Source organism: Ochotona curzoniae, unplaced genomic scaffold (genome assembly GCF_017591425.1).
Source record: "Ochotona curzoniae isolate NIBS_2020 unplaced genomic scaffold, NIBS_Ocur_1.0 contig_3622, whole genome shotgun sequence".
Taxonomy (NCBI): domain Eukaryota; kingdom Metazoa; phylum Chordata; class Mammalia; order Lagomorpha; family Ochotonidae; genus Ochotona; species Ochotona curzoniae.
In genome coordinates this window covers 365,151-427,031 of record NW_024465926.1, presented here as the reverse complement: position 1 = coordinate 427,031, position 61,881 = coordinate 365,151, and the positions used below count along the sequence as shown (strand labels likewise).

At 56.9% G+C, this 61,881-nt stretch overlaps 1 protein-coding gene across 1 annotated transcript; it reads right to left on the bottom strand.

Moving 5' to 3' along the window:
- Positions 1–1,620: 1,620 nt before the first annotated feature.
- ANKRD11 (ankyrin repeat domain 11) lies at positions 1,621–54,634 on the bottom strand. Its single transcript, XM_040982219.1, has 12 exons — positions 54,153–54,634; positions 19,667–19,814; positions 16,631–16,769; positions 13,165–13,335; positions 12,815–13,018; positions 12,151–12,293; positions 11,160–11,307; positions 4,823–11,052; positions 3,974–4,072; positions 3,731–3,874; positions 2,544–2,636; positions 1,621–2,312 (listed from the first exon to the last, which is right to left on the bottom strand). Exons 2-12 carry the CDS (start codon positions 19,751–19,753, stop codon positions 2,127–2,129), a joined length of 7,644 nt encoding a protein of 2,547 aa, XP_040838153.1. The 5' UTR covers positions 19,754–19,814; positions 54,153–54,634; the 3' UTR covers positions 1,621–2,126.
- Between the last annotated feature and the right edge of the window lie 7,247 nt (positions 54,635–61,881).

Sequence of the window (61,881 nt, the reverse complement as noted above, 5' to 3'; positions counted from 1 at the left end):
GGACAGGAACGGGCGCCCGTGTGGGATCCTGCACATGGAAGCCAAAGCTTTAGCCGAGGAGCCATCGTGTGGTTCCAGGACTCGTCACAGCAAGTACAGCAAGTTGAGACCTGCTCTAGCCTAGTGTGACGGGCTCAGCTCTGGCCACACTGCAACCGTTTGCAGAGTGAACCAGGGGGCTGACGATCTGTAGAAATCTGATCTGCCTTCCCAATGAAAATGTTTTAAAAAGAAGCGTTTGCTGTGGGGCCCACTGGTGGGGTCACTCACAGCATTTTGGAATCTGTAAGCTGAGCTCTCTCAGTTCCTGGAATTTTGCACAGCTGGGCTGTGCAGCAGCCACAGGCCCCTCCTGTCCACACCCCGCTTCTGTAGGGGCCAGTGGCATGGGGTGCTGGGAGTCGCTCAGCCACCCCAAGACCGTGGCCGAGGTGCTGGTGTCTGGAGGTGCCACCTGCATCTTCAGAAGACAAATGTGACACGAGAATCTAGGATCCGGGGGCAGCTGTGAGCGGGGGGAGTCGCCGACGTGGCCTGGCCGTTCCGCAGCGCACAGCCCTCCTCGGTGGCATCGATCCCCCAGAGAATACCAGCTTTGGCTGGGTTATAGGAGAGGGAGGGGGTGAAGGCTGTGATGTCACTGGGGGGTCGCTGCTGCCTGCATGGGGCCAGGGACGAGTGTGCTCCTGGGCAGGTGGACAGCTGGGTGGCAGAGGACCGCACGCTGCACTGGGGCAGGTGGTTGACGGGGCTGGTTGTGTTGGCATGCTTGTAGCGTACAACAGCAGGTCGGTCTGTTCCCCCATGGTATCCACAGACACAGGATTTCTTCAAGATTTACTTCTGTTTGAAAGGTTGAGTTGGAACATGTGCCTAGCTCCCTCCCCAGGTGGCCGCAATGACTAGGGTCGCCAGCCCCTGCCGTTTGCCACTGGAGGGAGCAGGCCTTTGAACCAGCACCCACGTGGGTTGCTGCACCTAGTGCCACTAAGCTGGCCCCTAAGAGCACTATTTAAAAAATCAGTGTATTTAGAAGGTAGAGGGTGAGGTCTACCAACCTCCACCCTGGGGTCCCCTCACCCCAGTGCCTCCCCACATGGGGGCCGGGGCAGGGATTTGAGCCACGCCTCGTTGTCCCCCGGGGTGGCCTGGTTGTGGCTGACCTGGGGTCCTTTCTCGGGGTCACTTGGGGAGTGGGCGTGACACTGGTGCCACACCCACACCAAGCCTGGGTTTGTCCCGTCCCAGCTCCCCGCCGTGTGCACCCAGGAGGTCGCTCAGGTGCCAGGGCCCCTGACACACGCGGGAGACCCGCTGGGAGCCAGGCCTGGTGCGAGGGAACCGGCGGGGAGAGCTGCTGTCCCTGCCTTTCAGTACAAGCAGCAAAAGCCCGTTTGGGATGGCGGAGGCCCTCCCTTGCCACCGGGGTGCTGGGCGGGTCGAAGCCAGGAGACGGGGTAGCTTCACCCGCTCTACGAACCTCCCCCCTCAGGAGGCAGAGGGAGGCGCGACGGGGGCAGCTGCAGCGCTCACACCCCGGGCACCCCGGGACGTGAGAGGTAGAGGGGCCGAGCGCAGTGGGTCCCTGGCCGCTGCGAGAGACCTGAGGCACACAGAGCATTTTAATTAATTTATTTATTTCTTTACACGTAACTGAGTGATGTTACAGTACATAAGTTATTTACAACTGTGCAGTAATGTGTTGCAAAATAAATTATCTAGAAGGCAGCAAAAGTACATTGTGAATGTATATAAAACTGTACAGCATTACGGATACACTTTTTATATGATTATTGGCTCTGTAGTGTTTCAAGTTATGTTCTCAGAAAGAGAAACAAAATGCCCAAGATTAAAGGAAAAAAAATATACAAACCACGTGGATTTGACTCCATTAAAAACACTAGGGGAGCGGCCCCGGCCTGCTGAGGTGGGGCGCCCTCGGCCTGGAGGTCGCCGGGGTGGACGGGGGGCTCCTGGCTTCCACGGGGCCGATGAGAACGGAACGCGAGTCCAGGGGCGCCCGGCCGCCCGTGCCGGGCTCCGGGGTGCCACCCCCGGCCGGCTGAGGTGCCCCCGCTCCCACGCGGGCCGTGGCCTCGGTGGCGTCTCCTTCCCACGCCGGGCAGTCAGGCCGGCAGCAGCACGAAGTCGTCGTTCACGTCCACCATGGGCACGTAGAAGGAGGGCACCTCGTTCACGCACAGGGACTTGTGCCCGGCGGGGTCCAGCTCCTGCACCTTGAGCTGCCACTCCATCCTCTGCACGGCGTTGAGCGCGGCGGCCTCGTGCTGCTGGCGCATCAGTAGGCACGTCTGTGGGCAGAGGGCCAGGGGCTGGGCACAGGCAGGACCCGCGGGCGCCCCCAGCCCCCCAGGCTGCAGGGTGGGGGCCCTCCAGCGCCCTCAGGGACCCGCCTTGGGTGGGGAGATGTGCGGTACCCCTTTCCTGGGTTGGCGTGTCAGTCGAGGGGTGTGGGGGCCCCTCAAGGAGGGGCAGGGCGGGCGAGGCTCTCTGCCGCCCCCTGCCGGCCGGCTGCCGCTCACCTTCATGCGGTCGTACTTGTCGTCCACGTCCTGCAGCCAGGAGATGAACTGCCGGGCGTTGAAGCGGTCCCGCACCGACTTGTTCTCGTCCCCCTGTGGTGACAGATGCGGGTCTCGTGGGGACAGGGGAAGAGGGTGCAGGGACCCCGGAGGACATGGCATCAGCCACCTCCAAAGGCTGCCAGGCACGGCCCTCGCCCCCTACGCCAGGACTGGCACAGAACGGCTGTGGGCAGGCGTGGCGAGGAGTGCCGGTCCACTCCCCACGGGTCACCCGGGTCTGCCACGCGGGCTCAGGGCCTCGCGCCATCGCCAGCTGCCCCGCAGGCACGCTGAGGGCGAGGGGAGCAGCTGGGTGGCCATGGGGTGTCGCAAGCAGCAGCTTCACCTGCTGTGTTTAACTTGGGACTCTTGGGCGTGTGACCCCCGTGCCCTGACCTGGCCTCACCCCACACCCCTTATCTGAAAGGTAGAGTTAAGGGGACGGGGGGACGGAGGGGAATGGGGGGTCTCACTAGGACACTCCCCAGATGGCTGCGACGGCAATCACTGGGCCAGGCTGAAGCCAGGTCTCCCACGTGGGTGGGAGGGTCCCCAGGCTTGGGCCATTCTCCACTGCTTTTCCAACCTAACAGGAGCTGGATCAGCAGTGGAGCAGCCAGGACTTGAACCGGCACCCACAGGATGCTGGCACTGTAAGCGGAGGTTTATCCTGTTAAGCCACAAGGCCTGCCCCAGCTTTCCTGCTTTCTTCCCCTTTTCACAAAGGGAGTGGATTCTGTCAGCAGATGTCTGAGCCGGAGCTGGTGACTGAGGGTCCTGAGTGGGTCTGGCCACCTCTCGGCTGCCCCCCTGCAGCAGAGGTCTCTCGTGGGAACTCGTCCCTCTGGGCCCTCGGGGTCGCCCACAGCAAGCCCTGGTGGCACTCAGGACCCCCGGGGCACGTGCCATGGGAGCCGGCCCCAAGGGGAGGTGTGTTCCAGGCGAGGGCAGCGTGGGAGCATCGTGTCGGAAGTCCCGCGAGATCCCTGAGCACGCAGGTCGGCTCCTCGGGCAGGTGCTGCGGGACTCGGCGCGTGCCCGTCTCTAGGGAGCTGCTCCAGCCCGGCCGCACGGCCTGGGGTCCCGCCGGTGCATCCACCTCCCGCCCGCTGTGCTGTCTGCCCAGGGGCGGGTGGGGCGCGGACCTGGCTCTCGAGGGGCATGTTGTAAACCTCGGAGTCCAGCAGCATGGTGCAGGCGCTGAACGGCACCGCCTGGTTGGCGATGGTCCTGGCGGCCCGGCAGTGAACCCGCAGGATCTCCTGCTCACAGGACACGATCAGCTTCTCCTGGAGGCAGCAGAGGCGAGAGGGGAGCGGGCAGTGGGGACGCAGGCCCGACACAGGCCCCCCACACCCTCCCCCGGCCCCCCGGTCCCCGGCCCCTACCCGTTCGATGCTGTGCTGGAGCCGCAGCTTCCCTCGCACTGCCTCCTGCTGCTTGAACAGCTCCTTCAGGGGCTCCGCCAGAGAGGGAGGGGGCGCAATCTGCAGGGGCAGGGGCGGTCAGTGCAGCAGGACCAGCCCCCCTCCCCACTCGAGTGAGACTGTGAGGGGTGCAGACCCTGGCTGGCGGGCTGAGCCCCCTTACCCACGGTGGGGTCTCAAGCCCCTTTCAGGCACTTTACAGCTCCAGGCCCAAGGCAGACAGCCTGGGTCTCGTGGTGCTGGGTGGAGAGCAGTGCCCACCCTTCCTAGCCCACAGACCGACGGGGGCATGGGAGGCAGGCAAACTCCCACCCTGAGGCGGGCAAAGAGAACGTGTGGCTATGCGGTATCCATGCTCCCCGTCCCCTACCTGTGGAGTGCCAAGGGAAAGCCACCCCGAGCCAGGGGGCACTCCTGACCCCAGGATGGGGCAGGGCAGGGCAGGGCAGGAGATGCCAAAGCCTAGCTTGCATGCTTGCTCTCGGTCCTGGCTGGGGCCTGCGGCTCAGGTCTCCGCGGGGCCACGACCGAGGCCATTGGGCAGCACCTCAGCCGAGTACCCAGTGGGTCGGGTCCCGGGGAGGGGGTTCCTGGGGGTTCTGCTTCAGGCTGGCCGTACCCCTTGGGGTGTCCTAGAGGGCCACGTGTGGCCCTAGTGTTCCCGCAGGGACTTGTTCTCCCGGAGAGGCGTGGTGTCTGACACGCGGCCCCGCCAGCACACAGCGCCACACCCGGGACAGTGGGGGACAGAGCAGCAGCCTGCCCGGTGGAGGCGGCAGTGCGGCCCCCCGGGAGGCCCCGGCCACTCACCACGGGGATGTGCAGCTTGCTGAGCGGCTTGCCGTCCAGGAGGTAGGAGCCGGTGTAGGTGACGTACTCGGCGTAGCACTGGGGCGCCTGGGGCGGGATGTAGCACAGGATCTTGCGCTTCTCCTCGATCTTCTTGCGGATCTGAAGGTACTCGAAGTAGGGGTTGGACCTGTCGCTGTGATAGGGCTCGATGGCGTCCAGCTTGATGGCGTCCACGATGGCGGCCAGCGTCTGCTGGATGACCTCGCGCGTCTGCTGCGTGGACGTGTGCAGCTGCTGCAGCTGCTGGCTGGAGCGCTGGAAGCGCCGCTTGCGCGGGTGCTGGGCCTGCGCGTCGTCCTCCTCGGAGCCCCGGCCCTTGGCCCTGGCGGCCGGGGCCTCCCGCTCGGCCACAGGTGCGCTCTGCTTGCCCTGACTGGCCAGCATCTGGGCCCGAGTCCTGGTCATGCGCTGGGGGATCTCCTCCACTTTGGGGGCCCGGGGGGTTTCGGCGCAAGGCTTGGGCTCCTGCTCCGTGGCTTCGGATGCCGGGCCACCCAGCGGGCTCCCTGCCGGGGCAGGCGCGTGGGTGGGTGCCAGCTCTGCCTCGGCCTGCCCGCTGCCGTCCACAGCTTGGGCCGGCGTGGAGCTGTCCGTGGGGGGGCCGTCGGGGGCACAGTGGGAGGCGGCCGGAGGGTCAGCGGCCTCGGTCTCCTCGTCCTCGTCCCGCGGGGGTTGCTGTCCAGGCGTCCCGGACCCCGGGACGGAGTCCGAGGCCTCGGGAAGCCTGTCGGCGGCCACAGCAGGCCCTGCGTCCACTGCGCCTGCCGAAGCCGGCTCCAGCCTGGGCCCTTCCCGCCCGGGCTCGGGCTCGGGCTCGGTGGGGAGCCGGCTGGATGTCTGGTCTGGGGTCGGGGCCTGCTGCTGCTCCTCCGTGCTCAGCGCAGGGCCACTGCCGCCCTCGACAGCCACAGGGGCCCCCGGAGGAGCCTTCTCGGGAGGAGCCAGCCCCTCGTCGGTGGGCTCGCTCTCGACTTCCGGGACGTCTTTAGCCTGCAGGGGCAGCTCGGGCAGCGAGAAGGGCCCCAGGTCCAGGTCGTCCTCGGAGGTGGGGAAGGCGTCCGACCAGGCCACCGGCCCCACCTGGCCGAGGGCGGGCAGGCTCTGGCTGCTGTCCAGGAAGGTGTTTTCCAAGGACCCCAGGGGCTCCGCGGGGGCCACGGCCGTCCGACCTGCGGGCTCGGGGTCTACGGGCAGTGCGGGGTCGGGGAGGGTGGTACAGCTGCTGAAGAAGGGCCCCAGCCGCGGAGGAGGTGCACAGGGGGCGGCCTCCTCGGCCGTGGTGACCGCGACCGCGACCGGCAGCTCCTCCACCCCGTGGTCTTTGGCTTCCTCCAGCCCCGGCTCGGGGACCGGCAAAGGGTAGGACACGGGAGAGACGGGGTATGAGGTCTCGGAGGCACCCAAGGGTCCGGGGGCGCCCGGGGGGAGGGGCTCGGCGGGGCAGAAGTGCCGCGGGGACTCGGGGAACCGCTGGGGAGACTTGAGCAGGAGGTCTGAGCCCACAGGCCAGCCCACGGGGTGCTCGGAGGGCAGGGCCTGCTCGGCCGCGGGGTGAGTCCACTCGACGGGCTCCTCGGTGATGACGGCGCTGAACGGGCCCTCGTCCAGGGGCTCCAGATAGTTGGGCTCTGGGGGGATGATGGCGGCGGTGGCTTGCTGGTCCTCGGTGGCATCCAGGGGGAGGCCCAGGTCGGGGGCCAGCAGTTCGCCTCTGGAAGAGGGGGAGGACTTGGTCTGTAAACTGGAGAAGACGCCGTCCGGGGCGGGGGCGACGCCGACCACGGCCGCAGGCGGGCAGTGCAGGGCCTCGGCCTTGGGCGAGGGGAGGCCGTAGTCCGAGGGGTAGTAGTCCGGGGACAGGCAGGCGCACTTGTCCGAGGGCACGGCCTGCAGGGCTCCCTTGTCCTCCAGCAGCTGCCGCACCGGGGAGCCGTAGCTCGGGGCAGTGGGGACGCTCTGCTGCCGGAACAGCTTGTCCCCGACGCTGAACTCCTCCTCGGGGGTCCTCCGGACGTCCACGGACACGGAGCGGTACAGGTTCGTGGACAGAGGCCGTGTGGACGTCTGGTTTGGGTTCTCCGGAAGCCCACTCGGGGCCACGGAGAATCTGTCGAAGAAGGAGGGGGAGCAGGCGTTGGTGGAGGCGGCGGAGACGGCGATCGGGTGCTGGGAGTCGGCGCAGTCGAACACGAGGTCCGTGTAGTCCTCAGCCGAGCACGACGGGGTCCGGGGCGTGTGCATCACCTCGTCGTAGCTGGGGCAGGACGCCACCGAGGTGGGCGTGGGCACCCCCGTGGGCCGGCCCTGGTCGGGCCTGGGGGAGGCGGGCAGCCCCTCCTTCAGGGGAGGCCCCGCCAGCCAGTCTTTGGGTTCGGGGCCCGGGCCCGCGTGCGGCTTGCTCTCGGGGCCCGTCGGCGGGGTGGGTGCCGACTCCTTGAGCTTCCGGTCTTTGCCCGGCGGCTCGGGCCCCGGCGGCTTCTTGGAGGGCAGGTCGAGGCTCTTCTTGCGGCCCTCGTCGGCCGCCTTGGCCTTGTCCTTGAGCTTGGGGTCCCCCGAGCGGTGCCGCATCTTCTCCATCTGCTTCATGCGCTCCTTGTGCCGCTTGTGCCGCTCCTCCACCTCCAGGTCCTTCTGGGACAGCATCCTCTCGAAGCTGGTCATCATGAGGTCGCCGTCGCCCAGCAGCTTCTCGCGTGGCCGGGCGTCCTTCCTGCCCGCGTCCCGGGGCGGCGGCGGCGCCGGAGGCTTGTCGCTGCTGCTGCTGCTGCCCGGCTTGGCCGCGTCGCCCTTCTCCTTCCCTCGCGCGTCCCCGAGCCGCAGGCTCTCGTCCCGGGCCTTGTCCTTGTCCCTGGCGTGCCTGTCGCGGTGCTTGTCCCGCTCCTCGCGCCACTTGTCGCGGTGCCTCTCCCTCCTCTTCTTGTCCTTCAAGAGGCTCGCGGCGCCCGACCCGTACGGCTTGAGCTCCTTCTCCGCCTTCTTGGGGGGCTCTCGCTCGGGCTCGTTCCTCTCCTTCTTCTCGGCGGAGAGCAGGTCGGCGGTGCGCTCCGGCACGCCGTCCGGGTCGGCGCCCACGGCGCAGGGCTCGGCGCCCGCGGCCTCCTTCTCGGCCAGGCCGCCCTGCCGCTCCTCGGCCCGCTCCTTCTTGTCGGCCTTCTCCTTCCGGGCCCGCTCGCGCTCGTGGCTCTTCTTGGACGAGGACGAGGAGTGCCTGTGCCGCTCCTTGTCCCGCAGCTTCTCGGGCAGGCCGCAGGCCTCCTTGGCTTTGTCGTCCGGGCCCGGCTCGGCGAAGGTCACCTCGAGGAGGGCGCTCAGGCCGGGGTCCTGCGCGCGCTCCGTGAAGCTGTCGGACGAGACCTCGCTCATGCGGTCGTGCGCGTCGTCCCCGCACTCGTGCAGCGCCTCCTCCTGCAGCTTCTCCAGCAGGCTGCGCTCCCCGTCCGAGCCGCGGGCCTTCCGCTCCCGGCCGTGCTCTCGCTCGGCCTTCTCCCGGTGCCTGCTCTTGCCCTTGTCCTCGGAGCAGTGCCGCCGGTCCGCCTTGTCGGGGAGCTTCTGCCTGGCCCTCCTGTCCAGGGCGCCGTCCCCCGAGGCCCGCTCGCGCCTGTCCTTGGCCCTGTCGGCGGACTCCTTGTCCCTCTTCTCCTTGGCCTTCTCGGCCATCTTGTCCTTGCGGTCCTTGCCCCCGTCCTTCCTCTTGTCCCGCGAGTCCTTGTCTTTGGGCTTGTCGGCGTGCGGCCTGTCGGCGGCCGGCTTCCTGTGCCTGTCGCCGGGGTGCGGCTCCCTGCCGTCCTCCCGGTCCTGCGGCGCGCCGCCGGCCGAGCGCGCCTCCTTGTCGTCCTCGCTCTCGTCTGTGAAGATGTCGGCCATGTACCAGCTCTTCTCCTTGCCCTTCTTCTCGGGGAAGTCGTCGGAGGCGGGCCCCGGGAAGAGCCGCTCCTTGCGCTCCCGGGCCGGCTCCAGCGACGCCTTCCTCTCCTTGTCTCTGTGCTTCTCCTTGGCGTCCTTCTTGTCCCGGAAGCACTTGTCCAGCTCCTTGTCCTTGGGGCACTTGTCCAGGACAGGCTTGTCGCCCGACTTGTACTTCTCGCCTTTCGCCTTGTCCCTCCTCTCCTTGTCGGGGCCGTCCCTCTTGTCCTTGTCGCGGGCGGCGTGGTGCCTGTCCCAGGGCTCCAGGCCCCGGAAGTCGGCCTCGCAGCCGTGCTCCTTGGCGTCGTCCCGGTGGGCCTCCTTCCGCTCCTTGGCGCCGTCCGGGGCCTCCTTGCGCTCGCCGTCCCTCCTCCTCTTGTCCTTGTCGGGCAGGTAGCCGGGGAGGGCCCTGTGCTTCTCGGCCTGCTCCTTGCGCTTCTCGGCGCCTCTGTCCGCGTAGTCCCGGTCCCGCTTCCGGAAGAAGGCGTCCCGCAGGTCGCGCGGCTTCTCCCGGGCCTTGGCCTCGCGCTTCCGTTCCTTGCTGTCCTCCTTCACCGTCTCCAGGATGAGCTTGGCCACGGAGTCGCCCTTCACGTCCCTGTACTCGGTCACCGGCGAGTCCCAGCTGTCTTCCCCTTTGAAGTCGAAGGTGGAGTCGGAGAGGTCGGAGAACCAGCGCTCGGGCTGCTCGTCCGAGAGGCTCAGCTTGCTGTCCTCCGTGTCCAGGAACTGGCTCTTGCCGCAGTAGTCGTCCAGGCCGGGCTCTTCCCGGTGCGCCTTGTCCTTCTTGGGCTTCTCCTTCTCGTCTCGGAAGGCCTTGTCCTTGTCCTTGGGAGCCCTGTCCTCCTTCCCGTCGCTCTTCTTCTCCAGCCGGGAGGGCCGGTCTCTGCACTTCTTCTTGCGCTCCTCCTTGTAGAGCCGGACCTTGTCCTCCCTGGCCGCCTTCTCCTTCTCGCCCTTGCCCGCGCGCTCTCGCTCCTCCCGGAAGGCCCTGCCCGCGTCCTTGGCTCTCTTGAGCGCCTTCTCGTCCTTGAAGAGCCAGTCCTTGTCTTCGGCCTTGAGCTTCCCCAGCTTCTCGTCTTTCTTGAAGTGGTCCCGCTCGTGCCGCAGCGCCCTGGCCTTGCCGCTGTCGCCGGGGCCGTCGTCCAGGAGCACGGCCTTGTCCGCCTTGGGCCTCGCGTCCTCGTACTCGTAGGCAAAGCCCCTCAGCTTGAGCTCCTGGCCGCCCGCGCAGGCCCCCTTGCCCCGCTCCCGGTGTCTGTGCCTGGCCTTGTGCTTTTTCACGACCTTGCCCTCCTTGTCCAGCCGGGCGATGGCGCCGTCGGCGCTGCCGTGGAAGACGCCCTTGCGCTCGGGCGCGCTCGGCAGCCCTGCCCGCTTGCGGGGCTCCTGCTTCTTGCGGGCCGGCTTGAGCGACTCCACGCTGGAGCTCTCCGAGGAGTAGTCAGACTCGCTGGTCAGTCTCGTCCTTGTGGAGTCTGACAGGGAGCTCACCTCGGACCAGGCCGGGGAGGAGATGGTTTTCCAATTGTCCGTGTGCCAGGGCTTGGCGTGGGGGTCCGCGTGGTTGGGGTTATGCTTCTGGACTGCGGCGCTGCCGTGCGAGGAGGCAGAGGAAGCGGAGAGCGAGCCGAGCAGCGAGGGGTCTTTGAGCACCAGGGGGGAGCCCTTGAGGCAGCCCGAGCTCCCCGCCGAGTCCCCGTCGTCCTCGTCACTGTCCGAGCACTCGCTCTCCGACTCGGAGGAGCAGAACTTGTCACTCCTTTTGCCAAACCGCACCTCCTTGCCTTTGGGCTCTTTCTTCCGCTTCTTTTTCACCTTGTTTTTCTCTTTCTGCTGCTTGGCATTAGAAGACTCGCGCGTCTTACCGGTGGGCACCACGGTGTGTGCCGCGAGCCTCAGCTTCTCTGCGGGCCCCACGGCGAGGCCGCCATCCTCCTCGTCCGACGTGTCCGACAGGATACGGTGGACTGCTTTCTTGGGTGCGACCGTGTGGTTTTTCGGGAAACTCCTGACCTCCATCTTAGGTATGGAGATACAGCCACTGGACCTGGCTTCTCTCCTGTAGTCCTTTTTCAGCAAATGCTTGTCGTCCACGGGGGGCACCCTGTCCTGCTCATCGTCCTCGTCAAACTCGTACTCGTCCTTGACGGGCGTTGTGGTTTTCTGGGGCTCGGGGTTCTTGGCCTTGTGCTTGAGGCCCTTCTCAAACTCGGAGTCCGTGTTGTTGCCGTCCACTGAGCTGGATGGGGCGAAGGACGGGGCGTCCTCCTCTTCGGAGCTGTCTGTGGAGAGAGGGAGGGAGGCGTCATGGCGGGGAGCCAGGCTGCAGGCGACACAAGCTGGAGGCTGCGGGCGGGGGCTCCCCCTCTAGTGGCCCCCGGCAGCTTACCGGTGGGACTCTCCTCGCTGGAGGTGTAGGTGCCCCTGCCCAGCAGCAGGTTCACCATGGTGGGGGAGCTGGCCACCTTGAGTGGGGTCTCGCCTTTTCTGTTGCTTTGCTGGGGATTTCCTCCATACCGCAGCAACAGCTTCACCACCTGCAAGAGAAGGGCCGTGGTGAGGCCCACCAGGGAACGGCAGTGCAGGTCCTGAGTCCTCCACGGCCACTCGGCCCGGTCCTTGCTCCACCATCCCTCCTCAGTCCTCTCTCCAGGGTGCCCCCTTCCAGGCAGAAAGCTTATCGGCCTGTTGGGGGGCAGTTCTCAGGTGCAAAGGGAGCGGGTTTGGATCTGCTGGTTCAGTCTCCTTGTCTGATTCCACGCAGGGAAGCTGCAGGTGCACGGCGCTGCTCCTACTCCCAGGGCAGCGACACGCGGAACCCGAGTAGGAACTCGACTCGACTCAGCTACAGCCCAGTGTGAGCCCACAGCATCCGTGTCCACCACGGCCCCTGAGCTGCCAGGAGCCCTGCACCCTGAGGTGGAGCACACCACCGAAGGAAGGGGGAGACTTGGGGTCCAGGTGACTGGGTCCTCAGAGGTCATGCCATGGATTTCGGGTCACAACTGCCCTGCCTGCCCCACCATGTCTCCATGGCGTCCAGCCCTGGGCATCTTTCAAGCCCGGATGCAGCTGTTCAAGGAGGACCTCAATGGCCATTCCCCCCCGGACTGCTGCCTCCCACTCGGGCTCCAGCACTTGTCCGACTCTCAAGCCCTTTGCTGCAGCAGCCATGTGGTGAGGCCAGAGGGAGCTGAGAGCGGCACACCCCACAGCTTCTGTTCTACTGGGCAGTCCTCTGTCCCTCGGATTTTGGCTTGTCACGCAAGCCCGGGTTTCATCATGGAGACTGAGGGCTCGGGCCAACCCAGCCAGGCTCTTGGGTGGCAGCGTGCCCAGGGGCTGGGGTGACGGCAGCCACAGGGGGCAGGAGTACCCACCTTGTAGTGGCCATTGTTGGCGGCGTCATGCAGGGGTGTGTCGTCATCCAGGCCCTTGGTGTTGACCTCTGCACCTGCGGCCAGCAGCTGCTTGGCAACGTCGTAGTAGCCCCGGTTACATGCCTCATGCAGCGCCGTCCAGCCTGCAAACAGAGGCTTGGATGCAGTCAGGAGTCCTCCAGACGTGCCCTCCCGTGTCAAGGCAGGGCACGGCTGTGCGTGGGGGGCCAGGCAGCCACACACACAGGGCACCCCCGGCAGGCAGCTTCGGCATTGTCAAGACAGGGCTCCCCTCCCTGTGCCCCATGTAGGAGAGCTGCTGTAGTCGGCAGTGGTGACCTGGTGCCCCTGGGCTCTCACTAGAGGGTCCCAGGCCACTTGAGGCGACTGGGGCCTGTGTCAGCCTGGAGTGTGACGCTCACTCCACCTGAACGAAAACGGGGAGACTGGGTGCATGGCACGGGGCGCCCTCTGCTGGGGCGACAGGGAACTGCCCGAGTCGCGGAACTGGGGATTTTGGAACACAGCAAAGCTAATCATTGTCAGTCAAATGACCTGGGGGGTTCAGGCTCCCGAGAAGACATGCTGTGGGCAGTGGTGGCACAAGCTGGAAGAACACCCCTCTCCCATCCTCCTCTGCCCAGGCCACGCTGGCCTCGCTCACCTGCAAAGTCCTTGACGTTGACGTCGGCCCCCTCCCCGATGAGCTCCTTGATGCGGCGGGCGTCACCCCGGATGGCAGCCCGGTGCAGGCGCGTCTCCCCACGCTCGTTCCTCTTGTTCACTTTGTCTTTGGTCTTGGAGGCAGAGGTGGGTGTGCCCTTCTGACACACTGTGGACTGGGAGGGGTGCTTTGGCGTCGTGTCAACTGTGAGCCAAGGGCGGGGCAGGGGGACAGGGCATTACCGGCTGTGGTCCCATCAGGGCAAAGGGGACATCTGTGCTGGAACCAGTAGCCCCAGCAAGCCCGGAGGGGCACGCGCTGTGAGGTCCCTCCCCAGGCCTGGGGCTTACCTGGGCTGTTTGCAGACTCCTCTGCGGTCATCTGCATGAGGAGCGCCACCTGCTGGCGCTCGGAGAGGGGGTAGCCGGCTCGGATTCCAGACAGCCCCATGCCGAACAGCAGGCCCGCCTTGCGGGTGGCGGGTTCCTTCTTGATCCGCTTCCGCTCGGGACCCTGCTTCTCTGTGAGGCAGAAGGGGAGAGGGAGTTCATGTCACAGGCCCTGCACTCCCCCAGCAGCTTCCAGAGTGAAAGGTGAGGTGTGGGAGGCACTCGGCCCCGGACAGGCTGTGGTGGAAGCACACGAGTGGCTGGGACAGACTGTCCTTCCCCACTCTCCTCGAGCAGAGACTGGAGGCACAGAGGACACCCCGCTGGCCACCTTCCCCGCATGCCACGGGGCTCTTGGGGGCATGCCAGCCTCGCAGCCCCCAACACGGACGGCGCCAAGGAGGCTGCCCTTCCTGGCGCTTCTGCCAGGCTGTGAAGTGAGGCTGGAGTCAGTCTGGTCGGTCAGAAGCTGGGCTTGGTGGACTCCGCTGAACGTGTGCCTGGCCCTGGCTGCCCACACCCCAACTCGGCACACATGGCTCCTGGTTTGCACCTTTCACAGGCCTCCTGTTGGTGTCATGCACGTGGTAACAGCGGCCATGCAGCTCCCTCCAGGATCCCTAGGCTGAGGCATGTCCCACAGAACCCTCTAGAAGCACACACCCACAGGGGATGCACGATGGGTTCCTTCTGAGCACTGCAGCTGAGGACCAGTGGGCCAGTCTTGCCTCTGGGCTGTGCGGGGAGGTGCGGGTCCCAGAGCTGGATCCAGCTCTCATTTGAGGTGCCATCCCCCCCAAGCACAACTCCCTGCAGGTCACAGCAACCTGGCAAGATGGCCAGGAGCCCGCCTGTGTACCTCTGGGGTCCAGACAGCTCTGGGCAAGGACACAGAGCTGGCCTGCGCCTGTGGGGTGCCTGCTGTGTCCAGGGACTCCCTTGTCCCCCGGCAATGCTCAAGGAAGCAGGGGATGCCCCCTTCTCTGCTCTCCCACAGCTCTCATCCCCTGGGGGTGTCTGCCCAGAGAGGACCCAGGCCACTCACCTACCCCCACCAGATGCCCGCAGCCAGGACAGCTGCAGAGCCCACTCAGAGCTGCAGCCACAGGGCAGCAAACCCCGCCCAGGCCATGCTGTGCGTCTCATCTGGAGATGGGAGGAGCTGCCCAAAGCTGCTTCCCAGGGAGAGATGGATGGTCACGTGCATCCCAAGTGCAGCCCGGCCAAAGTGGAACACAGGCAGGTCCAGGAGGGAGCGTCGGCCGAGGATGGCTTGGGATGTGGGAGGCCGAGCCTGCGGGCATCGCTGAGGCAGCTCCTTGGAGGCCTGGCACAGGAAGACGCCTTGAACTCCACACCTCCGTGGAACCACTGGCTGGCAGGCACGCCCGTGGCAGGGACCAGCCATGACTGCTGCCTCCCAGGGTCTGCGCTGGCAGGGCCAGGACTTCAGTCCAGCGTCCTGACAGCGTCAGTACTGCTATAGCGCAACAACGTGGCCTTTGAGAGCCAAGACTTTAAACAGGAGGAGCTCACGGACAACACTCCAGTCCCCCCAGCTCTCAATGGAAACGGCGCCTGTCCCACCTGGCCTCCCAAACACAGCAGCCTGAGATGCTGAGCGCCACAGATGGCCTGCATGCTGCCTGGGCACCCAGACTGGACACCCAAAGGTTGGGAAACAGGGAATCCACACACACCTGCCGGCCACCTGATGGTCCCAGGCCTGTCCAGCACGACCAGCCCTGGGAATGCTTGGAACCCCGTGCACTACTTGCCCTGGTACTGTCCCCAGCAGCTTGTGGTCACAGTGACATGCTGTTGGTATGAAGGGTGCAGACACCCCTGGGACAGAACAGGCCCACCATCACGGTGCAGAAGCACAGTGAAAAAACGGCGACACACACTGTCGCCCTGCCCAGCTAGACCACATGCTAGAGCAGACCCTCCCCCAGAGGTCAGATTTCAACAATGACCCCATCTCTGTAGCCACAGGTTACCGCACACCCACCCTCCCAAGGTTCTGCTGGGTGAGGCCCCCTGTATTCCAAGGTCACACCCCAGAGCCGGCAAACATACCGTGGAACCACCCTCAGCTATTCAATGGAGCAGACCTGCTCCCGGGGGAGACGGGCCCAGCCACCCAACCTGGAGCAGAATGCCCTACTACCCGACAGTGAGCCCTGAGTGTCAGAGCTGCAGGGCTGTGGATTCAGCCCCGCTTACAAGGCCAGCATGCCCAACCAGGGAGCTGGCTTGAGCCCTACCTCAATCCAGCTAGGGCACCTGGGAGGAGGCAGTGATGGTCCTGCACCCCCAGGGCACGCTGGACTGGGCTCCGGACCTGCCTTTCTGAGCCACCAGGGGCAGATGTGTTCCCAGCTTGCCCCAGACAACATCCTCTTGTGGTGGCGGGTCAGCAAGACCTGTGACAAGGTGTGAAGAAGGGGGAGGACTGTGTGTCCCTGTCACAGCTGGAAAAGCTGTGAGAGCCACGGGTGGCCAGGGGAGGAGGGACCCAGACCCAGGAGACCAGTCTCTGCCAGTCACACCCAGCATCTTCCCGTATGCAGCCAACAGTCTGTCTGTCCCCTTGGTGCCCTGGGCCCCGGACCAGGAGACAGTACAGTAGCCCTGTCCTGTCTGTGTGACAGCCCTGAGAGCTGGGCTGGCTCGCTCACACGAGCAGCAGGTGGCACCAAGTGACTGCCCAGGAGCAGTGAATGAGCTGTGGCCCGGCAGTGAGAGGAGCGGCTTCTGCTCAGCTGAGTGTCGTAAAGGTGGCTGGTAAAGGCGGCACCCCGTGGCCCTGCAGGGCACCAGCACAGTTGGACTCTCCCCTCTGCAGAGGTCACACTCCTGGGACCAGAGGGTTCTTGGCCTCACCAGGCATGGCTTGCCCTGCGGGAGGGAAGGTTGTGTGGCTCCGAGCAGGACGCATGACTCCCTGGGCAGTGGTGCCCACCTTTGGCGCTCCTGCTACTGATCCTCGGAGCCCACGGGCACCTTGGAGCCCTCAGCTACCACCAAAGACGGCCCCAAAAGGAGTGTAGACAGCTGCCCTCCGTCCTGCACCCCTCCCATGGCTACGTCTCCCCACAGCCCGCCCACAGCCCTCCCACAGCCTCTACAACCTTCCTGTGCCCCAACATATCCAACAGTAAGGTCCATGGGGCTGGCCCTGTACCCCTCGAGTAGCCGAATGTCCTGCAGCCCACCCAGGAGTCGCACAGAGCCCACAGAGTGAAGCCTGCTGAGATGAGGGGACAGTGCTGGAACTGCCCTGACCACGTCCAGGAAGGCTGGCCACTCCGGGCACTGCCTTTGCTATTGACTGCGGACTCAGGCTCAGGTGTCTGTGGGCTCACAGGGACAGTGCAGCCTGTCCCCTGCCCTGTGGTCCCTCTGCCAGGGCTGGGGGGGTTACCTGTGTCAGAGTCCTTCTGCTCTCCATTGGCCCCCACGGTGAACGGGAGCTTCCGTTTGGTCGCACGCTCTCTCACCTCCTTGCCTCCATCACTGCGGTCCAGCTTTGGCGTCTTGTTGAGGGAAACTTTATCTTTATCCTAGGAGAGAAATGATGCATTCAGCCACCACCAAACCCTCACCTGCCACAAGCTCACTTGGGGCTGCGGCTCTAAGGCAATTCCCAGCTCCTGTCTGCTCGCTCACAGGGCAGCCTGGCCCGTCCGGTACCCTCAAGGGGTGGCTGCACGAGGCACCCCACGCGTCCTACACTTGTCCCTACTCTTGGGGGGGGGGTACATCATGAGCAGAAACCTAGGGTGCTGCTGTGCACAGCCACACAGCCATGTGTCCACCTCCATGCAGCAGCTCCGACCCCCGACCCAAGACGTGAGGGGTGGGGTGAAAGGTGCAAACAGAAGGCCCTCGCTGAGAGCCCCTCACTGTACCCTGCAGGGAGCCCTGTCAGGAGCCACCCTCGGCACCCTGGGGGGCACTCCTGGAAGCTGGAACCCAAAGGGCACACGGACAGGGAGACCAGGACAGAGGTCAGTAGAGGATCCTGTGATGGCCACAGCTGCACTGAGAGCCAGGGGACACACATGTTTTGAAGGTCAAGGTTTGGGGTTTCCATGAGGTGGGGACATTCAGAGTGTGAGCCAGAGAATGGAGGATCTCTGACTTTTAAATAACTGAAAGTAACTTGTAAACAAGGAGCCAGCATTGTGGCACAGTGAGCTAGGCTTCTGCCTGCAGTGCTGGCATTACACTATGGGCGGCAGTTTGTGTCCTGGCTGCTCCCTGCTTACAGCCTGGGAAAAGAATGGAGGACGGCCCAAGTCCTTGGGTTCTTGCAACCACGTGGGAGACCCAGAAGAAGCTCCGGCTTCAGGTGCCACATTTCCTCTTGAACCTCATCGGGTCCCTCGGCACCGTCAGTCTGCCTGGAGACAGCTGGCGGACTCTCCACATCAGCACCCGCTGACACACTGGGTCTGGGCGTGGGTACAGGCCTGGCTGGGGTTACTGAGTCGCCCAGCCAGGCTGCAGCACCCGCCAGAACACACAGGCTGGGCGTGGGAGCAGCGGAGACTGTAGCGGGGCTCTCAGCAGTTGATCCCCAACAGGGACTGAGCTGCTCCTGTTCCGACAACACCAGGCTGCACACCTCTCAGCCAACAGAGAACCTGGACTGTCTCACCAAAAAGTGAAGAGCAGGTACAACGTTACAGGCCAAACTCAATGAACAGACAATGGAAGTTTATTTTCAAAGATTTATTGATTTGAAAGGCAGAGTGAGATCTTCATCGGAGGGTTCACTTCTCAAATGTGCACAAGTGCTGAGCCAGGCTGGAGCCTGGTCCCCAGCGTGCCACCTCCCAGGGTGACCGCACCGACAGGAGGCCGGATCTGCAGAGCGCTGCTGTAGGACCGGGGCACCCAGACAGTGCCCTGCGGCCCACACTCCTCAGGGCTCAGCCCCACGCTCAGCTGCCCTCGCTGGCCCCGAAGGACACGAGTGCCACCTCACAGGTGCTTCCATCAGGCACCCGTGGCCTGTGCACAGCAAGGCTGTGTGTGAGCCCCAGGCGGGGAGCAGGCGGCCCGGTGCACCACAGCACACTGCCCACGATCCTGTCTGTCAGATGAAGACTTCCCTCGGCTCTGGTCTTCGAGTGGTCCTGGTCACGGCAGGGCAGAGTCCTCACTTGCGTGCTGCCACGCTGACTCAGGGGTGGTGACCATGCTGACCCACACGTCAGCTGTCAGCATTCTGACTCTATACTCATTCCCCTCTGTCACATTTATCCCCCCAAAATCTGTACTCGCACAGCCACGCCCAGTGGACGAGAGCGACACCAGGTCACAAGGGCAGCTTGGCCTCCACGGGAGGCGTGCAGGTGGTGCTCCCCGTCGCATGGGTGAGGCAGCAGGCCGCCATTCTGGGCAGTGCCACCCTGTTCTCCTGGCCTTTGGCAACTAGGGGTGCTTGCTTCTCAAGGACCAGGGACCCCACAGCAGCCTCTCAGGCCAAGAGCTCAGGGGAAACTGTCATCAAACTTTCTTGAGTAGCTTATAAGGACATGGAGGGGTTGGGGTGGGATTGTGGTGCACTTATTTAAACCCACCATCCCATGACATGGAGTGAGGCCGCTGGCTGTGGCAGCCATGTGGGCAGTGACCCTGCAGGTGGAAAACCGCTGTCTGTGTTTGAACCAATCAGTAAGTCCTGGACCTGGACATTCCCTTACTACCGTGACGGTCTCCAGGGCAGTGTGGTCAGGAAGAGAGAACGCACTCGTGCTGAGCAAGCCTCGGCCCGGCTCCTGGGAACCCTGCCTGGACTCTCTAATGGCTGTGTTGCAAGGTGGCGACCGAGGCACCTCACATCCCCTGGCTCCAGGTGACACTCCAGGTCCTGGGCTGTGGGCAGGCCACCACTCTCATCCCAACCCTGCCAGCACTGACTCAAGGCAGAGCCGAGCCTTGCAGCTCGCCGAGGGCAGGATCTAGCACTCTTCTTGCTCTCAGACCACAAGCTGGGCACATTCATGGTTCCATCTGGACCCCGAGATCCCTGTCTTATGAACTGCGGGTAAGGGGGCAAAATCAGGCCCCAGGTCTTAGGACAGCAGCTGAGCTATCCCCAGGGAAGGTGGCCCAGCTCGCAGTTTGCAGAAAACCACAACTCAGAGATGAGAGCTGTAGGGAACAGGGAGGAAAGCTGGGCTGGCCACAGCATTGTGCAGCCACGACACCAGACACCCATCTCACAGAACACACGGGGTCCATGACCCCCACCGCACGACAGCACAGCAGGTGTGCACCCCAAGGCCACGTCCTCCCCACCTCCACTCTGCAGTAGAGTCATCTCACACCCGAATCCACAGCTAATGGCACCAAACCGCGAGAGCAGGCAGGAGAACCCAGCGTCACAGCCCTGGCCTGGGGCTTCACGCGGCATGGCGCAGGCGGCGGAGCACGGCGGGAGCAGTACCTTTTTCCCAGTTTGTTTCTCCACCATGTCGTTGCTGAGAGGAAAGTCGTCTTGCTGTGGTGTTCTAGAACACCCACTCTTGGGCATCGTTCTACTTCCCTCACGTGGTCTTCATTTATGCTGCCGTCGCTTCGTCCTCAACTGTCTGCTGCAAGAGAAGACCCAGAGGCTATCAGAGCCAGCACATTCAGAACACGCCCAGGGCTCACAGCAGAAAAGGCCCTAACCCTAACCCTCAGGCCACTGCCTCCCTGCTCCTTTGAGCTCCATGGAACAGGGAGGAACATTATAGAAATGAAACCAGTTGATGGCTTCCTTTCAGCCACACGCCACACCATCCTGCAGGAACTCCTGAATCCGACGGCCACTCACACACAGCAGCGGTCCACCAAGTCCCGCACTCTGTGTTCCTGGCCAAAGGAGAAGGGTAGGGCTGCCGGGTCTCTAACCGAGCACTCTGATCCACACAGGACAACCTCTGCCTACTGCAATTTCCCACCACCCAGTTGGGAAGCCTGCATCTCAAGACTCCCAACGAAGCTGACCAGGCAACTCACAGCATCTTGCTCAGGATGGCCACCTGGGACCCAGGAGGCCATGTTTCAGAAACTTGAGAAGGCCCTGCCTGCAGTCAGGATGGACAACTGGACACAAGTGTCCCCCTGGAAGAATCGGGTCTGGTCAGTGTGCAGACTGCGACCCATTCAGCATCCAGGCCTGTCACTCTCCACCTGAGGACAGTCCCACGCTCCCGTGTCTTTGCCCAGCACAGCAATGGCCAGCCACACTCCAACTCACACCCACCCAGGCCGGCCCAGTGGGGATCTCAGGGTCCCTTCTTGCTCAGGAGGCTGGCAAATGCCCTGTCCAACAGAAGTGCTCACTGCCATTTCCCTCTGTGCACACTTCACTCCACAGCTGGCCAGGGGCACTGCTGCCAGGTGTCTGCTGGACCTCCCGCCCCAACCTGGGGACCAGCCACGAGAGAACTCTCCCAGGAGGTGAAATGAGGTGTCAGGGCCACAGGCACAAAGTTTTGGACAGCTTTCTGTTTCACAGTGACAGCTGAGGCCATACAGGCTTCAGAATCACTCTGGCTCTTTGTACCCAGATATGAGCTGCGCTCACTGGTGCATACGTTGGGGTTTCTGGACAGCACGTTGGACATGTTGCCCTCGCCTGCCCCAACCTGTCAGGCAGAATGGCCCGGCTGGCTCCAGTCCTCCAAGAAACAGCCACGGTGCTACCCCACGCGTCCGTACTGCACCGGGGATGGGCTAGCTAGGAGCAGGCAGTGCTAAGCTCCGGAGTCTGCTCAGAGGGTGAGTGGGGGCTGCCGTGAGACCCCAAGCCTCCCGAAGGGTGCCGATTCAGTGGTGAGCACAAAGGAGGGAGTTAGGAAGCTGGCCGGGCGTGGTTTCTGATCACCATGGTGACCACTGGAGCTGCAAGGACAGTCTTCCTGGTCAGGTGACATGACTATTCCTGTTTTGGTTCAGTCAGCAAGGGGATCCACAGTCACCTGGTGCCCAGGGAGGGCTGGGCCCTCCCCACATGGCAGATGCTCTGTGGCTGCTGGAGGCTCCAGGTCACGCTACCTGATGGTACGTATTTCCAGCAAACATACCTGTGACCACTTGCAGAACGGTGATGTCAATCCCTAAGGGTCCAGGGCAGCCTAGGACAAGGGCCAGCCCCTGTGCCCGGTCCTCCCGGCATGATGGTACCCACCCGAGGACACACCCATGCCGTACGGCCTCCTGCAGCACAGGGGAGGGAGGCCTGCTGGGGTCTGTGCACTCAGGGCAGGAGCAGCAGCCCTGGAGATGGGCACAGAGCATGGGCAGGCCCTCACCAGACGCACAGCTACCCTTGGCCGCAGGCTCAGACACGGCTGCAAAGCGAGACACCAATGACCCGAGCCCTCAGACAGGACACTTTCTAACAGCAGAGGAGAGGGATTGAACGCGGTCTTCCCAGGCAGAAAGGTAGATGGGGCTCAGGGCAGTGTGTCCCAGCCCTGGGATCCTCACCCAGCTGAGGAAAAGCCCTCAGACAGCCCAGCCACAGGCTGTGGCATTCAGGTCTTCAGAAAGCCAGTTCACTCAGTGGGGCTCAGAGAGCCGGGGGACCAGAACACACTGGCTGCTGAGAAAGAACCCAAGATCTGACACAGCAGATGACGGCAGGCTGCCTCCAGCAGGATGTCCAGCCACATGGGTAGGACCTACCTCAGGTACAGGCTGGTGGGTAAGGGGTGTGTGAGCTCACCACTCCTTTCATGACAACCTAACATGCCACCTACCTTCCCAGTGTTGCCTGGGCACCAGCAGGAGGCAAGGATGGCACACCAACTGCAGGGCCACCTACAGGTGCACTCCTGTCCTGTCAGCTCTGCAAGGCCTGCCCAGCTGCTTCTTCAGCTGGGATGCCACCATGGATGGGGACTGAGGAACATTCAGAGGGCCTTTAGGGAGCTGTGCGCGCGCGCGCACACACACACACACACGCGTTCTCTCTGCAGGTTACCCCTGCACACTAACCATCCACGACACAGCACTGCTGCTCTGTAAACACCTGTACTGTAAACGAGGAAAATGCCAGCAAACAGCCCACGCATGACTCAGTTTTTCACCTGCAAGTCCTCCAGGGGACACAGCGAGGCAGGCAGGTGGTGCAGTGCAGAAGGCCCCACTTCCCATCCAGCTCCCTGCCTGGGGACCCTGTACCCACATGAGAGACCTGGAAGAGGCTCCTGGCTTCGGACTGGTGCAGCTCTGGCTGCTGCGGCCTCTTGGGGAGTGAGCAAGCTTCCTCTCTATCTCCCCTCTCTGTATATCTGACTTTCCAATAAAAATAAAAGTAAATCTTTCAAAAAATGTTTTGCACCAAATTAAAAAAAGGACTAAAACTACATAAAGAAGTCTTAGTTCAAAAAATTAAACATGTTTGAGGTTAAAAGTGACTTTTAAGACATCACAGAGGGTCCGGCGCTGTGACCTAGCAGTTAAAGTCCTTGCTTTGAACGCCCCGGGATCCCATATGGGCACCGGTTCTAATCCCAGCAGCTCCACTTCCCATCCAGCTCCCTGCTTGTGGCCTGGGAGAGCAATAGAGGACGACCCAAAGCCTTGGGACCCTGCACCCACATAGGAGACCCGAAGGACGCTCCTGGCTCCTGGCTTTGGACTGGCTCAGCTCCAGCCATTGTGGCTGCTTGGGGAGTGAACCATTGGACAGAAGGTCTTCCTCTCTGTCTCTCCTCCTCTCTGTAATTCTGACTTTGCAATAAAAATAAATAAATCTTAAAAAAAAAAAAAAAACCCACAGAACTTTCTAAGCGACGCACTGGCCCCGACTCCGTGGGGAACTCCCATCAGGAGACAGTAAATGTGGACCACAGGCCTCACCGAGGCTCTCGGCACACCAGGGAGTGGGTCCTCTGCTGGGCTGGGAGCCGCCACCTGCAGGCCGCATCCCGGCTCTCTGCTAATGTGCCTGGCCCTGCACCCATGTGGGAGAGCCCAAGGAAGCTTCATACTCTGGGCTGTACGTTTCAGACTGCCCCACCACGGGGGCCGTCCAGGGAGTGACCCTCCCACCGCCACCTCTCCTTCTCCCTCTAGCTCTTTCAAATAAACAAAAAATCAGATATGCAGAGAGGAGTAGACAGAGAGGAAGATAGTCCATTTGCTGATTCACTCCCCAAGCGGCCACAATGGCAGGAACTGAGCCTATCCGAAGCCTGGAGCTTCTTTTGGGTTTCCTATGTGGGTGCAGGGTCCCGGGTCCTTGGGCCGTCCTCTATTGCTCTCCCAGGCCACAAGCAGGGAGCTGGAAGAAGTGGAGCAGCCAGAGCACGAATAAACAGCCACATGGGATCCCAGAGCTTGAAGAGAGGATTAGCCAATCGAACCACTGTCTTGGGTGGGGAACCCCTAGAACAAGCACGCAGGAGCATCTGCCGGCACCAGCAGCCTGGGGGTCAGGAAGCAGGGGCTATCTCTAGGGAAACCAAGCCAGAGTCCTCCACCTCAGTGCAACATCAGACCTCAAGGAGCCAAGAAAGCCAAGACGGAACTCTGACCATTTTCCCAAAGAACAGACAGCACAGGAAGTGAGTCTGACCCACCACTGCCCTTTCGTGGGGAATTCTGCAAAGGGGCATCTCAAGCCGCAGGGGACCTGGCTGGAGCCTGGTACATACCCGGGGCCACCTGCAGCCTGGACATCCAGAGGCTCTGCCACCAGGCGCAGTACACACACCCCTTCCAAGGCTCGGATCCAGCTGGACTGCACGGACCGAGTCCCTGGAGGTGCTCCTAGGTTCCCACGCTGCTGGACCCGCCTCACCTCACGGCCACCAGCAGCACAATGTGACATGTGGAAGGTCGGGACACTGGACTCGGGCACTATTGCTTCCATTCTGCCAGCCTGCTCACCAGCGTCGGCTTACTAGAGCGCACATACCTGATCCAGCCCGCCAGCCTGCTCACCAGCGTCAGCTTACCAGAGCGCACACATACCTGATCCAGCCCGGGCTTCCAAAGGCTCTAGGGACAAAGGCAGGAGTCACCCCACAGGGGCCTGCACAAGGCTTGAGACAGGTCCAGGAACCAGTGGCTACTGACGCCCACCCCTTGGGTAGGCACTACCAGTGCCTTAATCAGCATGGGCAGACAGACACCTCACAGAATGCAAGAAGTACACTGGGCAACCTGCCAGTACTGGGCACATAGCTGCATTTCTCAGGGATGTTCAACACCCTAAACACAAGTGCCAATCCGACAGACGCACAAAGCACCCCTCTGCAAGGTGGTGCCCAGGCTCCTCACCCCACAGAGTAAGGAGACACAGGGCTGACCCCACACTCAACCACAGCCAGAACACACCCTGTTTACTCTTCCTCCTGTGTCCCCTGACAACACCCAGGCCACGCTGCATGTGCCTGATGAGCCAGGAGCTCTATCTTTCCCAAGCTCGCCCTTGCATATGGAACACACCTTGCTTCATCCCAAATGCTGTCATGGAAGTCCCCCTCCCACCACACCCAGTCCTTAGGGGATACCAGATGACACCAGGGTGCAGGTTTGTCAGCAGCCCAGCTGTGGCATCCTCGGACAGGGTGCTTGGCCATTCCCCCGCAAGCCAGGACTGCCCATTGACAGTGTGTTGACAAATGCCAGCTCCCCGCAAATCTGAAACATCTGCTGGGAAAGGCCTGTCTGAAGTCGAAACCCTGCACTCCAATGCATCCTCTGGCTCTGCTCACACGGAGACTCGGCTGGCTCACACAGCAATTTCCCTCCTCCTTTAACTGCAACATGCACAAGCCAGATGCTAAATAAGCCAAATTAGCAGCAATGGGCGCCCCCTTTCCCTGAGTGCCCACCCAGAGGCTCTAAGCCCAGCTGGCCCTATGCCATGTGTCTGAGGCCTGAGCAGGAACACCAGGCAAGGTCACACCCTACGGGCAAGTCAGAGCCCTGCACAGAGAGCAGCAAACCTGAGCTCCCCGGGATTCCTGTCACGAAAATATGCAAGTCCAGGCTGAGGGGGCATGCTTGCCACACCAGCAGCCCCGGGGGATGTGCCCAGCCCAGGTTTGCCGCAAACCCAAGCTGAACCACCAGAATACACCAAAGCCAACAGGCAGGATGACAGAGGAGGTGGCCAAGGGCCTGCCTGCCTGCCTGGGTGTGCAGAGTCCTGCCCAGGTGCTGGTCACTGGCCCGCCCCAGCAGCCAGCACACCCCCTGCCTGTCTTCAGAAGCCGAGCATGGTGGGCTGGCCGTGGTGCTGGGTGAGCCGGCTGGGGCTCAGCTGTCAGCAGCTGCAGTTCCCATGCTGCTGTAGTCAGGATCAGCTCTAGAGCCAACCAGGCATGCACTCAGCCACGTGAGGGAGTGTCTCAAGTTACAATGGATAATGTTTCCCAGGCACTCCTGGTCCTACAATGGCCAGCACGACAGAAGACAGAATGGCGCAGCAGCACCCTAACATGCGCTGCTCAGATCAGTCTGAGACTGTCTAATTTCCCAAACAGCTCAGGAGACAAAGGAACCGTACTCACAAGAGGCACCAAGGGCAATCAAGCACCCACAGCTCGACAGAGGAAGGAGTGTGGCTAGCACAGAATGAGCTACTGCCCTGGGCATGCCACATGGACTCACCCTGGCACCATGCCAGTGTAAGGCCCAAGGGACTCACTGGGCTGGCTAACTGCCATATCAGACCTGAGAGCTGTAGTGGTCACATTCACACTGGGCACTTTCAAAATAGTTTCAGGAACTCAGAAAATTTCAGTATTCATTTATAATGATGGAGTAAGACATCAGTGTATTTAATGTTTCCTATCTTCCTTGTTTTGTAACAAAACAAAAATACTCAAAGAATACGACTGGCTTATTTGAAAGTAAGAAAGCATAGAGATGGGAGCCGGAGCTCTTGCACAGGGTGCCTCACCAAGAGGTTGCTCAGCAGCACCCACACATCAGGACCGTGAGGGCCAGCCTTCTGGGAACACCAGCAGGAAGCAAGAATTGCATTATGTCCCCAGGAACTGCTGAACCACTGCTCCAAGGAGTGGCCGCTTAAACCGACTGATGTGAATCGAAAACAGCGAGAAGCCAACCTGGCAGGCCGAGCATGTCTGCTCAGCCTCCACAGAGCCCCACCCGGGAGCTGTGGCCTGCACACGGGGCAGCATGCTGCAGCCCCCTGCAGTCTGGGTTTGCCCGCTGAAAAGGCACTCACCAGCTGCTTCTACAACGTCGCATGACTACTGTTGGCCCTTCATGCCGTGCACGGTTCACAGCTAGAACTGGAACTGCTTCCACAAGTGGGGTGAAGCCCCTCTTGCTTCAAGTCAGGGCAGACATGCGCCATTATCAAACTAGCAAGAGATCTTGATTAAACACGTGCATAGCAACATGAAGCTATACAAAAATAGATGGTACTTCACAATTTTCCCTTAAATCGAACCTTTTACTTCAGTGCTAACGTGGGGACTCTGTGGTGGACAGGGGGAAGCAGAGTCCACGGTTCTGAGAAGCTCCAGGAAATGGGCAGGTAAACCACGCTCTGCAGGCTGTGTTTCCTGTTCAAGGGACGACAGCAACCCAACAAGGCACCAGGAAAACACAAGCGCTTCCGGCTTCTCCACCAGCAGCAACTGTGTCCGTGCAGCATTACACTCAAGAAAGAAAACCAACGCTTTCTCCGAGCCAGTCTGTGTCCGTAAACACCAACACACCACAGACAGCAAGACGGCTTCGTTTCTGTCCTAGAAGCATCATGAACGCCTTCATTTACTCCCAGGTGACTGATCCAGGTCATCAAGCCAAAGGAGGGCGATCTACACGGGGCAGGTGATGGGCAGACGCCACAGGTGGAGGGGGCAGCACCTCCCGTGAGCCTCCCAGAAGGACTGTGGGCTGCTAGCCCCATCGCCCTAGCAACGGCTCTAAACATATGTGCAGTGACACCAGCTGATTTCTGAAGGCTGTAGAGGATAATGGTATAAAAATAATTCCAAATTAAAGTAAGGACCACCCACCCCCTCCCCTGGCTGTCCCACCCAATCCCGCCAGCCCTCTGCTCACAGCGTAACCCCTTCTCACACCATTTATGGCACAGATTCTTTCAAAGTAAAAATCGGCTGCTGCTTGTGGAGTCTGTTTGTTTGCAGGGCACATTTCTACAGACTGGTTCACTCCCCAGAATGGCTGCAGAGGCTTGGGCTGCGTGCTCATCAGAGAAGCTGCGAGGCAGAGGCTTCCTCCAGGGCTCCCACATGGGCCAGGGCCTGAAAGGCTTGGGCCTCTACTGCTCGGCCAGGCCACGGAGAGCGGGATCCACAGTGGAGCAGCCGGGTCCAAACTAGCACCCATGAGATGTCAGCAGCTTCAGGAGGTGGATCGATCTGTTATGCCACCACGCCAGTGCTGTTTGTTGTTCATATTTATTTGCAAAGCAGCTTTATGGCATACAGGACAGTGGGTCAGGAAGGGGAGATCTTCTTCCACTTCCTAGCTGGGGCTAGGCTGGGCAGAAGGCAGGAGGCTGGAACTCCACCCCAGGGTCCCACACGGGTACAGGGGCCCAAACAGCAGGGAGCAGCCAGGGTGCAACATGGGGGTCAGACAGCCCTTAGCCCTCTGCACGAGGATCCCGGCCCCTCTCTGTAGATTCTTGTCAGTCAGGGTACGTCAGGTGTCCCTGAAACAGAAACTCGGCATGAGACAGCAGATTGTGAGGCAAGGAGGCCCAGGACAGACTGCAAGAATGGACGCAGCTGCCTTCGCCACCCTTCTTCTTTTGGGGGAGTCGCCGCCAGGAAGGTTGAACTCTGCAGGTTCAGCGGGTATGAGATCTACCCTGGACACAGGAGGTACCATGTGAGGACCGATGGGAAGGTTTTCCAATTGAACACAAAATGTGAGTCTGTGTTTCTTTCCAAGAGGAATCCTAGGCAGATAAACTGGACTTTCCTCTACTGAAGAAAATTTTAAAAGGGGGCAGTCTGAAGAAATTCAAAAGAAAAGAACTCACCATGTGGTCAAATTCCAGACAGCCGTCACTGGTGCATCTCTTGCTGATACAACGGCCAAGAGAAAGCAGAAAGCTCAATGAGAACAAGCCATCAGGGCTGCCAAGGACGCCACGGCCAGGCAGCATCTGCAAAGATGCCAACGGCTGCTGCTCAGGCTTCAAGGCAGCAGCCGAGCAAAACATGTAAACCCTGAAGGCTTCAGCTCCCCAAGCTGGTGGCATATGCCATTTTTAAATAAAAACCGGAATATTTAAAAAAAATGGATGCATCCGAAACCCAGTGTGGCACTGGACATTAACCTGGTTCAAAACTGCACCAACAGCAGCCAGTGTGCACTCCACCAGCCACTGCCTGAGATGAGGCACAGGGTGAGCTCTCAGCCAGCCTGGACACCGGCCTGGACGCTGCACCCCACAGAGCCCTGCTCCTGACGCCAGCAGCCCCACAGGAGGTCATGCTGCTCCCGCTGACTGCATTCGGGTGTGCAGTGTCAGCCTGGCTCCGGAATATGAGCATCTGGGGAGTGACCCAGGGGACTGGACAGCTCTCTGCCTCCCTCCCTGTGTGTGTGCATCTAGAACAATCAAACAGCATCATTATTACTAGTAAGTGTCTCAAACTTTGAGGAAAAACTACAGAGCAGTGTCCAGGAACTCCCCGACAGAAGTAAGTTGAAGAGCCATGGAGACAGACTGGACTCCAGCGCCTACACCCTGCAGCCGGAGCCAGCTATGCTCACCGCCTCTCAGAACCACAGCTTACTGGCTGCAACTAGAAGGAATGCATCTTCACCTGTGAATTGGGAGCTTCGTCCATGCTCTGTGTCAGCTGCTAAGCAAAGAGCACACAGCAGGCACAGCCAGTCTCAGGACAGTCCCCCAGCTCCCTAAGTCCATGACTGGTTTACTGCCTCACCTCACCTTACCTCACCTCACATCTGTATGGCGCTCTCCAGGCCTTGCTGGACAGGTGGACAGACTGCAGCTGCAAGATGCCATAAATGTGCGCTTGCTGCAAGTGCTGGACCACCAACCTGAGCTTGTGCCTCCAGAGAATCCGGGGACCCTTCTGCCCAGGACAGTCTGAACCATGCCGCCTGCTTCAGCACCTTGTGAGAGCACTCGGTAGAGGTGGTAAGGGCCAGTAGTGGGTCGCGCCTGCCATGCCAGGCTCAGAGCACACCACAGAGTAGGAGAGACAAAGTTCACACGTTTGAGTGTCAGAGGGCCAGGAACAGTGACCTTCAGCATGGAAAGGTCTAGAAGGGTGGCAGGAAGTGGGACACTCAGCCACAGTCACAAGGAGGCAACCATTGCAGGGAATCATGGCACACAGCACAGCAGAGAGGTGGCAGGGGTCTAATGCCCCCAGCAAGCCCTAGATTCACCTCAACACAACCACAAAAAGAAAAGCACTGTTTACACTGTATCCAGAAGAAATGGGGTAGAGAAAGAGCACTCAGTCCTAACCAACAGGACGAGGGCGGCAGGGGTCAGCCTTCTTGGGGAGAAGTGATCCTCCTCCCTCACTCCCCAATGCAGAACACCACCAAAGCACAACCTGGCCACAAGTGGCCAGCATGAGAAGTAGGCCTCTGTCCTAACAATGAAAGGCCTCCCAAATGCAGGTAAGAAAAGCTTGCCTGCCTGGCACGGGATTGTGGCTCCGGGGGCCACATGGAGTGCAGAGTTGGGGCCACCAGGTACTTGGGGAGATAAAGCACATCACTGCACTGGAGGCTCAGCATCAACAGCAAACATCCACAGGGCTGAGAAAACAGCCACGGCCACGGGGCAGCCTGCAGAGAGCCGTTCAGACAAAGACGACGAAGCCACGGCAAACACCAGCCAGGAATCCCACAGGAACCCACTCTGCTTAAGCATACAGGCCACAGACAGCAGAGCAAGCCTGGAAGCCATACAAGGACAGGCTGTGTCAGCTGAGGGAGGAGCAACCAGAAAGCAGGATGTGGAAGGTTGGGACAAAGGTCAGGGTGGCAGGGCTCAGGGCGTTCACACCCAAGTCAGGAGGCTCCTGGAAAGCCACCTGTGTGCTCAGAGGGCTCCCCTTACGGGGTTTTCAAAGTGACTCTGAACAGAGGCAGGGTTAGGGTTAGAGGGTTCAAAAAGCAAGACAAATGACACAGCAGGAAAGCAGTGGGTGAAGCCCGCCACACCCATGGCCCAATTGCAGGACTGGTCAGTGGCCAGTGAGATCAGAGGTCATTGGAATAGCTTCCTGTGTGAAAAACCAGCTGGGAGCTGCAACCAATCATCATACGTGACCCCCAGGGGCACTCACGGGTGAAGCAGGCAAGAAACGAAGGTTCCAAGGCAGAGAGGCCCTGCACCCAGTTACACACACAGTCTAAAGCTCAGCCCGAGAACTCAGGCAGTGAGCGTGGACAGCAAGCAACACCAACACCATTTGCTTCAATTTACAACTGTGTGGGAAGCAGGAAGACACGTATGCACACGTGTACACGAGTGTGAACAACACAAGGCATGCCTTAAACTGCTGTGATCATCACACTGGCTTTTAGAGGGAACTCACTGCCAACATTGTCCCAGTCTGATGAACACAGCAGAGGCCCCTGGTCACCAGAGTCCATCAGCTCTGGGGAGCTGCTCCTACTGAGTTCCAAATGACTGTAACAGCTGGGCCTGCAGGAAGCAAAAGCCGGGAGCCCGAACAGAACCCAGGCACCGTGTTTACGTGGCCCAGACCTCCGTCCTGAGCCAGCACTGCTGTGTCCCAACGCACTGCGGCAGAAAGCTGGAAACACAGAGGTTCTCCAACTTGAGCGAAGATGCCCCGACTGCATGAGCCGCACAATGACAGGGGAACAGGGGACATGCCAGCCCCTGGACAGAAGACCCCATGCTGGGCAGCTCTGAGTTCTGACCCGATTGACCACTAGATTTAACAACCTGAAAATACACACACACACACACACACACACACACACACACACACACACACACACACACACACACACACACACACACACACACACACACACACATATTCTGAAAGGTGCTGGGCAATGAAGAGCCCTCCAACAGGAACCGAGTGTGAACATTTACAGTCTCTGCCTTGAAAAGCATGTGACCACCACGACAGTGTAATACTGGTAACAGAAGGATTCATCAGCCATGGAACAGAATAGACAACTCAGAAACAAGCGTGACAGAGCCCACAAATCTCTGACCAGGTACCCTGGTACCCTGATATCTGGGCAAACAGAGCCACAGTAAGAAGGCATTCTTAAACAAATCCAACAAAGCCATCTCATGCCACACAGAATAAATACTATGTAAATTCTAGAAGAGGAGAAAATCTTTGTCATTGGGGTAAGACAAAGGTTTCTTTAAACACAGAATGCACGCCAGGCGTGGTAGCCTAGCAGCTAAAATTCTCTCCTTGAACACGCCGGGATCCCATTTGGGCGCCGGTTCTAATTCTGGTGATCCTGCTTTCCACCCAGCTCCCTGCCTGTGGCCTGGGAAAGCAGTCGAGGACGGCCCAAAGCCTTGGGATCCAGTACCCACGAGGGAGACCCAGAAGAAGCTCCTGGTTTCAGACTGGCTCAGTTCCAGCTGTTGTAGTCACTTAGGGAGTGAATCATCGGACGGAAGGTCTTCCTCTCTGTCTCTCATCTCCATATATCTGACTTTGCAATAGAAACAAATAAATCTTTAAGATTAAAAAAAAAAAAGTACAAGGTATTTCAGGACCCCACTCAACTGAAGACTTTTCTTCAGAGGTACTGGTAAGGAGTGCTTGCTTAGCCTGCAGCTTACCACAGCCCTGTCTCCCATCAGAGGACTTGCGTCCAGCTCCTGCTGCAGGCTCTGACAGGGCTTCCTTGAGAAGCACCAGACTGGTCCTGCAGGCAGCCTGGCACATGCTGCCCACAGGGAACCCTCATTCGGCTTCTGGGCACCTAACTTTGACTGCTAGGGAGCATTTAGTGAATGCACCCCACGTGCAAAAGTTTCAATTGTATCAAATGTTCAAAGTGGGCAAATTTATACAGATGAGAGATTACTGGATGCTCATGACTGGAGACAGAACGGATTTTGACTACTGACTGTACAGATTTTCTTTCTGGGTTTGATGAAATGTTCTGAACTGTGGTGATAATAATATAATTCTGTGAACATGTAAATACAATAAGCTATAAAATTACATCTCAATAAATTACACACAATTTTGTGAATGTAAAAAAAAAAAAAAAAAGACACATGGCCTCATGACAGCTAAGCACCTGTGGAGAAAAAAAGAGCAGAAAATATTGATGCTGGGTCCAGATGGGAGGTGTGGCACACGCCAAGCTGCCAACTGCTGCGCCAGCACCCCAAATGGGCACTGGTTAGGCCAGGCTACCCTACTTCCCACCCACCTCCCTGCTAATAAACCCGAGAAAGCAGCAGAGGATGGCCCAGTTACTTGGGTCCCTGAACCCACATGGCAGACCTCCAAGCAATCACTGGCTCCACGCCGGCCCAGCCCAGTCATTGTGGTCGTTGGAGGAATGAAACTAGCTGACTAAAGGTTGCTCAGTTTCTCCTTCTCTGTGACTCTGTCTTTCAAATTTATAAAATAACCCTTCAAAGCAAGCAGTGACACTTCCTGCCGCAAGGCAGAGGGCCACATAGGGAAGGCCCAGGTGCAAGCGAAGTGGCGGTCACTCATGACCAGGGCAGCCTCTTCTCTTGCAGCCCCTTTTTGGGCTGCCATAATCTGACTGAAGCCCAGGCCACTCCAGTTAGGGAAGAATCTCTAAGGCCAGGCCTCGGCCCACCAGAAAACCCACTGAGCATCAGGGCCTGCACAGTGCTGTGCATGGTATCGTGATGACAAGGTCCACACGCCCTCGAGAGAAGTCGGGACTCTCACAACACGCTTCTACTTGTTTTCAAAGATTTATTTGTATCTGAAAGGCAGATTTACAGAGAATGACAGGTCTTCAATCCAGTGCTTTGCTACCCAAATGATTGCTATGACCAAAGCCGGGAGCTTCTTCCGGGTCTTCCATGCAGGGTGCAGGGGCCCAGGGACTTGAGCTGCCCTCTGCTGCACTCCCAGGATTAGGCAGGGAATTGGATCTGAAGTGGAGCAGCGGGGATGAGAAGCGGTGCCACAGAGTAAAGCAGTAACCTTTTGGGCCACAGCACTGCCCCTCATCTATTTACTCTGAAACACCATTACACCACAAGTAATAAGACAACTTTCTTCCTTTCTCCATACAGAATCACAGAGTCAGGTGTTAGATACAATATGTGACCCACAAATAATAAACACCTATCCAAGAACACAGACAGTCCTGACATACTGTGTGCAACCAAAGGGTCTAGACACACAGGATACATGAGACAAGGGCCAGACACACACACACACAGCACTGAGGGAAGGACAGACACACACACAGAGTAGTTTGGAAGGGCTAATAACACACAGTATATAAGGAAAGTTTTTTCACACACAGTTCACTGGTGAAGACTAAAGATTAAACCACCAGGCCCAGTTGGAAGGCAACACACGGAGCTGTGAAGTCCCTTCACAAAGCACAGCCTATGCCCTTTCTGGCACCTGGTCCACACTGTGCGGACTGAGCGCTGATGGATAGTGGGTAAGACTCCACGGTCTTCAGTCTCATGAGCAGAACCGGCTGCACGTCCTGTATTCACAAATAACAACAGAGCTCTGCCCACAGGCATGCTGCCACAGGGACAGTTGCCAGCCCCAGCCCCTCAGTGCCCACCAATCATGTCATTTCTCCGCTTCTAGACCCATCACATGGGTGGCTGGGAGGCCTTTTCTCCCTTCGAGTAGTACACTATATATACAGCACAGGCTCACTGTTCCTGCTGAAGCACCTAGCTCATTCCAGAACGTGAGGGTTCCTCTCCCTCTCACTGACGTCTCCAGTACAGACCTCCCAGCAAGATCCCACCCAGCCGCTCACAGGTCAGTGGACAGCGACAGGCACCTGAGGACCTCCTAGCACAAAAGTCTGTCACACTCACTCTTCCAATTCACACAGCAAGAGACTCCCCAGGAGGCAAGAAGGACAGTGACACTCAAAACAGGGTGTTCTGAAATTATTTTTACCATGCCCTCTGCCAAAAAAAAAATCTCTCAGTGGAAAGGTTCCACTTCACTGTGCTGGGGACCTGTGACACAACTTCTGAGAGTAACCTCTCCCAGCCAGGACAGCCACTGGACCAAGGATCAACGCCAAACAGACCTGCCAGGTCACAGCACCAACATCAAAACAGGGTTCATAAAAATACAAGCTCTGTAGCCTCAATAAACAACAGTGAAGATTTTTTCCCAGACATCTTTTCATGAGCTGTACGCTGAGGCAGAGCAGGGCTGTACCCACTGCAAGGGAAGCAACAGAACCACGGAGGAGCCTGGGGCCTAAATAAAGGGGAGTATGAATGTTGCTCTCTACCTGGCAGCCTAGGGTCACTGCCTGCCATCACACTGGAACTCAGGGACTTCGCAGATATGGGACACCTGAGCAGCTTCACAGCCCCAGGGCCTCGGCCTCTGCTGGAGTCCTGCAAGCACTCACTGGCCTGGGGCAGAGGGCCCAAACACAGGAGGAGTGCACCAGCAGCCCAGCGACCAGCTGCCTGCGGCCCAGTGACACCCCTTTAATGACCGACAGCCATAAACAGCCTCCCACACACAGCTCAATCAACACGGAAGTGTTGGTAAGACCAAGCAGGATCAGGGGCCTCTAAGAAAGACAAAAAATGGCCACTGGGGCCACTTGGGGAGTGAATCATCAGACAGAAGATCTTCCTCTCTGTCTTTTCTCCTCTCTGTATGTCTGGGTTTGCAATAAAGTAAATTTTAAAAATGACACGTCACACATATTAGAATGCTTCCAGAACGAAAGGAATGCAGGTGTGATGTGAGTGCTCAGGAGCTAAATCCTGCTATGGCTCCACCGGCCACCACAGAGCAGGGAGTGACAGCGTACAAGGATGGCAGCCTCACATCTTCTGTCACAAACACTGTCCTGCTTCACTCACCCCTGGGGTCTCCCTCTTGTAACTGTGTGCCTGTGTGCAAGTGTCACAGGGTTGCAGATTGAAACCCACCAACGACTCCTGTTGATGCCTCCCGACTCTGGTTTCCTGGGAGGCAGCAGGCAGGGCTAAAGGGACTGGGTTTCTGCAACCCACCTTAGGCTTCTAGCTCCCAGCTTTGGTCCAAATACAATCCCAGCTCTTTTGGACATTTTGGGAGTGAATCAACTGGTTTGTCTCATTCTGCTTCGGGTAAGTGAGACTGTTAAAGTGCCAGTCACCTTCAGGGTGCAGAATAAGTACTTCTGAGCATCCCCAGTGGTTGCGAACCTCTCAGACCAGAGAAGGACCTGCTGGGCCCTCAGCATGGCTGTGTGTGCCACGCAGAGATGTGGTAGTGCCAAGTCCCACGACTTTCTGAAACTTGTTTTCAAAGTATGTGTGAGCTCTCATGCCTGATGTTTGTCCCAGGAGAGGAGGAAGAGCAACGTGCTGAGGATGGGAGTCAGGGCAAGTCCTGCCGCCTGGCAGTGCCTCAGCTTCACAAAAGTCATCCCGCAACAAACGGGCGTCCACTCCCTCACCCAGGCGGTCACCCTGGAAGACCTGTGTTAGAGTCAGAGACAGCAGTCTGCAGGGGCTCCTGCAGGAGGCACAAAATCAGGCCCAGAGCGGTTGCCTAGTGGCCCACCTTGCATGCGCTGGGATCCCATATGGGCGCTAGCTCATGTCACGGCTGCTCTACTTCCCTTCTGACTCGCTGTTTGTGGCCTTGGAAAGTAGTCGAGGATGGTCCAGAGCCTTGGGACCCTGCACCCATGGGGGGAGACTTGGAGTAAGCACCTGGCTCCTGGCTTTGGATTGGCTCAGCTCCAGCCATTGCGGATGAACCAGCAGGATCTTTCTGTCTCTCCTTCTCTATGCGAATCACTTTCCAATAAACATAAATTTTTAAAATGTTTAAAAAAAAAAAAAACAGCAGTAAGTCTAGCTCCCAAGACACTTTGGGGACCCAGGCCGACACTAGCAGGTCACAATGTCCTGGTGTCAGGAGTCCAGGGGCAAGCCTCTCACAGGAACACACAAGCCCTCGGCCGGGCCACAGCAGGGCAGCCATGAGCTGACAGGTCACTGCTGCGCAGCCCCCTCCTCCCACCAGTCACCAAGCTCCCACTGCCCCTGCTGTCCTCCCATGAGGAAGAGCAGGCACCTGTGAGTGCAGGACTGCCAGCCCATGCCTGGCATATCCACAGCAGGGCTCTGGCCAGGCCGAGAAGGGTCTGAGGGATGGGGAAGCGCAGGGGTGGCAGTGCCACCTTCTCTTCTAGGGTCCCCGTGGATGAGCCTCGCATCTTGACTGCCCTGTACAAGGCAGGGAGTCATGCCTCCTCGTCCTCACCACCTCCAGGCACTGAGTTCCCTCTTGCACAGCCGTGGGGAGCTTTCTCAGCGGATGTAGCTAACAGTTCAACTTGGAAGCAGTTACACTGGCTGGGTGCCACCTTGTAGCCCCATGCACATTAGGTAAGCATGGGGGGCTGTGCCCTTCCCCCACATTCCTGTGGGTCATGGCTGCGAGCCCCTGAGTATTACAGCATTCTGACTAAAGTGAAGGAGCTCCAGGGAATTTGAACTTCAGACGCCAGCTTAGCCGCAAGCTCCCGTTTCCTCTGGTTCACAGCAAGCTGGCCTCCTTTGTCAGTCACCGGCTGGATCTCGCTCTCCCTGTGTTGGCTTAGCGACCCAAGGAGAGTCCCGCCAGGCACTGGGGTGTGCATGGGTCCTCGGACATGTGCTCAGTGCCATCCTGGCATACCTCAAGACGCAGAGATCGTCACAGAACCAGCCTCCCGGACACTGCATTTTGCCCTACAGCCACAGCGCTTCCTGTGGTCAAACTTCAGTTCGCTCCCTGGTCCTGGAGACTGAGATCTCGGCTACTCGGGTTACTGTCCTAGGACACCCCCAGAGGCGTCTAAGTGTCCTCAGAACCCCAACTAAGCGCAAAGCCAGGAGCCTAGAAAGGCATCCAGGTCTCACACGAGTTCCAGGGTCACCATCCAATGCCTCCAGGTAAGCCAACAGGAAGTGGGGCTGGAGGGACACAGCTGTACCTTGAATCAGCATTCAACATGGGACACCAACACCACTGGCAATGGTTTAACTGGCCTAACCGTAGTATCTGTCCTTTTTTTCTTTCACATTGCAGCACAATGGGTTAAGCCCCTGCCTGTAATGCTGGCATTGCGTATAAGCACTGCTCAAGTCACAACTGCTCTGCCTTTTTTTCTTTTTAAGACTTATTTATTTTTGTTGCAAAGTCAGATATACAGAAAAGAAGAGAGAGAGGAATATCTTTTTTTTTTAAAAGATTTATTTTTATTATTTTTTTTTATTGGAAAGGCGGATATACAGAGAGGAGAGACAGAGAGGAAGATCTTCCGTCTGATGATTCACTCCCCAAGTGAGCCGCAACGGCCGATACTATGCCGATCCGAAGCCAGGAGCCTCTTTCAGGTCTCCCACGCGGGTGCTGGGTCCCAAAGCTTTGGGCCGTCCTCGACTGCTTTCCCAGGCCACAGGTAGGGAGCTGGAAGGGAAGCGGGGCTGCCGGGATTAGAACCGGCGCCCATATGGGATCCCGGGCGTGCAAGGTAAGGACTTAACCACTTGCACCACCGCGCCGGGCCCGAGAGAGGAATATCTTTTGTCCGATGATTCACTCCCCAAGTGACTGCAGTGGCCAGATCTGCGCTGATCCGAAGCCAGGAGCCATGAGCCTCTTCTGAATCTCCCATGCGGGTGCAGGGTCCCAAGCCTTTGGGCCGTCCTCGGCTGCTTTCCCAGACTACAAGCAGGGAAGTGGATGGGAAGTAGGGTTTGCCAGGATTAGAACCAGTTCCCATATGGGATCCCAGCACATCCAAGGTGAGGATTCAGCTACTAGGCTACTGCACTGGGCCCCTGCTACCTTTCAAAAAAAAAAAAAACTTAAACACATTTTTTAAGACACAGCGAGGCATGTCCTCTGGTTCACGTCCCAGATGCCCACCTCAGCCAGGGTGCATCACTGAGGTCTCCAGGTGGGCAGCAGGAAGCCACGCGTCACATCGCGGAGAGCCTCCCTGAACACTCCAGCACATCTCACTCCCACATCTGGGCCTGCTGCGAGTTCATCTGGCAGCTCAGTATGGCAACACAAGTACCAGGCTCCAAGCGCGCCCTCCCAGGGTCTGCAGAGGCCTCACACTCCGCCGGCTATGACAAGAGGCACTCTGGCTTTTCTGTGGTTTGACAAAGACTTTCACACACGTGAATGACAAGGTTGAGGCAGAAGAGCGACAATTTCCATATTTGGGAGTTGGTTTTTTTTTGTTTTTGTTTTTTTTTTTTTTTGAGTTCATTTTTGTGATCTGAACAGCAGAGTCACACAGATGTTTTCTGTCTCCTGGTTCATTGCCAGGCTGCAACAAGGAGCCCAGAACGGAGTGCTAAGGCCCACATACACGCACAAGTACTGCTGCAGCCCAGGGACTGCATCCGCGGAAACCGCGTCTGATGCCAGAGGCAGGACTCTAGGCAGGCCCTGTGACACCAGGTGCACAGCTCCACCCAGGGCCCCAGGACTCTGTGACATCCACCTGCACATCCACCTGCAAGACAGCACTGGCCACGCCCACAGCCCGCACCCATCCCCGCTTCCAGGGCCCGTCCCTCCTGAGAACAGCGAACACACAGGCTGAACCCACAGGCACTTCCTCAAGGGACAGGACAGAGACAGCACAATGGAGAACTTGAACTGCCCCACTGGGCCAGTGGATGTGGGGAAGGAGGCAGAGCCACAGCGCAGGCCAGCAAGTGCCTTCCCAACAAATGCTAAAGGTGCAAGCGCTCAGAAATGCATGGTCAGAACCCACAGCCAAGGGAGCAGTCATCTGGGACTTCAACAAAGAGAAACCGTAAGAACAAACTGGGTCATTTGATGACTGGAAAAATAAAAAGCAAACAAACATGCAACATAAGAAACCCACCAAAATGCCATGAAGATTCCAGGAAAATTCAAAATCCAGACGTGACTTCTCAGGGGACAAAGCCTTCCGCCTGACACCTCTACCCTGCACACAGCAGGCTGCTGCACGCACTCCTGCCAATGGCTGCCATCTCACTCAGCCTCAGCTGCATGGACACTTTGGCAAAAAGGAGCCATCCAGCTGCCCTCGACCACGGCAGCACCAGCGTGGCCGCAGCGGGCCAGAGCAGGCCGAGCGGCCCATAAGCCACCACCAGCAGAGTGGACTCCACACCCAGTGGGTCTGGGATCCCACAGGACACAGACTGCCCTCCTGTCCCCACAGACATTCCTTGCTTTTTGTCTGTCAGCCTCAGCACTCCCCAAGTGGATGCCTCCAGAAAGGTCCACAAAATCCCAGCTGCAGCATCTCTACCCGTGTTCTGGAAGGTTCACCCCAGACTCAGCGCCTATTCAGGTCTTGCAGCATGCCTCAGCAGGAAGGCTGGGCCGGGCACCTCAATTCCCCTTGCAAGCACGCAGCTACTTGCTCTGGGGTGATGTGAGTCAGTCGCCTGGGAACCCAAACAGCTAAAATGCGGAGTTCAACACCCACGTACACTGCGTTCTGCTAAGAAGGAACCTGAGCTCTAGAGCCAAGCATACAGCACAGTGTGAAACCCAGGACAGGCCAGAGTGAGACCAGAGGCAGGCCACCCAGCCACCCAGCCACGCCGTGCCGGCCACTACAAAGGGTCACCGGCTTCAAGCAGTCAAGGCGGCTTTATGGTCTTGGTCACTAAATGACAGCCTGCATCTAATCCCTGTAGGAAAAGCAAAGGCAGCGAATGACCAGTGGGGCAAAGGCCCAGACAGAGCCCCTGGGGGAACCTCAGCTGACCAGGGCAGAGTCTGCATGAAGAACAGGGCTTCTGGGCTATTCAGACAGTAAGATGGCTGCAGTGTGAAGGTCCCCCAAAGTCCTTGGGTTGAAACTATACCTCCTCTAAGAGGCCATCAAGATGCTGGGCCTCTAGAAAGAAGAAAGACCTGGCCGTGCACGACCAATGGACAGAAGACACACTGGGCACAGCACGAAGCTGTCGCTGCTGCCACCATGCCCTAACGCCTCCAAGCGTGTTTCAAGGACCTCAGGGATGCAAGCTCAGCTCAGGTCCAAACCATCAACCACGTAAAAGTCCCAGTGACCAGTGTGGTCACTTTCCAGAGAGGATTCCCACAGATGGCTCCGACTACACCCATACAACGACCTCCTGGACCTCTCCCCACATAGGGTACCAGTGGGCACCCAGTGGGTGTCCAGCATGGGAAGTGGTCACACAGGTAAGCTGTGAGGAATGGGCCACCTGGGAACTCACAGCAAAGGACCTCTTGCTCACCAAGGCCGCTATCTTGTTATCTGCTGTCACCCCACAAGCGGACCCCAAACCTTCACAACAGACCACAGAGGACCAGACTACAAAGCCTTAGCTCTTCAGGGAGCCCCACTTTCCTGGGCAGACTCAAGGGCTCCCAGGACGGACTCCCTGCCGTCCATACAGGAGTCCCAGAACACGGCCGTAGATGAGCCGCCAGGTGGGGAGCGAACCTACAAATGGGAATGCTCCATCTCTGTCACTCAAATAAATAATGCACTTTCAAAAACACACGTTTCAGTTCATATTATTAAAAGGGAAAAATAACTCAACTCTCACTGACTTTACATAGTTAAGGAACACAGTCTCAAGAAGATGAACAACTCCATTTTCTGCAATTTCATGGGAAAGCAGCAAGGCGCTGCCAGGTTCTCCTGACTTCAAACCTTCGACCGACAGTCCGCTTACGTGAGCACGGCTCCCTGGGCACATGGTAACTACACAGCAGGCTTCGACCGACAGTCTGCCTACATCAACACGGGTCAAAAGGAAGAATGCTCATATTGCAAGGCTTCCTGGGCACATGGTAACTACACAGAAGCATGGCTCCCTGGGGGCAGGCATCTGCTGCCAGCACTATCGCATAATAGACTAATCCTTCACTTGCAAGCACTGGCATACCATATGGGCACAAATTCACAGCCCAGCTATTCCACTGTCCATCCAGCTCCCTGCTGACAGCTTGGAAAGCAGCGGCCGACGGCTCAAGTCATGGGGTCCCTGCACCCATGTGGGAGACCTGGAAGAAGCTGGCTCCAGATCAGCTCAGCTCCATACACTGTGATCATTTAGTGAGTGAACCAGCGCATGGAAGACCTGTCTCACTGTCTTCCTTCCCTCTCTCTCTCTGTAAAATCTGCATTTCAAAATAAAAAAGTTAATTTTACACACACACACACACACACACACATTACTTGGGACTGGTTGAAGCCTTGGCTCCACTCCAAACGAGCTCCCTCATAACGTGCACCGTGGGACAGCATCCAATGACGGTGACCCACACCTTGAGTATGCTCCTGCGTGCAAAAGACCTGGACTGCGCTCCTGTGTGCATGTGGGGACAGTTCTCTGTGTTCATCTGATTATCAAGTAAAATGAAAAGTTCTTGACATGGGGTGCAGGTGTCCAGAGGAACACACACTCCATATGTTCTTTTTTAAAAAAACATTTTTTACAATATGAAGATGTACCCAAAAAAGTGGAAAAGCTAATTCAGAGTTGCTCAAGGACTTCACGCAGCAACCCCCTGCCAGTGCTAACTTAGCACAGCACAGAAGGGCTTGAATGGGTAGAGCAGGACTGTGGGACTGGCCAGGTCAGGTCGGGGTTCAGACAGGAGATGCTCCCCCATGGCTCTGCCCAGCGGGTCCCTTTCTCACTGTCAATCTTTATAAAACAGAAGGGAAGAGTTTGGCCCTGAGTGAAAATGGGGAGAGTCAGGCGGGTCAGTCCATTACTGCCTTGCCCTTCAGAGCCACCCAGGACCAGAGGAACAAGTCAAGCAGCGTCCTCCCAGGCTGATGGGGAAACAGAGATGACGTGCAGAAAATGCCAGAGACCAGGACGTGGGAGATGGACCAAGGGCACCGGGGTCCCCGGCAGCATCCTGACCAAGCAGAAGGACACGGGCGGGGGGGGGAACAGGCCGGAACACAGTGGGCTGACGCTTTGGTCTGCACAGTTAGGGTGCTGGCCAGTAGGGAGGCAGGGCAAGGTGCGCAGACACATGGGTGACTTCTACTTGTTGTATAAACATGAAACTCAAAGAAAAACATAATATGGGAAAAAAAAACAGGTAAATTAGTAAGCAAAACATGCATTCCACAAGAACAATACCAATTACCTGCTGCCTAGCAGGGCTGACCCAGCCAAGGAGGTGCTCCATGAGGGGCAGCACAGCATGAACCCCGTCAGCTCACCCCGCTCCATCAGCCACACAAAAACGGGAGGAGGGTGCTTCCAGCAAGATGTGTGGCACATCCAGGCACAAGAGTCCCCAGAGCAGAAAACAGCTATACTTCAAGTGGGCACATCTAAGTAAGAGGTATGTAGGTGCACAGGTGCCCCCCACACCTGGCACAGTGAGGTGTGTATGCCCTACACTCACTTTATTGAGAAATCTGTGTCTGAGTGTTCCTCAAATCTATTAAATGGGGAATAAGCAAAAACCCACCTTAGGCAAACTAAATGAAACCCACCATATCCAACATGTAGACACACAGAAAACAACGCTCTTGCACAAAGCCACCATCTGAGGCAGAGCAGGAGGAACAGTCAGCAACGCAGGTGAGCAAACAGGCTCTGGCCACCCAGAGACGCCTTTGTGAAAAGCGACACAAGTGCAAACTCCCAAGCACAGGCACCTTCAGCACCCACCTGCCAGGGTCCTTCCGGCAGATCCCTGTGTGTCTGAGTCCAGCTGCCCACCTTCATTCATGCCTAGTCCAGCATCGCTTGGACTGCCCTGCACCCAAATCCCCATTCAGGGCGAAAGCACGGGCCATCCTACACCTGAGCCAAAGCTCCACAGGGCAAGTGGTTGTAGACCTCAGCCACGCTTCTCCAGGCTCCCTCATCAACATTACTCGACTGCCCCTCCAGGGGTCACGGCAGGCCTCTCCTGTTGTGTGGTAAATACCTCAAAGGCAGGATGCCAGCCCCACTGCCCTGGACTCACAGGTAGCTGCAGGGACCACCAAGGTTGCAGTCCTAGCACCCTAACACAAGGCTCTGCTTCTGGAAGTGCGGTGGCAAAGCTGCTTGGGGCTCTGAGAGTCCCAGGGTGCGCAGAGGCCTGAGAGAGGCCTTTTCCCTTCACTGCAGAAATGCAGGCGAGCCGTATGGGGTATCCTGCGCACTTAAGTGCTAAGTGTTTTCAAGACAGAAGGAAACACATCACTGAGAATTATCATTCTGATTTATGTAAGCAGGTATATCCAAAAGTATGAATACCCCCAAAAAACACACAGAAGTTCACAGAACAGAGAGATTAATCATGAAGATTACAAATAAGGACAGTGCTTTCCAAGTGCACGCAGTCCCAGCTGGGAAGTCAATTTTGATGACTTGGACCCAGCAGTGCCAACTCCAGGAACGCCTCTCTCTACCTCACAAGCCACAGCGCAAGGGTAGGCCATGCTCCCAGGGCACTCTGTGGGCACAGCTAAACAGGCAGCCACCCAGGGCAGCAGGCACCTGCAGTCTGTTGCTGCCCACCACACAGGCACACACCACAGTCCCGGGGTGAACAAATGGCTGCACACCATCTCGGAAATCTTCAAGCTACAAAAACTCTGACAGAGGCAGGGAAAAGGGGGCATTTCACACACAAACAAAAGGACACAATTTCAAAGATAGAGGTCAAGGGGCTCTGTTAACGGCACCGTGCATAGGTGCCTGGTTCGTGTCCAGGCACTCCACTTCAGGTCCAGTTCCCCATCAACGAGCCTGAAAAAGCAGTCCAGAATGGCATAGGTGCTAGGGCCCACGCCTCCCACGTGAGACTGGCACGGAATTCCAGGCTCCTGGCTTCAATTTCATCCAATCCCAGCCATTACAGCCATCTGGGTGGAAAAATGTCTCTCTCCTCTAACTCTGCCACTCAAGCAAATAAATGTTTTTGTTTTTTAAATACAATTGTGTAATAGATACTGTGGTGACAGAGGGAGAATTCCAGCCGTCACTTAGGCTATCTGCTCAGCTTGATGCAGCCTCCCTGACATTGGAAGGCTGGTGAAGGTTCTGCCTTCAGCCCTGCGTGACCCCTAGCTGTTGTGGGCATCCGGAGGGGGACCTGTGAGCAAAGGATCAATGTTTCGTCTCTCTCCACTCTGCCTTTCAAACAGATCAAACTTACAAAAACCAAACATAGTCATTTACACAGCAAAAGGTCTACAAGGCTGAGCAGAGTTTGGGGTTCCAGCAGAGACCAGAGTGGGGCACAGAATTCCCCCCTCGAGGAAGACAGCAGCTGGAATACCCACACCCCACGGTCAGGCCTGTGCTCCTGCTCACAGCCCACGTCTCTGATCTCTGCCGTCCACACAGGAGGTCCAGCTGCAGGCTCCGGCCCAGAAAGGCAGCCTGCCCAGTCCTGGCTGTTGCCAGTATGAGAGGTCGGGATGGAGGGTGTTAGCAGATGGAACTCTATCTCTCTGTTTAACAGTAAGTAAAAGAATGAATTTTTAAAAATAACTGTGCAGGGCCCGGCGCAGTGGCGCAAGTGGTTAAAGGTCCTTGCCTTGCACGCCCAGGATCCCATATGGGCGCCGGTTCTAATCCCGGCTGCCCCGCTTCCCATCCAGCTCCCTGCCTGTGGCCCAGGAAAGCAGTGGAGGACGGCCCAAAGCTTTGGGACCCTGCACCCACGTGGGAGACCCGGAAGAGGCTCCTGGCTTCGGATCGGCATAGTATCGGCCCGTTGCGCTCACTTGGGGAGTGAATCATCGGACGGAAGATCTTCCTCTCTGTCTCTCCTCTCTGTATATCCGCCTTTCCAATGAAAAAATAATAAAAATAAATCTTAAAAAAAAAACAAACCTGTGCAGAAACAAAAGCAAATTACTACAGCAAGCAATCAGGACAAGATTAAACTGAGCCATGACTAGGCCACAGCACTATACTCTTCTAAGACACTCCCCAAACCGAGACTCACAGCTAATTTGGAGGCAGCTTTGTAAAAGGAAGAATGTATGGAGGCCACGCACACTGGATGAGCCCTGGCACCGGCTGACAGCTGCTGGGCATGGCTGGACCTCTTCCAACGCCACAACCCTGGGCAGAGTCCACGTGGGAAGGCCTGAGCAGCAACCATTCTGTGCTGACCTCTGGACATCACCACAAGATCCACAGAGGAGCAGCCTCCTGCACCAACATGGGCGTGAACCCAGCAAACACCTGAGCATGCAGCCAACAGAAGGCTCACACCAACACAGAGATCCAATCTTCAGAATCCTAGGTGGGGACTCACCACCTGGCAGCCACCACGCCGAAAGCCCCGGGAACTGCCAATCTGTGAGGAATAGCAGAGGGGAAAGGGACAGACCATTTGCAAAGACACAAAGCAATGTCTGAAGTCATGCTGCAGCATCCGGGCCGCCGTGACTCCTCTTCAGGGGTGGGGACTCTGTTCTGTCTCTGGCCAGTTTACTCACAGACAAGCCAAAATCACCAACTCAGACTTACTAACGTCAAGTCAGACTTGCAGCTGCCTCAGCATGGACAGACCCGACAGCTTCCAGACTAGATGTTCCCCACCCTTGGATTCCCCCACAGCAAGATTATATTCGCAGTGCAGACCCAGGAAGAGACCCCAATGCTGTGTCAGGGAGCACCCTGCAGGCTGCAGCGACACCACTTCAGCTGTGCTGACCGAGAGGGGTGGGGAAGCACTCACACACGCCTGCCCCTTGCAGACAGGCACGGGCACTGGGAGAACACCACACCACATCAAGGAAAACAACTGACCAACCCCAAAATGTGACCTGTCAGGCAAAGATGAAAATGTGAGGGAACTCCCCAGCTCAAACACACAGCTCTGACAGCCCCAGTCATTCGCAGGAGTGGGCACGGCCTTCTGCACAGCTGGCTGAGAGCCCAAGGTGCCACACCTGCTCAGGACACAGGGTCAGAGGTGGCGCCCAGGTGCCCTGCATCCCCTGACAAGGACAATCAGTCAGGTTTTGGTGACAAATCAAATTAAATCTGTGAGATTATAGCGGGGGGGAAAAAAAACCTTTCCATGTTCCAACTATTTATCTCCCTCACATGCTTCAACCAGTCAACCTACAAGATCGGATGCAGAAACAGCTCCGAGAGCCCGGCCGCTGTCTGTGAAGCCACAGCTAATGGGATCTGTAAAACCATTACACAATGCTCCTCCTTACACAGGAAGGCTCTACTGGCGGCCACGTACAACAGGTTACTGTTCCCACTTCTAGTGGAACGGGGACACACTACCTTCACATTACTGGTTTTCTGGGATCTACCATGTGTCTGAGCAGAGAGGCTCTGGGAACCAGGATGTGGGGACAAGGCTGTCACGACCCCTCCCCATGTCCAGGATCCCTGCAGACCCCGGAGTCCATCTGAGGTTACCAACAGGACAGAACCAGCTCTGGGAGCAACAGCTTCCTGCCTCTGGACTCCTGGACTCACATAGGCTTGGACTGCTTTCGCAAGATGGACTCGAGCAGGGCGTGGCACCGGGGAAGGGACAAGGGGCCTAGCAGCCTGGGGCTGAGGCGTGACTTCAAGAGTGAGGAGGCATCACTGTGAACAGTTCAGAGAACTCTTCTGTAGATGGGCGCCCAGCACCACCCTTTCCATGTCCTACAAAAGCACCCAGAACGTTCACACAACAGATGTCTCCTAACTGGCAGAAGCCTGGAGAAAAAGAGAAGCTGGCCTGCCTCAGACACCACAATGGGGTTCCACCCAGTGTACAGCATTTGCTCAGCAGAAATGACAACGAGCTACGGCCACCGCATGCATTCATAAAATTAAGATGGGAGAAGGCGCTTTGCTGTATAACTGGTTAAAACATGCCTGCAGCACAAGTCCGAGCCACTCCTCTTCCCATCCAGCTCCCTGGTCAATGCCTGAGGAGGTAGTCAAGGATGGCCCATGTGTCTGGTCCCTGCTCCCGTGTGCGAGATCTTTATGGAGCCTCTGGCTCCTGGCTTTGACCTGGCCCAAACACAACACTGTGGTTGTTTGGGGAGTGAGTCAGCAGATGGAAAGCCTCTCTAACTTTCTCTCCGGCACCAGTCCATAATTCTGCCTATCAAATATATTTTAAAAATCTTTAAGAAATAAAATTGTGCCTAGAGAATGTGGTGGAATTTTGAAAAGGCTGAAGATGCTGACATGTTGTGAGTGATCTAAATCCAGAATGAAAATGACAGACTGGTCTGCAACAGAAAACTTCCTCACAAACATGTCACAAAGCACGTGCCAGCCAATACCTTCCTAGGGACAGAGCAGAGGGGCCGGGCTCACCTCAGGGAAAAAACACCAAGGCACAGCTCACTATGTCATCACACACAGCCCCGAGGCAGACATTTGGGGTTTTCTTCAACAGAGTCCTCCCAGTGCAAGGGCCTGAGCTTGGCAAGGCAAGGACCACACTAACACCACAACAAGTATACCACAAGAGTACCTGCTTTTCCCAGAGAGACAACAAATGGCCCAAGACACTCTGCCAAGGGTGCCTGGGCCAACCTACACCTCCGGCTCATCTCTAGGCCCTGTGAGGCCCAGATCCACCTGTTCCAACGAGCCCTGGAGGAACTGAGTGAGCCAACACTGTTGATGCAGACCTGCGGTGGCCAGCCGGGGAAGAGGAGCAAGCGGGTGGAGCCATCCAGCACCCACTCCGGGAGGGTCAGCCTTGGAAAAGCTGAGTCTGTCCACAGTGATTCTCCTACCTCGAAGACCACACTCCAGCAGACGGCAGCCAGGCTTGCAATGCTCACAGCACTGCTTGCGGGGTCTCAGGGTTCCAAGAAACACAGCTCCCGATACACATGCCCACATGCAGGATCCTGTGGGAGGGTCAGTCTGCAGCAACAGCCTCTCAAGTACAAGCTCACATATGCTTGACACTGCCCTGGACAGTGTCCTTGGCCGCACAAGTCACATAATCTCTCCAGACTGTGCAAGCCTAAAAGTCACAGATGAGGTGGCTTTCCCCATTTCAGAGCCCAAAGTCTGCATCTGCTGGGCCAGCTCTAAGCCCCAGCCTCTCTACCACTGACCAGATTCCTGCCAATGGATATACCAGGAGGTATCATGGCCTGCCACCCAAGCGAGAGACCCAGATGCCTGGCCCAGCATATGGGTCTTCTAAAATAAAATATATAAATTCTTTTGTTTTCTTTTTTTCAAAGATTTATTTTTATTATTTTTTTTATTGGAAAGGCGGATATACAGAGAGGAGGAGAGACAGAGAGGAAAATCTTCCGTCCGATGATTCACTCCCCAAGTGAGCGCAACGGCTGATGCTATGCCGGTCCGAAGCCAGGAGCCTCTTCCGGGTCTCCCACGCGGGTGCAGGGTCCCAAGGCTTTGGGCCATCCTCCATTGCTTTCCCGGGCCACAGGCAGGGAGCTGGGTGGGAAGTGGGGCTGCCGGGTTCAGGGATGGGCCCAAGGAAAGGGCAAAGCCCTGGGGTGCGGACAGGCGCTCCATCGGAGACCTGCATGCTGTGGGAGGAATGGGAAGGCAGTCCTGGAAACCAAGCAGCATCACACACAGCAGACTGGACAAGTGGACCTCACCACTAGCACCAGTACAGCTAGAGCGAGACGGAACTCCACACAGCTCAACAACACTGAACTACCTTCACCAAGCGCAGGGCTGGACAACAGCATGCCAATCATTAAGAAAGCAACTCCCCTGGACACTGAGCTGCCTCATCTAGGGGGACACCCAAAGGCCTCGTCCACGTTCCATGTCAAGATGGTGGGAGGTGTACCAGCACTGACTCAAGGGCTCCCGTGCCAGTGCATTCTGGGGAAGACATTCCAGCTACGCCCAGAGCAGCAGTCCCTGTCTACCACATCCAGGGACGCCAGGAAAACGATGTGTGCTTAAAGCAGACTACGCTGCCAGCGGGCAAGGCTACATATGGGAGGAGTAGGACACATGCCCTACTGAATGAGGCAAGCTCACCTGGCACTGGCCACACTGCCGAGGAGACGGGACTGGACCTTACCTAGGGTTCCCTGCAGATCACAGACAGTGTCAGGTCTTGCCAGCAGCCCCAGCAAGCAATTCTCTACTGACCCATCGCCTACCAACCTCCCTGCAGTCCACCCTGCCACCGCCCCACTTCCTTCAGATGGGAGACAAGAAGCTGCAGCCTCACACTTGGTGCTGCTGGCTGGCACTGAAGTCCAGAAAACTGACCTAAACCCACGTGGTGAGATAAACGCAAAGTAATGTACCCATTTTCTTGGGTTATTAGGGAGAAAAATAAGGGAAAGTATCTAGCCGAGTTTATGCCTCCCACGAACCTGAACTGGGAGGAGAAGTGATTCAGCCACAACAGCTAGGAAGACAGAAATAGTACCAAAGTCCTGAGGTCGGAGACAAGCAGCAGGGACCCACAGACCAGGCGCCAAGCACCAAGGTGCCCTAAGAATAGACCTTCAAGGGCCCGGTGCTATGGCCTAGCAGCTAAAATCATCGCCTTGAACACGCCAGGAGTCCATATGGGCGCTAGTTCTAACCCCAGCTGCCCCACTTCCCATCCAGCTCCCTGCTTGTGGCCTGGGAAAGCAGTCGAGCACGGCCCAAAGCCTTGGGACCCTGCAACAGCATGAGGGAGACCTGGAAGAACTCCTGGCTCCTGGCTTCAGATCAACTCAGCTCAGCACTGGCCGTTGTGGCTGCTTGGGGAGTGAATTATAGGACGGAAGATCTTCCTCTGTCTCTCTGTATATCTGACTTTGCAATAAAAATAAATAAATCTTAAAAAAAAAAAAAAAGAAAGAAAGAAAAGCTCCTGACTACACAGGAAGCACCCTGAACTCAAATCACACACCAGACTACAGCAAACCCAGGCTCATTCCTCAGGCTCCCCTCTCCCTCCATGAAAATCTAAGCTGCACGTGCAACATCTTGAAGCAAACACTTTTGTAAAATGAGTTGTCCTCACTCCACACTGCTCATGTTATAAGAACTCAGTAACAGAGAGACTTCAAGCAATTTATGGAAAAACTAAAGTTACATGTGAAGCAGGCTTTAACCTGGCAGTTAAAATGTTCATTTGAGATATCCCATATCACGACCAGTGCCATGGCATGACAGGCTAAGCATCCCTTAGAGGTGTGGCTGTGATTCCCAGCTCCCTGCTGGTGGACCTGGGAGAGCAGTGGGTGATTACCCAAGCCCTTGGGCCCCAGAGGTAGCTCCAGGCCCCTGGCCATGGATTAGCTCAGCTCTGGGCAATGCAGCCCTCTGAGGAGTAAACTGGTACATGAAAGATCTCTTTCTCTCTCTTTGCAACTCTTTCAAATAAAAAATAAAATAATGTGCACTTTTTTTTTTTTTTAAAACAAGAAGATATCCTGGGCTCCAGTTCTAATCCTGGCAGCTCTGCTTCCCATCCAGCTCCCTGCCTGTGACCTGGGAAAGCAGAGGAGGACGGCCTGAGCCTTGGGACCCTGCACCCACGTGGGAGACCTGGAAGAGCTCCTGGCTCTTGGCTTTGGATCGGCGCAGCTCTGGCCACTGTGCTTGGGGAGTGAACCAGCAGACTAAAGAACTTCCTCTGTCTCACCTCCTCTCCATATATCTGACTTTCTAATAAGTTAAATAAATAAATAAATCTTGAGGAAAAAGAGAGATCCTGTATCAGGGCAGTGAGGCTGCATGTCTGGTTCTCTTCTCACTCCCGCTTCCTGCTGATGTAGAGCTGGGAGGCTCCTGAAACTGGCTCACCAGGCTCCATCCCCCATGTGGCAGATCTGGGGCAGCATTACTCAGCTCTTCCACTCACTGGTTCATCCCTGGAGTGAAGGCCTGCAGCGCCTGGAGCAGGCCTCCAGAACCAAGAGCTAGGAGAGGGAGGACAGGGAGAGGAAGAAGGGCAGAGGGAGGAGGAGGGAGGGAGAGACCTCTGCCACACAGGCACTGCTGGGGGCATCAACTGGATCTCCTGCTCCACTTTCCACCCAGCTCCCTGTCAATTCACCTGGGAAAGTAGCCGAAGATGGTGCGAGCCCTGGGTCTCCACCACCACGTGAGAGACCCTGCTTTCTGCCCGGCTCAGCCCTCGTCTGGGCCTTTGGGGAAGTGAGCCAGCACATACAAGATCTCTTTCCTTTTTCCTCTCTTGGTGCACCTCTTGCCTTTCAATTATGCATGGATTTCAGCTTTTTTTGTAGCAAAGTAACTGATCCAGTTCCACAAATTCTCATCAAGGACCAAGCTGTCTGGTGTTCTCCAGGTCACCTCACGAGTCTAAGGAGACAGGTGCTGACCAGAAGTGACAAATTCCCACGGCCCCCAGCAGTGAGGATGAGCAGTGACCAGCAAAGGCCCTTGCCTCAGGTTTGACTGAGCTCAATGAACATCCAGCTCTGTGCCAGGACCCTCCAACATAACATGGAAGAAGGACCCAGTGCCTGCTGCAGCTAGGTCAGCCTGTGAACCCGGAGTTAAGCGGGATAGTGGGAGTCCAGCTCCAGTCTCACTAATTACACTGCTTTGACCTGCTTCCTGTTAATGGTTCTTGGGCCCTGCCACACAGGCGGGAGGACCAAAGGGAGTTCCTGGCTACTGGTTTAGACCTGAGCCAGAACTCACCGTGGCACTCGTCAAAAGAGGAAACTAGGTTCCAAAGTCTAGCACCTCTTAGACTCCTCCCCTCCCACTCCGTCACTCTGCCTTTCAAACAAATGAATACATCTTCAAAAGTGAAAAAGATGAACAACCCACGAGAACAACAGCAACATCGGGAGCACAAGCTCCAACAAGCGTACTCACCCTGTCAGCCAGGCAGTGGTCGCAGACCTGAGAGGCCCAGCCCCGCCTGGGCCTGCAGGCTCTGCCAGCACACAGCAAGGAGAGTGTGGGCGGTGATGGGAGACATCATCCAACCAGTCAAGTGACTGAGACACAGCTGATCCATCAGAATCCTCAAACTGGGCACAGTGACCAACTCAGTGCCTTAATTTGACATAATTAGCTAGGAATACTCCTTTAGCAATGAAGTAAGTAAAGAATGTTTTGCTATCTATATTTAAATCGAATAAAAGCTTCATATCAAAACAGGGCAGACAAGATACGCATTGTGGCAAGAGGGGAAAGCTACTGCCTGCGACCAGATCTCTAACCTTGCCTTTTCAAATAAACAGATCTTAAGAGGGTGGAAAATTCTGGTTGCAAACTGCACTTCCCTCACAGGCACAGATACGCACGCAGGCAGGAAACCGAGTGGCCCTGATGCCTCCTGGTGACCCTAGAAGACAGGGGCCAGCAAGGAACTACCAGTCCTAGCCCTGCGGGGGGCGAGGCAGAATCAAGCTCCACCCTGCAGCTCAAGCAAGAACAGGAACAGACACTGTGAGTGCTGGGCATAGCATGGCCCTTCAAAATGCCCAGCCTGGGAACCAGGGGCACTGACGTGCAGCACATACTATTGTGCTATGAACCTTGCAAGTTCAAAAATGATCAGTTCTACTTTAAATTCAATTGTCCAACTGAAAGTACAAAACACTAACTCCAAGCCTAGTCCCCTATTCCTAACACTCAGCATGGAGAGCAGGCTCAGGCCAGCATGTACAGACACCCCCATGCACACACATCCACGTCATCAGTGCTCAGAGAACTTTCTGGCTATAGCAGTAGGTCACAGCACTGTGAAAGATCTTCTCATTTAGTTAACTTCCAGTGATTCAGTCTGTTGAAAACCTCACACTGGGTACGACCACTGTCATTTCACAGACAGGAAGCTGAGGCTGAGAGAGCTGGCCAGGCACGCCCACTGCCCAGGACGCTGCTGGACCACACGATGGAGGGGGTTGCAGAGTTGCAGGCCTTGGGCCTTCAGCTACCCACACTTGTGAACGATCGAATGGCAGCAGTTAACAAATGACAGACAAGACTCCCAGCACTGCTCTAACCCTACAGGAGAGATGTCGGAGGAGGATGGCGCCCCCCAGCACCGCGCTCGGGAGGTCTCATGCAAAGGAGCATCCAAACCAGACAGCTGGACTCTGCAGCAAACGAGGTGACAAACTAAAGCACGCCTGTGCCAACTGCTGTGACACGTAGACCTGGACAGCACCGCCTCTACCAGAGCCCAGCGACCACATTCCCTCCCACCCGGAGAGCATCTTGACGCTGCCACAAGTGCACTGATGATCTAACCTCCCCCTGACATGGACAGCATTTTCTTCGTTCTCACTGCAGGCGAAGGCCAGGCCAATACTTCCACACAGGCCGAGTGCGAGCTGTTCTGGCCCAGCACTCCCTTCTCTGTGACAAGCCCGGTCACAGAAGCACGGAGCAGAAGCCCTAGGAGGCAAAGACATGGCCTGATCCCACACCGTCAGGCACGCTCAGACCTCCCTGCTCCATCTAATTCTGTCACCAGGAGAAGGTGCACTTCTGGACTGCAGGCCTCCCCAGGAGTGTGGGCGCTTGGCCAGCTCCACGGCCGGCCACACTCTGGCCTCGAGCTGCCAGGAGCCCAGCCTGAAGCCAGCAGGTCCCTCCCACAGCTGGTCCTCACACTCACTGTCCCCACAAACCTCCTTGGCAGGCAAGGCAGAATTCCTCACCTGACTGACCCCATGAAGCTCACTATCCCAGCTCTGACAAAAAGTCAGAACATTTACTTACAACTCTACCAAGCACAAGAAAAACAAGCTGGAAACGTGGACGGCCCAATGAAAACCACGTAAGCTGAAGAGAACGCAGGATTTACCGATTCCATAGCTGAAAGTCTAGGTGACGAGGACACTGTGTTCAATCCACGGCAGGGCGGTGCAGCGTCTGAAACGAGAGGGCAATCAGACAGGGCCCCCTCTTCCTGCCCACCCCGACAGCCAGTCACCACACCAGCCGTTTCCAGGAGGCCTAGCTGGACTGGGGTCTGAAGGGGCTCGCCTGTGCCAGTGGGCTTCTGGGCACCCTCTTCCTCAAGGCGCAGGTGGCAGCAGGAATACCACTGTCTGTCCACAAGAGCCCTCATTTACCAGGAGCTGGCCTTGTTGCCCCAAGCTGAGAACACACAGCTAAGCCTCACAGAAGCCTCACAGCACAAATATCAGCATGTTCTAACATCCTACACGGATCTCGGCCACACTAAAATCAATAAGCTGCTCTGTCCCTGTGGCCGACAAGGCCCCTCCACTACCACCCCCGTGGCCTCCCTGTCCCAAAACACCATCAGAATGGCTCCATGCTTCCTCTGCCTTGTGTTTCTGTGAGCTGGCACTACGGGCAGGATACTCTAACCCCACAAAGACCACCACAGTGCCCTGGGCACACACTCCTCACTTATACTAAACTTAGGGATCATTCCCAAAAATCCAAGAACCACAAACCTCGCCAGATACACTTTGTGTGATCCAGCTCAGAAACACAACACAAGCATTCTTTCCAACACAGGCCACGAGAACTGTGATGACCACGTGGACGTCCAGTGTGCGTGAGGAGCGGATGCACACAGGCCAAGCCCTGAGAATCACACAAGAGCAGGCTGCAGAAACAAGTCCACACACAGGGCTCCACCAGGCTCCAGCTGACCACTCACAGAAGCAAACCCCCTGTGGTATGCAGATCCTCCTGGCTGTATTCAATCAGCTCTAGATGACTTGGTTTTTTGTGTTTTAAAGACTTACTTACTTTTACTGGAAAGGCAGATCAGACCTACATAGAGAAGGAGAAACAGAAAAAAAGATCTTCCCTCGGCTAGTTTACTTCCTGGAAAGCTGCAGCAGCAAGAGCCAAGCTGACCCCAAGCCAGGAGCTTCTTCCAGTTCTCCCACAACAGTGCAGAGTCCCAAGGATTGGGCCTTCCTCCACTGCTTCCTCAGGGCACAAGCAGGGAGCTGGATGGGAAGTAGAACAGTCAGGACACAAACCAGTCCCACATGAGACTCTGATGCTTGCAAGGAGAGGACTGGCCAATTCAGCCATCACCTATGGATGACTCGTAATACCTAAGGAGGCTGGTGCCATAGAACTCGACCGAGCCTGTACCTGCAGTGCTGGCATCCCATATTGGTGCTGGTTCATGTTCCAGCTGCTCCACTTCCGGTACAGCTCACTACTGATGTCCTGGTAAAGCAGAGAAAATGGTCCAAGGCCTTGGGCCCCTGAACCTGCGTTCAGCCATCTGGGAAGGCATCCAGCAGACAAAAGATAGCCCTCTCCTCTTTCTATAAATCTGTCTTCCAAAATAATAAATTCTACTTAGAAAAAAAAAAAAACACTTCATTTTAGTGCAAACTATTTTGTAATCTACGTATGGGTTTTTTTTTTCATAATGTACATTTTTTTTTACAAACTTTCTGAAGAAACTTATGCCTGAATTTATTCTGCATTAAATAAACTTTTTAAATTTCATGTTTCACTTGCTTTCAGAGAGCAGGATGTAACAGCAGCTGTGACATTGCACTGCTGACAGTGAAATCGGTCACACCACTTGCCCACAGGCAGGGACACCCTCTCTCCTGCACAGGAAACACATCTGAATGCTCTAGATTTACTGTGTATGCAGTAAAAAAGCAGAAGCAAACAAAAAAAAAATCATGGAATTAAAAAACACCGGTTCCCTCTGGTGGGAAGGCCCCCAAAAAGTGTTTTAATGTAAAGGAGTGAGCGGGGCCTACACAGTAACTCGATTGGCTAATCCTCTCCCTGAGATGCCAGGTACCCATGTTGGTGCTGGTTTGTGTCCCATATGTTCCATTTCCATTCCAGCTCCCTGCTTGTGGCCTGGGAAAGTAGTAGAAAATGACCAAAGGCCTTGAGACCTGCACCCACATGGAAGACACACAGGAGGCTTTAGATTGACTCGGCTCCTTCTGATATGACCACTTGGGGAGTGAACCAGCAAACAGAAGATAGTTCTGTCTGTCCTTCTCTAAATCTGCCTTTCCAATAAAAACAAAATAAATATTTTAAAAAGATTCCAAATTGACCGTATCTCACCAATTCCTCTAATGGTCCAAGAACTTTCTGAGAGAAGCAGCTGCTTATCTGCTCTGTGCAGTCACCTCCCGCACACACTGCCCAGCCCTGGCCTCCCTAGGCATGGTGCCTGAGACTACAGGGCTATCTTGCACAGGGGAACAGCTCTGCACTACTGTGAATCTGGAGAGGAAGAGATGGCGCAAGGACAACTCGGCTCCTGACAAATTAAAGGAATCTGTCCCTCACATGAAATCACTTACAATTCCCATTTGGAAATCATGCTGCTGACCAGCTCTGCGTGCACCTTCCCCACTGAGGCCAGCAACCAGTCGGGCTCCACAGCAGCTACCACCCCCCCCCACCAGGCCCGGCGTGGGGCAATCCCTCCTCCATTCCACGAAAGCCAGTACAAGAGGTAACAGCCACTGCAGGTTTGTGGCTCACCACCATGGCATGTGACCTGTGTGTGTCTGCACTGGCCATGCCTCCCAGAGCCCAGCTCTGCTGGCTGGCACATCGTGGCATGAGGCGCTGCCGAGCAGCCGCATCTCCTGATCAGCAGCACTGACCACTTCCGGCTCCTGCACTCCACGTGTCCTTTCCCATGGCCCTCCTAACAGCAGTGGCATCTCCACCTCACCTCTGAGAGACTGATGCATTCGTCAGTCAACTCTAGAGCTGGCACCCTCATGGTCACACGTTCTGCCTCACTGTTCCCTGTCACAAAAGGACCTGGAGTAGAGGTTGGTGCAGTGGCACAGAAGCTAAGCCATTGCCTAATGCTGGCACCCCATCTGAGTCAGTTCACAACTCTGCCCTATCTCCAACCTTGCTCCCTATTAACAGGCTGGAAATACAGTGGAAGGTGGCCTGAATGCTTGGGTCCCTGTACCCACGTGGGATCTACACAGCATTCCAGACACCTGGTTTCAGCCTGGCCCAGTTATAGCCATTTGGGGAAGTGGACCAGTAAATCATCTCCCTGTCTCTGTAACTCTTTTAAATACACACACACACACACACACACACACACTCACTCTCTCTCTCTCTCTCTCTCTCTCTCTCTCTCTCTCTCTCTCTCTCACTCTCTCACATGAACTAGTGCCCATATGGGATCCCAGCACATGAAAGGTGAGGACTTAGTTGTTGCGTCATTGCGCCTGGCCCTCCTGCAGGGGACACTGCCTTGAATGGGCCTTGTATTAGTCAGCCCAGGCTTCCTTACATTGTTTCTAGTTTATCTCCATCCATGTTTCTTTTTTTTAATGCCTGTCTAGGGCAGTACCTTCTGCCTCGCTCCATCCCTACTTGGGTCTGGAGACAGTGTCCCTCAGAGCTCAGAGTGCCTGGTCTAGCCCCTGTACTTGTGCCCCATTCTGGAACTGCAGGGCACACCATACTCCAAGCCAGGATCCAGCTGATTTTCCTTTCTCAAAACCAGAAGCCAAATGACAAACCCTGCCAAGTCCATGAGCTAGTGCCCATCTTCCCCGCCTGAGGGCACTGCCCTGGACTCTAATTCAGCTTCAACTCACCATCTTTTCACCCATACTGTCCTAACTTTACTCTCTCCTCCTCCCATCATACACACCACTTTTGGCTTCCAACTCTAGCTTCACGGGAGGAGAAGTGAGTTTGCCACCTCTGACTCACTTTGTATTTATACCCAACTCTGCCCAAACAAGAAACACACTAATGTTTTTCAAAAATACTTTTTCTCAAGCCTGATACAATGGGTTAGTTAGCAAATCCTCCCATTTCAAGCGGTGGGATCCCATGTGGGTGCCAGTTCATGTCCCAGTTGCTCCACTTCCCATCCAGCTCCCTGCCTGTGGCCTGGGAAAGCAGCTGAGGACAGCCCAAAGCCTTGGGCCCTGCACCCGCACGGGACCCAGAAGAGGCTCCTGGCTCCTGGTTTTGGATTGACTCAGTTCCAGCCATTATAGCCACTTGAAGAGTTAATCCACAAATGGGAGATCTTCTCTGTTTCTCCTCCAAGTCCAGCAATGGAGCTGCCCTGTCCCCTCCCAAGAAGCTAAAGTCAGAAGCCAGAACAGAGCACACAGCTGGGGTGGGAGGCGCCCTCACAATGACACCCTAACATCTCCCTCTCCCCAGATGCTCACAGAACCCTGACAGCTCCTGCAAGCCTGCACACATCTCTCTGTGAAGAGTCCAGAGCTTCCAGGCAAGGTGGAAACATCACAAGATGGACAAACAACAATTCCAAAAACATCATCACTAAAAAAGTGCAACCAATGAACTGGAAAACCCATCAAAACTATTGTCTTCAGCAGGAGCACACAGGGGCATCGCCTGCTTGCCACACCCTTCCCTGATCACCAGCAGTACACACATATAACACGGCTCCTCTTCTCAGAGTAATGGAAGAACAACTGTGACCTATCTGGTAGGAATTCCCCAGGTCACTCAAGAGGCAAACAGGTGTGGCTAGAGGCTTAGAGACTAGCTGAGCTGCTGCTTGAAGCGTGGAGACCAAGTTCCAGCCCTGCAGCAATGCCAGTCTCCAGTAGGGGCAGCTGGTGACGGCACAAGCGTGGGAACTGTGCTAAGCCCCAGCACCGGCCCTGTCTGGGCTCAGCCCAGAGCCACCATCAGCACCGGGGGAGTGACCTGCCCTTCTGCCTCTCCAACAGGGAGGAAAAGACATTACAAGCAGCTAAGGGACCAGCACTGTGGAACAGCGCTCTAAACTGCCAAAGAAACTTGAGCAACTGTACTGGAAAGCAAGTGAACCAGTTCCCTGCTGTTGTATCCAGGAAGCGAACAGATGAGGGCATGGGTTCCTCCCGCCCATCTCGGAGACCCCCAAGGAGGTCTAGGCTCTTGGCTTCAGCTAGGTCCAGACGGGCTGTTAGGCCATTTAAGGCATCAACCACTGGATACAAGATCTCTCTCCCACCCTTTCTTCTGTCATTTGGACTCTAAAATAAATCTTTAAAAAGAACAGGAAAATAGAAAAGCACAGACGAGGCACAGGCACTGTCTCGCAATGGCTGCTGAGGCAGAGCCTACAGTGGGGCCCACGGCCCTGTCCAAAAATTCTAAATGACTTCACGTTTTAAATCTCAATCAGAACACAATTCTACTTCCTTCATTACACACTCCCACTCCCGTTTTCTGTAACCACTCCTCCAGGTAACTCAGCTGTGCAGACCCTACTGAGGACATGCTCACTCCATCCGCAGAGCACCACAGCGCCTGCTGAGGCACATCCCACAGCAGCAGCTCCCTCTGAAGCTGCTACAGAAAGCCATTCCATCCCACAGCATGTGCTCGAGTAAAACCCCACCTTGCCTGCTCTGGGGAGCAGACATGATTGAGGGATGTCATGGCGTTTCCATCTAATCTCCCACCTGAGGCAGTGGCTCCCTATGTGCGCACTGCTTTGAGTCCTGGCTGTTCTACTCCCTTCCAATCCAGGTCCCTGATAATGTGCTTGACAAAGCAGCAACAGGATGCCCCAACACCCTGGGACCCTGCACCCACATGGAAGACCTGGAAGAACCTCCTAACTCCTGGCTTTGGACCAGTCCAGCTCTACTGCAGCGGAAATTCGGGAAGTGAACCAGTGATGGAACATTCTCTGCCTCTCCCACTCCCTGTAAAACTCTTTCAGGTAAAATAAATAAATCTTCTTAAAGATTTATTTCTGTTTATTGCAAAGTCAGATATACAGAGAGGAAGAGAGACATAGAGGAAAATCTTCCATCCATTGATTCACTCCCCAAGCAGCCACAACAGCCGGAACTCAGCCTATCCAAAGCCAGGAGCCAGGAGCCTCTTCTGGGTCCCATGCAATGCAGGGTCCCAAGGCTTTTGGGCCGTCCTCGACTGCTTTCCCGGGCCACAGGCAGGGAGCTGGATGGGAAGTGGGGTCACCAGGGTTAGAACCAGCACCCTTAGGAGATCCTGGCGCATGCAAGGTGAGAACTTTAGCTGCTAGGCTACCACACTGGGTTCAAAATAAATAAATCTTTTTTTAAAAAAAAAAAAGATTTTTATTTTTTTTATTGGAAAGGCAGACATACAGAGAGGAGAGACAGAGAGGAAGATCTTTCGTCCGATGATTCACTCCCCAAGTGAGCGCAAAGGCCGATGCTATGCTGGTCCGAAGCCAGGAGCCTCTTCCGGGTCTCCCACACGGGCTCAGGGTCCCAAAGCTTTGGGCCGTCCTCGCCTGCTTTCCCGGACCACAGGCAGGGAGCTGGGTGGGAAGTGGGGCTGCCGGGATTAGAACCGGTGCCCACATGGGATCCCGGGCGTGCAAGGCGAGGACTTTTAACCACTGCGCCATCGCGCCGGGCCCCTGATTGCCTTTCAAAGAAATAAATCTTTAAAACAAATATTAAAGTGGTAATTTTTTCAATTTTTTCCTTAATCAGAAAAATTTAATTATAGTCCATTTTGACAGCACAGTCCAGAGCACTTTAGCACTGTGAAGAAGCCAAAGCACGGCAGGGGACAGCAGTCTGCAAAAGCAGGCACTGCCACAACCGCTGGCTCTGGGCCAACGTCAGCACTTACCGCCAATAAAACCTGAGTTTTCAGCAAAAGCAATGTTTGAAAACGTGTTTCCCACCCTCCGTTCAGATGAGATCCACCACTCCCCTTACCAACAGCAAAGCTAAGAAGGAACGAAAAGGAAGTAGTAGTCCCCACGGGGCCAGCATGGACAGACAGGGCTGCCCAGGTCTGCCAGGGCTACCCAAGTGACACTGCAGTGCACCTCAGGGAACAGCTGGAATGCAAACGAATCCCCACGTGCGATGCCAGCATCCCAGGCAGTGGCTTTCCCACTATGCTACAATGCCATTTCCTAGGTAAATTCTCTTAAAAAAAAAAAAAAGAAAAGAAAAGAAAAGGCTTTGACATATCCTCTGTTGCTTTCCCAGGCCACAAGCAGGGAGCTGAATGGGAAATGGGGCTCCAGGGATTAGAACCACCACCCATATGGGATCCCAAGGCATGCAAGGTGAAGATTTTAACCACTAGGCTACTGTGCTGGGCCCATGAGCACTAGTTCATATTCTGGGCTGTTCCACTTTCAATCCAGCCTCCTGTTTATGAACTGGGAAGACAGTAAGGAATAGTTGAAGCCTTCCTGAACCATGAGAAAGACCAGAAGGGAAGATCTTTGTCTCTCCTTCACTCTGTAAATCTTTCTTATGAACATAAGCAAACATTTTCTAATAAATAAATATTTTTTTTTAAAGGAGAAAACTACATTAAGCAGCTGCTGGGAAGATCACCACAAAAACAAGGGACGTGGGGTCAGGTGGATGCAGGGGCTGTGCCTACAGGCACCCAGGATCCTCCACCTGGGACCTGCTGTGACAGGACGGCCTGGGAGTCACCCAGCCAGTCGTCAGGACAAGCAGCACGCTACAGGGTGACATGTCACTGCAGACGGTTAGGTCAACATTCAAACAGCCAGTTTTCATTAAAATACAGAAACCTTGGGTAACAGTGAGCTTTATGCATTTAAATTT

What these genes read in the sequence shown, in the direction of transcription:
- ANKRD11 (XM_040982219.1), bottom strand. Translation starts at nt 19,753, where the DNA reads ATGCCCAAGAGTGGGTGTTCTAGAACACCACAGCAAGACGACTTTCCT. An exon ending in GCAGAAGGACTCTGACACAG is followed by an intron (nt 13,336 to 16,630) that starts GTAACCCCCCCA and finishes TCTGCCTCACAG; the next exon opens with AGAAGCAGGGTCCCGAGCGG. An exon ending in CAGCGAGGAGAGTCCCACCG is followed by an intron (nt 11,053 to 11,159) that starts GTAAGCTGCCGG and finishes CTCTCTCCACAG; the next exon opens with ACAGCTCCGAAGAGGAGGAC.